Below are 71,520 nucleotides of genomic sequence, written 5' to 3' on the forward strand. Positions count from 1 at the left end.
GTGTGCGCGTGTGGTTTGTTTCATTCCCCGCCAACTCTGCTTCAAGATAAGGCTTTGCCAGCGAAATAATGCAGGGGCACTATTGCGGTTCCGTGAGATTCCTATTATGAAAGTTTTCAAGGCCTCCAGAGGAGGGGGCGGTTGTTGGTGTGTTTTTTGCCGCGGTTACTATGGCAGCCGTAATTATAAATGGGGGACATTTTTAAGCCCCCCCCCCATGATTACAGTAGGGTCAGATATTTTAGCCATTAATCACTTTCCCCGGTTGCGTGATGTCATCTACTTCCTGCGGGGCGGGGGGGGGGGCGGGGAGGTGAGAGCTGTCATTCCGCCTGGCATCACTCCATCGCTCTGTTGCTTGTTGCAAGAGTTTTCAAACTGTTCTGGGACGTGGATCCGCGCTGCAAAAGGTCATCGCGCCGTGACAGCTGACGCAGCTCGTGACTTGGCCCGTAGCAGCCGCTCCCAAATTGTGTGCAACAGGGTGCAACAGGCATGTGTGTGGGGGTCCAAATGTGACCGAATATGTTTTGTGGCGAGGAATTGACAAACCGCAGGCTGCTGGGTATCCCCTCCAAGCTTTCAGCCTCCAAAGAGGTTGCCCGCCACATCTCAGCATGAGTCACAGGGCTGGCCTGACAACTTCTGCCACATCTCTGTGTTGGGCATGGCAGAAGCCGTTGCTCGTTTCCTCATGCAAAAAAGCAGCCCCTGGAGGAGGCTGCCTGATAGGTCTCTTCCTGAGTCACTGCTCTGGTCTGACCACCTTCCAATCCGTTTCTGCTGGGGATAGCACTCTGCCGCAGCTCTGTGTGATGGAATGATCCAATCAGTCTTGATGCAGAGAAGCAGCCTGCCCAGAGTCGCATCTCTGCATGAGTCCAGCTCTGGCCTTGCCTTTAACTCTAATGCTGTGTCTCTAATTTTAGTTTTGAAATGATGGTGCGTGACTTAGCAAGGCCCCTTCTTACGAGTTCCCCTGTGAGCAAGTCACTCTTGTGAATTGATGAAGAAGAAGAGGAGGAGGAGGAGGAGGAGGAAGAGCTGGTTTTTATATGCCGACTTTCTCTGGCTTATGAGATCAAGCTATAGCCTTCCCTTCCCCTCCCCACAACACGTAGAGTGTGACCAGCCCAAGTTCACCCAGCCCAAGTTCACCCAGCTGTAGGAGTGAGGGAACAAATCCAGTTCACCAGATTGGCGTCCACCGCTCATGTGGAGGAACGGGGAATCAAACCTAGTTCTCCAGATCAGAATCCACCACTCCAGTACATTGCTCTTAACAACTACACCACGCTGGCTCTCAAGAAAGCATCATTCTTCTGTTACTATTTGCATTCTTCGTGGCAACACTGCCACACAAGGCCTTGTCTAGAACATAAAACAGCTTCCAAACTGCTGGGATTGTCCTCCAGAGAGCTGGAACTACAGCGCTGCCCCCTCCCTAAAGACCACCCTGTAAGGCTAAATGACATCACGAGACACTTGAAAGACCGCTTGTGTTTTGGTGGGATCTTGCAAAGTGGCCCATTAAGAGAACCCTTTTTATGGGGGTGAGGAAGAGGCAGGGAATAACTGCGGCCAAGCCCTTAACACTGCAACTTACCCACCTACTCAGTTACCCCCCCCCCTTTCCCTTTTTATTTTAAAGCTTTGGGTTGTGCATTTTACAGTCTGTCGTCTGGCTAGTTATCACTCCTTGGTTGTTATTGCAGCTAATCCACTTAAACGCTCTAGGTATTGTCGGATGAGCCGAATTCCTTGCTGCTGCTATTAACGCGCTTTGTTCCGAGGAGAAAAGAACGGTTGTTTGAAACCTTCCTGGGAGCCTGGCAAGGCGGTGGGTGTGGGTGGGGAGGGGACTTGGGGGGGGGTGGAATGGAAAAGAGGCGCTGGGGCCAACGCCTGCTTGAAAATCACACTCTCTGACCCTTGAAGAGCGCCGTTCTAGGAGCATGCCTATTATATTCGGTGCTGTGGACTCTATGGCATTGAAGTCCCTCCCCTCCCCCAAACCCCGCCCTTTTGCTACAACTAGCAACCTGGAACTATCTTATTACACTGGTGGGGTTCACACGGACACACGTGGACACAAGAAGCTGCCTTATATTGAACCGAACCATCAGTCCATCAAGGTCAGCATGGTCTACTCAGACTGGCAGCAGCTCCCCAAGGTCTGAGGACTGACGTCTTTCACATCATCTCTAACCTTACCCTTTCAACCGGAGATGCCGGGGATCGAACCTGGGACCTTCCGCATGCCGAGCAGGTGCTCTACCACTGAGCCACGCCTCCCTTAAATGCATTAGTCCAGTGATCCCGTGTTTAGCCCGTGAGCCTCATGGTGCCCGCTAATGGGTTTCCTGTCTCTCGTTTTATTCTTTGTCAAAAGAAATCTCTTCCCCAAAGCAAAGAGCCGGTTCTGGCTTTTCTCCACCTCCTCGGCAGAGGAGGTAATCCAGATTTCAACCCGCTGGTTCTGGTCCGACCTTCTGGGGCAGCAGAAAACAACTCGGCACCCTCCTCCATATGACAGCCCTCCTTAGCCCTGCTTAGCTTCTGAAATCTGACGAGATCATGCCACGCCATGCAGCCTTCTTTCTCAATGTACATCAGTGATGTCCTATAAATAATAATGCCAAAGCAAAAAAAAAAAAAAGGTTCTGGGCAAACAAACCAACTTGCAGGTATGTGGGTAGTACTTTGCGAAGTCATTGGTGGTTGGGAGGATTTGGGAAGTCTTCGAAGGACTGGGGAGGGGGCAAGTGCTGATAGGGGCAAGCAGAATCATGCCCATGTCTAAGGAAATCCTCTCAGGTTGATCCTCAGCTGCTCTCCTGGGGTCACAAGCAGAGGGTCTGTTCCCACCCTGACACCTGAGAGTCATATATCTGAGACGTATAGATTACCATTAGACTATTTATAGTCCGTCTGTCCCCACTCTCTACAAACTTTGCTCGTGTGCATATAGAGGGCTGACACTATTTGATGCATCACACTGGGAATATGGGGCCACATACTCACAAATACATGGCCCGGGAGGTATGTGGCAGAGATCTCAAAGTTTGCTTTCTCAAAAAGCAAAACAGGAAGAGAAGCCGTGGTGCGTGTTAAGTGCTGTCAAGTTGCTTCTGACTCATGGCGACCCTATGAATGAAAGTCTTCCAAAATGTCCTATCTTTGACAGCCTTGCTCAGATCTTGTAAACTGAAGGCTATGGCTTCCTTTATTGAGTCAATCCATCTCTTGTTGGGTCTTCCTCTTTTCCTGCTGCCCTCAACTTTTCCTAGCATGACTGCCTTTTCCAGTGACTAGAGAAGCCATTAGGCCTTAGGAAAGGGACACGTTCACTTAAGTTGCTCAAGATGAAGCAAGATTGTCTATTCCAGCGCAGTGTAGTGGCTAAGAGCGGTGGTTTGGAGCAGTGGACTCTAATCTGGAGAACCGGGTTTGATTCCTCACTCCTCCACGTGAGCGGCAGATGCTGATCTGGTGAACCGGGTTGGTTTCCCCGCTCCTTCACATGAAGCCAGATGGGTGACCTTGGGCTAGCCACAGCTCTCTCTGAACTCTCTCAGACCCACCTACTTCACAGGATGTCTGTTGTGGGGAAGGGAAAGTGATTGTAAGCTGGTTTGATTCTTCCTCAAGTGGGAGAGAAAGTCGGCATATAAAAACCAACTCTTCTTCTTCTTCTTCTTTGAAAACGTCCTTGCCAGTTGCTCCATCTCTAACATTCCTTCCCAGGAGGAAGCCAAGCATCAAAAACACCTCCGGAGAAAGTGCCCAAATATTAATCTTTAACAGGTTTGCAATTGGACAGTCGAGCCAATGTGTTGTGTAAATTCGGGCTGGGTTCTTGGCTTGCAGAAGGCCAAGGAGGGGCCGAATCAATAGGATGTGAGTTTAATATGTAACCAAAAGAGTTGGCGTGTTGACTCTGAACTCCCTTGAGACTGAGCGCCGAGACCAAAACACCCAGCCGGACGGACACCCAAGCTGATCGAGCAAACGTCAAACAGAAGGTCTTCCGTGGAGGGGGGAGATTCCTTGAGCTTTCTGGCTTCTTCCAAGGCCTATCTACAAGGCCCGAGAGGCAGCTAGGGCTGTCCTCTACCCTAGAGCATACCAGGGCAATCTGTGCAGGGGAGAGAATACCCAGGCTGGGAGAATCCCAATAGTTCTTCACATGGGTTTGGAGAGGAGGAAAGACGCCCAGCGGCAGCAAAAAAATGTGTATATAATCTGGAAGCCTGCAAAGGTGGGGAAAATGGCTGGGAAAACATAACACCCCCCTCACGTATGGAGGGGCCATTGCTCAGTGGTAGAGCCTCTGTTTGGCATGCAGGAGGTCCCAGGTTCAATCCCCGGCATCTCCGGTTAAAGGGACCAGGCGAGTAGGTGATGTGAAAGACCTCTGCCTGAGACGCTGGAGAGACGCTGCCGGTCTGAGTAGACAATACTGACTTTGATCGACCAGCATGGACAATATAAAAAAAGCGTTAAAAAAATGAGACATAATTATGTACATTTTAAATTTCAGTATAAGGCAGCTTCGTGGGTTCATGTAAATCAGGCCCATTTTCTATTCTGTTTAAAAACAACAACCCTGATTCTAACAACCCATGATTCCTGGATTGTACCCATTCCTCTTCCATCTGTTTTTTTTTTGGGGGGGGTGGGGTGGGGTGATTTACAAACTCATCTTTTCTGCCTACCTGGCAAGTACAGCAAAGCTCTAGTCTTGCCCGGCCACGGCCTAGTTTTGCTGCATTCATGATGGGCCGGGGGCTTTCTTTTTTGCTTTGAGAATGGGGAATGGGTGCCACCCAAGAAATGGCTGCCATACAGTGCAGGGAGCAGCCAGATGTTTGGAGGCTCCAAGCTAAGCGGCCTCCTGAGGCAGAGGCTTCTGTGGGGGTGCTCCCTGCAGAGGCTAAGGGGATGGTACCTCCTTAGTTCTTCTGGAGTACCTCCTCCGCCGAGGAGGTGGAGAAAAGCCAGAACCGGCTCTTTGCTTTGGGGAAGAGATTTCTTTTGTCAAAGAATAAAACGAGCGACAGGAAACCCATTAGCGGGCACCATGAGGCTCACGGGCTAAACACAGGGGATCACTGGACTAATGCATTTAAGGGAGGCGTGGCTCAGTGGTAGAGCACCTCCTCGGCATGCGGAAGGTTCCAGGTTCGATCCCCGGCATCTCCGGTTGAAAGGGTGAGGTTAGAGATGATGTGAAAGACATCAGTCCTCAGACCCTGTGGAGCTGCTGCCAGTCTGAGTAGACCATGCTGACCTTGATGGACTGATGGTTCGGTTCAATATAAGGCAGCTTCTTGTGTCCACGTGTGTCCGTGTGAACCCCACCAGTGTAATAAGATAGTTCCAGGTTGGTAGTTGTGTTGGGCGGGGCTGTGGCTCAGTGGCAGAGAATCTGCTTGCCATGCAGAAGGTCCCAGGTTCAATCCCCAGCATCTCCAAAGGAAAGGACCAAGCTGTAGGTGATGGGAAAGACCTCTGCCTGAGACCCTGGACAGCCGCTGCCTGTCTGAGTAGACCAATACTCACCTTGATGGGCCAATGGTCCCATTCAGTATAAGATAAATTCATATTATTTTAGCAATCGGATGTGTTTCCCCCCAATGCAAAGAGTTAAAGACAAGGCCAGGTCGAAGAGTTGTTAGGTGTTTGTTTGATATGCGGACTTTCGCTACCACTTAAGGGAGACTCAAACCGGCTTACAATCACCTTCCCTCCCCCTCCCCACAACAGACACCCTGTGAGGTAGGTGGGGCTTAGAGAGCTGTGACTGGCCCAAGGTCACCCAGCTGGCTTCATGTGTAGGAGTGGGGAAACCAACTTGGTTCACCAGAATTGAGCGCACCTTACTTGTAACTGGGCTTGCCAACCTCCAGGTGGGGCCTGGAGTTCTCCCGGACTCTACAGGCTACAGAGATCAGTTCCCCTGAAGAAATGACGACTCTGAAAGACGGGCTCTTATAGAATCCCATCCTGGCTGAGCTCTCTCCCTTTCCCAAACTCTGCCCTCCCCAGGCACTCCCCTCCCCAAATCTCCAGGAACTGCCCAGGCCAGTAATGACAACCCTACTTATTCTACCCCCGGGCCTATGTACCTTTGCGCAAACATGGGCACATATCCAAATATGCCACCCCCCCATGACTGGGAAGGGATGTAGATCTTCTGAGTCTCCATCATGCATTGCTTTTAGATGCTGAGTCCAGATCTTGTCTCCTTGACTCCGCTTTCCTAGGGTTGCCAACTTCCAGGTGGCTCCCGGAGATCGGTCGAACCAGAACCAACGGGTTGAAATTAAATCAAAAGCGTTTCCGTCTAGACATCAGGAAGAGTTTTCTAACAGAGCGGTTCCTCGGTGGAACAGGCTTCCTTGGGAGGTGGTGAGCTCTCCTTCCCTGGAGGTTTTTAAGCAGAGGTTAGATGGCCATCTGTCAGCAATGCTGATTCTGTGACCTTAGGCAGATCATGAGAGGGAGGGCATCTTGGCCATCTTCTGGGCATGGAGTAGGGGGTCACTGGGGGTGTGGGGGGGAGGTAGTTGTGAAATTCCTGCATTGTGCAGGGGGTTGGACTAGATGACCCTGGTGGTCCCTTCCAACTCTATGATTCTATGATCTCCAGAGGACAGCGATCAGCTTCCCTGGAGAAAATGGCTTCTTTGGGGGGTGGGCTCTGTGGCTCAACACCCCTGCTGACCTTCCTCTCCTCCCCAGAGCCCCCCCCCCCGGGGTCTTGGCCCCACCGGGGGAAATCCAAAGGACTGCCAGAGTAGCGCCCAAGACCCAACCCTTTCATAGGGAAGCCTGCAATGTTTCCCCCCACTCTCCCTAGCCCCAGGGCATGCAAAATCCAGCCTGGACCAGGCCTATATGGGGAATCGTTTTTTTAGGAGGGGGGGGTCCACTCTTGGAAAAGAGGGGCGGGTCTCTAGCAGCCTCGCCAGCCGGGACCACTCCTCCCTGGCTCCAAGCAAGCCGGGAGGGCTTAGATTCCCCCCACCCCACGACAGCTGCCAGTCATCCCCCCCCACTCCAACCCCCCCCCCCCCGAAGGCGTGCTGCACAATCATGGCGATTCCGAAACCGAGTGGAAGGTGGATTTCTCCAGGTTCTAACTGGGGGCGGTGGGGAGTGGGCGTTAATCTGCGCAGAAGCCGGCTCGATCCCTCCCTCCCTCCCTAGTGCCGCAGAGAAACCCAGGGCGAGGCGGCCAGAGCGTGCCAACGTTAGACACCCCCCACCCCGGCTCAAAGCAAGGAGGTGGATCCCGGTTACAAGAAGCGCCCCCTTCCTCTCCGGCCACTCCCTCGCAGGTCTTTTTTTTTGGGGGGGGGGGGCGTCTGCCGGCGTGCGTCTCTCGTCTGCTCGGGTGTTTTGCTCCGGGTATTTTTTTTGCAGTGCGGTACAGTCCTGGGCTGGTTGCAGATTGCGGTAGCGAACAGCTGCAAAGGAGTGCCGGGGGGGGGTGAAGCCCCCCCACGCCTGGTTGTCGGCGGTAGGCTGGCCGCGTGCAGAGGAGGGGAGGGCCGGAGGGAGGGGACCCCCCCTCCCGTGCTGGTATAACCCACCTCCTCGGGATTCTTGCACGCTCTGGAGACCCCCGCCCTAACTCTTTTGAGTTTGCATGGGGGGAAACACACCCGATTGCTAAAATAATAATAATAATAATAATAATAATAATAATAATAATAATAATAATACCACCACCACCCTGGAGCAGATCTCTTTCGCTACTCTCCCTTGCAAAGTGGGGGTGGGCGAAAGTATATTCTCAGCCAGCCCCCTGCGAGCAAGGACGATCCGAATCCGGTCTGCTTTTGCAACCGAAGCGGGGCCCGAGATCGGAATCTCTTTCCCTTTGCAAAAAATAAAAATAAAAATCGCAATCTGCTTTTTTTTAAAATTGCAAAAATAAAGATCGCAATCTATTTTTTTAAATTGCAAAAATAAAAATCGCAATCTGTGTTTTTTTTTTTTTAATTCCGGGAAGAGGGGTTCGCACGCGGATCGCCTTGCGAGGGCCACGCGCTGAATTCTCCCCCCCTTCCGAGGGGCGTGTGTGTGCATAGATGTGCATGCTCGAGAGAAGGGACAGCAATCTCTCTCTCTCTCCAGCAAATGTGCTTTTTTGGGGTTTTTTTTTGCCTCTGGGCTTCGCCTCTCCGCTAAGGGGTGGGTGGGTATAAACCGGAGGGGGGGGGAGGTTGGGAGCGAGTGGGGGGGGGGGGAAAGGAGGGACTGGTAACTCGCTGCCTGTCTGGAAGGGGGCGAGCTGTCTCCGAGCAGGTGATGATGGGCGTTTCGGGATTGACTTGGCCGCCGTCTGCTTGGGTTTCACTTCGCCTGTGATCCTCGGAGCAAATATGCAGAAGTACCGGCTGGGCTAGTCCTGGGGAGCCGCGGAAAGCCCCCCCCCCTCTCCCCCAGCAACGATCCCTACGGACCCGGGAAACGCAGACCCCACCTGGTTTTTTTGGGGGGGGCGGGGGGGAGCCGAGGGACCCCCCCAAAAGCCTCCTCCTCCCCCCCGCGCCTCTCCAAGCGCGCAGAGAAGGAGGCGAAGGTGCCGGCCGGCCGGAGGGACCCCACCGGTGGCTTCCTCCCCCCACCCCTCCCCGAGGGATGGTGGATATTTGGATGGTGGATATTTTCCCAGCCCATCGAGCGGGGCTGGAGCTCCTCGGCGGCACCGCTGAAGCGCAGCGCGGGCGGAGGAGGGCGCGATGAGGACCGAGGCCGGCCTCTGGCTCCTCGGCTTGTGCTACCTGGTGGCCGCGTTGGCGGAGGTGAGTCCAACCTGGGGGTGGGTAGGTGGGTGGCTGGCCGGGTGGGGGAAGGTGCATGCTTAAGCCCTTGCTTTTTTTGCGCGGGGCGTGGGGGGGAGGGGGAGATCGCGCCCCCCGGGAAGGTCCCGCGTAAAAAGGGTTGCAAGTCATGGCCAGCGCGGGGAGGCTGACTTGCGAGGAGACGCGCGGGGCCGTGGATGCCAGGGAGGTTTGGGCGCTCTTTGGGTGCGCGTTTCCCCAAAACTCGACCATGGGGCCCTTTACGCACGGGAGGTTTTGCCTGGGGTTCGCCGCTCTCTAGATGCGCATTTCCCCCCATCCAGATTCTCAAAACTCAACCATAAGCCCCCATGCAGAGTTTTGAGAAGGGGCCATTTATGCCTGGGAGGGTTGGCCACTCTCTAAATGCACATTCCCCCCCATCCGGATTCTCCAAACTCAACAATAAACCCCCATGCAGAGTTTTGGGGATTCGGATGGGGGGAAATGTGCATCTGGAGGGAGGCGAATCCAAGGCTAAAACCCAGCGTTTTCTAGGAGGGAGGGAGGGAGATCTACAATTCTGCAAATATTCTGCAAGGGGGGGGGGAATTGCAAAAATAAAGGCGGGGGGCGGGAGGAGAAAGGGGACACGATCCACTCGCCGCGGAAAGGGCCGCCGCTGTGATCCGGAAGATCTCCCGCTGGCAGATCCTTTGCAAAAAAAAAAATACGATTTTTTTTTGGCACGCCGATCAGGCGACACGCGTGTCGACGGGCGCCCGTCTGGACGCGCTCGGCCCCGGGCGGCCTCTCGGGCGGCGTGACTGCCGCCTGCCGAGGCGTGGAGCCGGTGGGGGGGGGGGAGAGAAAGACAGGGGAGGAGAGGGATTTAATAGCGCGGTTTCCTGTTAATGAGAAACTAGGATGAAACTGCGAAAATAGGAGGAGGAGGAAGCAATTAGGAGCCCTGCTTTTTTTTAATCCCCCCCCCCCACATAATGGGTGTTAGGATCTGGGTTGCGATCCCGGAGGGCGGGGGGAGGATTGTCCACATCCCTCTCCCCCCACTCCAGCCCGGGTCTGAAATTCTCTTTATAAGGTCAAAAGAGAAATCTTGAGTCCCGCTGAGTTCAATGGACGCTTTGCGGCTAGAAGAGTGAGTTGTCTAGGTGCAGCTTTATTTTTGGGGGTGGGAGAGGAAATCATATATTTTTAAAGTGAATTTCGGCCCCCTCCGGCTTCCATTCCTACACGTCAGGGGCTTCTTGAGGAATCCCTCTCGATTTCTCTGCCTCCCTCCCTCTCTCCCCCCACTTGAGGATTTATTACAGGTGGCCATGGCTGGGGAAAGATTTGTGAGAATGGAGTGGTGGAGTGGGGGGTTGGAAAAATGGTGAGCTGAATTTGCTGTGGCTCCGTGGCTCCTGAACTGGAGATCCGGTTCGTTTTTTGGGCCGACGTGGGAAACCTTGGGTTTGCTCAGGATCTGTCATTCTATACCCCCCCCACAGATAGATAGATAGATAGATAGATAGATAGATATGGATTGGGAAAAGATAAGTTGGACGAGGAAAGATTCTCTGGTTCTGGCCAAACTGTCTGTGTTTTTTGCACACACACACACACACATCCCACATTGCCTTTTCCCCATGCGTTGCTTTACTCAGAAGGAAACTCCCCCGAGTTCATTGGGGCTTACGCCTGTGCCAGCTTATGGGTGCTTGGCCACCGGATGGCTGCGAGGGCACCAGGAACACTCCCCCGCCAGACTGCTAGCGTGTTTACTCAGGAGCCAGCCCCCTTGACCTCCCTAAGCATCTTCGCACCAAGTCACACCCCCTGCTCCCTCCCGTGGTATTTATCCCCCACTAAATATGGTACAGCCTGATCTCGTCAGATCTCAGAAGCTAAGCAGGGTCAGCCCTGGTTAGTATTTGGATGGGAGACCACCAAGGAAGACCAGGGTTGCTGTGCAGAGGAAGGCACTGGCAAACCACCTCTGTTAGTCTCTTGCCATGAAAACCCCATAAGGGGTCGCCATAAGTCGGCAGCGACTCAACGGCACTTTACACACACACACACACACACACACACAAATATGCTCTGGATCGTGGGTTTTTTGGGGGGAAAATCGCCAGATTTTGGAAAATTTTCCGGGGTGGAGGGGTAGAGTGGAGGAAGAGAAAGAGGCACAAAATGCATATTTTGGGGGAGCTTCCCTGTAAACAAGGAGGTTCTGGAACTAATCTTGCTTCCTGGAAAAGGATCCGGTTTGGACACCTGCTAGATATGCTGGCTGGAGGCAAAGTTACAAGACAGGGTTGGATGCAATTGCGAGGTTTTTTTTTTTTTTTTAGAGAACCCCCCCCCCCGTTTTTTCCTCTATTTATTTAGCAGTCTGTGGTTGGGTCGGGAAGGTGGATAGTCAGTCCTGAGAGCAAACACTCCTCTCTCTTCCGTGGCCGCAGATTCCTCCGTTCGAAAGGAGAGAAGAGATTGATTGGCTTGGTTTCCCCCCCTTTTTTTAAAGGAAGCCGAGATCCCCCAAGAAGTAATCGAAAGGCTGGCTCACAGCGAGATCCATAGCATCCGCGACCTGCAGCGCCTCCTGGAGATTGACTCCGTAGGTAAATTATTCTCCTGCCTTTCTACTTCTTCTCCTTTTTAAAAAATAATGCCTATGTACATCTATTCCAAATCCAGCGTGGAGCAGCGTGGCTGTGTTCATGTGTCGCACCGGGCGAGGGAAGACCCAGCAGATTCGGACAGGTGTCGGTTTCCTGGGGCGGGCGGGCGAGGGTGTCATAAATGTGTTCCATTCCGCTCTTCATTCATTTCTGCTTTGGGCAGCCTGATGTAACCCAAAGGTCAGCCCTGGGAGGGTGGCCGGCTGAGTCAGGCGTTTTTCAGAGCCGCTAGAACATTTTGGCCGGAACAGGGAGGCACAGCTTCCAGCCCGGCTAACGCTGCGTTTGGAGTTCCCACAGTTCTGATATTTTAAAGGAATGCATCTTACCAATCTATACATCTATCGATCGATCTGTCTGTCTAAACAGGTAGTCCCCCACTTCTGTGCTCCAGCGTGGTGTAGTGGCTAAGAGCTGCAGCGAGCCGGCGTGGTGTAGTGGTTAAGAGCAGTGGTTTGGAGCAGCAGAGGCGAATCTGGTGAACCGGGTTGGTTTCCCCACTCCTACACATGAAGCCAGCTGGGTGACCCTGGGCTAGTCACACTCTGTCAGCCCCACCTACCTCACAGGGTGTCTGTTGTGGGGAGGGGAAGGGAAGGTGATTGTAAGCCAGTTTGATCCTGAAGTGGTAGAGAAAGTCAACAAATAAAATCCATCTCTTCTTCTTCTCCTCCTCCTCCTCGCCAGTTTCAGAGTGCTCAGTTTTTTGAAGTGTTGGTTGGCAGGATTGGTATTGTTTGCAACGTAATGGCTGAATGGAATCTCATTTCCAGGGGCGCGGGACAGCTCCGGAGCGTTGCATAATATTAGCGGTATTGGTTTCTGCGGTACTATAATGTGGGAAACTCGCTTTATCGTGTACAGTGACAATCTTGCGGGGAAGGCCCACTTTACAGAGAGAAAACTGAGGTTGATGCTCAAAGGTGAGATCCTAAGTGGAGCCACACCCTCCTAAGTTGATTGACTGCAGTGGATGTAGGAGGGCATAACTTTGCATAGGACGGCGCTGTAAGTCTCTGGATGAATTGGGTTCTGGGCCCACAGTCTCTGTTCAGTATTTTTCCCATCCTTGGATAAAGGTATTTCTTTAGCTTTGATTGTAGAGGGTTGGGTTTGCACATGCATGTGCACCGTTCAGGTTTTTCTGCATTAGATCGCGGCGCTGTTGTTGGCCGGCAGTCGATTGCGCGTTCCGCCGCAACGCGTTGTGTTTGAATCGGGGAGGGAGGCCTTTCGGTGGTCCAGAGGGGCCCTTTCTCATGTGCTAGGCCCTTGCTGAACATGTGCGCATGAGCCAGCCTAAAGCCGGGTTTGAAATGCCTCAGCTGAAAGACTGGCAAAGCGATGTGACGTCGGCTTGAAATAAACATTCGGGATATTTGTTTGCGCTTAAGATTTCCTTGTCTCATTTTCAGAGCCCAGCGGTCTCATAAAGCTAGATAGCCTTATGTTTTTATTCCCTTCCCTGGTAACCCTGCTAAGATAAGTTGGTTTTGTAGCCGGATGTGACTTTCTATTTTGGTGAGTATTCATATATATAAATATATTTCCAGGAGAATTTCTCTAGCTGGGAAGAATTCCCATCTCACGTTGTTTGTAAATCATGCCACTGTGCTGTTATCTTTAAAATCCATCGCCTTGGGGTCGTTTATAAAAAAAATATTCCAGGCAGTGTCTGTGAATGAAGTCATGTCTCTACAAGATGGTGGGCTTGTAAGAGAAAGGGAATACAAACTCGTCCTTCTGACTTTCGACCAGAAAGTCTTTCAGCTGAGCTTGCAAACGATCAGGGTTTCTCTTGTAAAACAGGCTAGCCCCAGGTTATGTGCTACAAAACCACTACAAACGCTTTGTGCTGTTTAGTAATAATTTTACACGCTGCGATGGACCTGACTCGTTGATAAACTTAATCTGATGCAATTGTCAGCGCTGGATCCCGACGCCACCCAGACGATGCGCAGTGCGCTAGGAGTGGGATTGCTTTTTGTTTATTTCCTTTTTGCAAAAAAAAAAACCATGAAACAAACAAAGAACCTTCAAGGAAAACCGAAGGGGAAAAGTCACAACCCGTCTCGTAGCTGGAGCCAAGAATCTGGCAAGTTGTTACTTGTGTTATTAATAGTGGAGGTGCTTCTTTTAAACAAAGGCATAGTTGTTAGGCTTTGGAGGGAGGGAGAAAGAGATCGCAGGGTTTTTTGGAAGCTTAATGTCAGCTCAAGTCTTGGAAGGATCTGCTGGAGCGTACTCTGCTTTCCGTGGGGCTGTTCAGGAGCCAGTGGCTTCAAGATCGCAGCCTAAAGGCCCAGTCCACCGGGAAGTTGTCCTGCGTAAGCCCCATTGAAACGATCAGGAGTCACATGAAAGTAGGGCCCATTCGTTTCAGCGAGGCTGGCTCAGGTTATGATAGGAATTCACATAATCCTACAACCTTAGCCGAAGCTTAAGTCAACATGAGTCTGGTTAGGGCCTGGATGGGAACTCTGGCAGGTGCTGCTTCCCCCCCCCCCAAGGTGGAAGTCAAGTGGGATACAGCCAGATCTTGGAAGCTAAGCAGGGTCAGCCCTGGTTATTACTTGGGTGGGAGTCCACTAAGGAAGTCCGGGGTTGCTTTGCAGAGGCAGGCAATAGCAAACCACCTCTGCCGTGGCCCGAGTAGGCCGGGCTAGCACAGTCTCGTCAGATCTTGGAAGCTAAACAGGGTCAACCATGGTTAGTACTTGGATGGGATGCCACCAAGGAAGTCTAGGGTTGCTATGCAGAGACAGGCAATGGCAAACCACCTCTGTTTGTCCCTGCCCTGACCTGGATGGCCCAGGCTAGCCTGATCTTGGAAGCTAAGCAGGGTCGGCCCTGGTTAGTACTTGGATGGGATGCCACCAAGGAAGTCTAGGGTTGCTACACAGAGGCAGGCAATGGCAAACAACCTCTGTTCCTTTCTGCCCTGACCTGGATGGCCCAGGCTAGCCTGATCTTGGAAGCTAAGCAGGTTCCGGGTTAGTACTAGGGTGGGAGACCACCAAGGAAGTCTAGGGTTGCTATGCAGAGGCAGGCAGTGACAAGCTGCCTCTGTTTGTCTCTTGCCTTAAAAAACCTACGGGGGGACCATGAGTCAGCTGCGACTTGATGGCACTTTGAACCACGACCAAGCTAGTTTCAGGAGGGTAGTCATGTTAGCCTGTGGTAGAAGAGCTAGATTCGAGTCCAGTGGCACTTTGTGTGCTAAGCTGTTAACTTGTTCAGAATTTTCTACACACATGTGAACCGCTAGACCAACACTGTTTTTGGGATACGGCTTCTCTTTACAATCTAAAGGAAGGTTAGGTGGCATTTATTTATGCAGAAAATTCGGATCCCTGTGTGTGAGATAACTGCCTTTCTTAAACAAATTCTCACGGTCGAAAACTTCGCACCCAGTTTTGATTTTTTTTTGGTACCGATGTTGAGATTTGCAGGGACCATCCATACCCTCTTTTCACATGGATACCTTTGAGTACCACTTCACTGAGTTTGACTTCTGCGAAAACCCAACTGAAATAAATGAGGATTGTGTGAGAGGCACTGCCTGCTGAGTGGAACTCAGCATAATAAGATTGAAGGAAGATGTCATAGAATCATAGAGTTGGAAGGGACCACCAGGGTCATCTAGTCTAACCCCCTGCACAATGCAGGAATTTGACAACTACCTTCCCCCAACACACCCTGTCATCTCAGGGCAAATATTCCATTTTCAGTAACTCTGTTCAGATGTTGCCAAACTGTACTGTGGATTAATGTAATGTCTAAACTGTCGGTCAGTGTTGTTGTTTTTTTTCCACCTGGTGGCAAACTGGAAATGCCATGGTCTCTCGTGAGTTTGCAAGCCATGGTTTGCACTAACCATAGTTTGGAGTGATGTCTGAGTTGACAAACCGTAGTTAACAGCCATTGCTCTGCCTCTGTCATGGAGTTGGGAGTGAAATGAAACTGATGGGAAATGTAAGCAGAAAGGCTACTCTCTAAACCAGGGTTTTTTGCTCATTGGTCATTTGGAAACTTAGCCCAGGGTTTGGATTCTGAAGTTCAGTAGGCACAAACTGTGGCTTAGCAAAGTGTCTCAAATGAAGCGCTGTCTTCTATTCCTCCCACAAACCATCGATATGAGAAGGCCTGTGGTGGATTTCATTTGGAACTGCTGCAGCAATAGAAGAAGAAGATGTCTGGGGTTATTTAAGTGTATGGATTTAGGTTGCTCTGTAGGTCTTAAGCAGGTATTAGAGCCAAGGAGAAGGGCAGAGGGATAAAATCTGATGCAGTGGAGCCAGGGCTGCCGTAGGATGTTCCCAGGTACCACAATCAGCCTCTTAAGAGTCAGCATCAAACGCTTAGGTACCAGCCTCGCTGAGAAGGCCATAGCTCAGTAGCTATTTTTTGCTGTAGAAGGCTTGGGTTCAGTCGCTGGCATCTCCAGTTGAAAGGACGTCAAGTAGCAGTGTCTGGCTAAGAACTTAGAGAGTGGCTGCCAGCCAGAGTTGACAAGAGTGGGCTAGCTTGACCAGCTCTCTTGCAGGGATTGCCTGACTCTGTGGTGGAAACTTGGCTTTGCGGACAGAAGGTCTCAGGTTCAATTCCCCCAGCAATGAAGGAACTCAGCTGTTGGAAAGGGCCTCTCTGCCTGAGACCACCGTGGAAAGCTGCTGGTAGTGAGATTGAACCTTTGCCACTATTATTTATCTAGGACGTGGGGCAAAGGGACTGCCGGAAACCCTCAGCCTTCCCCATTTGCCCTGGAAAGTTCTGAACCCCCTCCAAGATTTGTGGAAAACCCATATCTCCTCCATGAAGAATCATTGGGGTGGATCCTAGCCCAATCCTACCACTCCACTGAGCAAAGTTTATTAATCTTTTAATTCATTCCTTAAAAATATTTATACTCAGCCTTTCCTTTTTGGCTTGTTTGACGCCTCCAATCTAAGGAACCTAGTGGGAGGAAGACTTCTTAGTCTGAAATGTAGGGTTGCCAACCTCCAGGTAATAGCTGGAGATCTCCCACTACTACAACTGATCTCCAGCTGATAGAGATCAAGTTCCCCTGGAGAAAATGGCTCCTTTGGCAATTGGACTTTATGGCATTGAAGTCCCTCCCCTCTCCAAACCCTGCCCTCCTCAGGCTCCGCCCCCAAAATCTCCCACCGATGGCGAAGAGGGACCTGGCAACTCTACTGAAAGAAGAAGACGTGGTGGATGGCTGGATCCACCTCACTGACTTAGGCCCACATTTTCCAATATCGCCAACAGAGTGGTCCCATGAGTTTGTCATCGGTGACTGACTCTCCTGGGGGTCATCCACAGAGGGGAATACAGAAGAAGCCCTGCCGTTTCCCTTTCAGCAAAGCAAACAATATATCTGTGATTTGTTGAGTCAAGAGAGTCTCTTCTGTCTTGCTTTCCGACCGGTTTTGACTCTGCATTTTACTGGAGGGATGAATGATAATTCTCATAAAATTAGAAAACCACGCCTCCAGATCATCTGGCATCATTAAAAAACACACTCAACATACTGCTTATCAAGCTTTCTGTCTTTTTTTTTTAGTTAGTTAAAAGGAGGCCAGATTGTTCTTTTACTATCTGGTCTTGTAACACAGTAGGAAGTCCACTGGAATGCTTGGGGCTTTGAGTATGCCCCAGAATCAGACCTCCCTAGAGTAAGCCACAAGTCTTCAAGGCATGCCTAGTCCAGCTCACACCCAGGATATGTGTGATATCTTGCTTTGAAAAGTTTTACATGGGAGTAAGTGACATGTGCGTCAGTGGGAAATAATTTATCTCTTGACTCATTCTAAATTCTTGTGGGGGTGGTTCCAACTTTGTAGATTTTACATCCCACGTTTCTTCCAAAATGGAATTCAAGGCTTTCCCAAGATCCCATGAAACTATCTTATACTAAATCAGACCCTTGGTCCATCAGGGTCAATGTTGTCTACTCAGACTGGCAGCGGCTTCCCAGGATCTCCTGTGGAGGTCTTTCACATCACCTACCTGCCTAGTCCCTTTAACTGGAGATGCTGGGGGTTGAACCTGGGACCTTCTACATGCCAAGTAGATGCTCTACCACTGAACCACGGTGCCTCCTCAGAACATAAGAAGAGCCATGAACACATGAAGCTCTCTTACACTGAATCAGACCCTTGGTCGATCAAAGTCAGTATTGTCTACACAGACCGGCAGCGGCTCCAGGGTCTCAGACAGAGGTCTTTCATATCCCCTACTTGCCTAGTGCCTTTAACTGGAGATGCCGGGGATTGAACCTGGGACCTTCTGCATGTCAATAAGATGCTCTGTCTCTGAGCCACAGCCCTTCCCCTAAGGGGGACGATGCTGTAAGCCAATTTTGAGTCCAAATTGGGGAGAACTCCCATTCAGGCACTGCTAGACCCACACCCAAGTTTGATGTATCTTTCAGCCTTAGTTTGGTTGCAAGAGGGGCGGACCCTGTAAGCCATAATGAGCTCCACAAATTTGTTTTAGAAATATGGAAGGGCAACGGTTTTTGTGTGTGCATGATTTTGAGTGCCTGCATACAGCTGTGGGTGATTGATGTAGTCCATCATAGAAACAGTAATAATGGGAAAACGTTGATATTGCCTGGTGTTGTTATTAACAGATTAGCAATCTTTTCATCTTGGGACAGCGTACATTTTGCTTCAAAGTGCACATGTGTAATAAAAGGACATGTCTGAACGACTGTCACCAATTTCCTTGACATTCTGAAATCAGGTCCTGTGCTTTATTGATCAGAACCAAGAACAAGTGGACAGGGAGAGAAGCTTTTCTCCCTCTCTCATAATACCAGAACGTGGGGTCATCTGCTGAAGCTGGAGGGGGAGAGATTGAAAACAGAGAAAAGGAAGTATTTCTTCACACAACGCAGAGTTAAATTGTGGAACTCGCTGCCCCAGGATGTGGTGATGGCTGCTAACTTGGAAGGCTTTCAGAGGGGAGTAGACATACTCATGGAGGAGAGGGCTATCCATGGCTACTAGTCTAAATGAATACTAGTCATGATGCATACGTATTCTCTCCAGTATCAGAGGAGCATGCCTATTATTAGGTGCTGTGAAACACAGGCAGGATAATGCTGCTGCAGTCGTCTTGTTTGTGGGCTTCCTCAAGGCTATCCATGGCTACTAGTCAAAATGGATAGTAGTCATGATACATACCTATTCTCTCTAGGATCAGAGGAACATGCCTATGATATTAGGTGCTGTGGAACACAGGCAGGATAAATGCTGCTGCAGTTGCCTTGTTTGGGGGCTTCCTAGAGGCACCTGGTTGGCCCCTGTGTGAACAGACTGCTGGACTTGATGGGCCTTGGTCTGATCCAGCATGGCCTTTCTTATGTGGTGATGGCTACCATCTTGGAAGGCTTTAAGAGGGGAGTGGATGTGTTCATGGAGGAGAGGGCTATCCATGGCTACTAGTCATCATGATGCATACCTATTCTCTCCAGGATCAGAGGGGCATGCTTATTCTATTAGGTGCTGTGGAGCACAGGCAGGATAAATGCTGCTGCAGTCGTCTTGTTTGTGGGCTTCCTAGAGGCACCTGGTTGGCCACTGTGTGAACAGACTGCTGGACTTGATGGGCCTTGTTCTGATCCAGCAGGGCTTTTCTTATGTTCTTATGTTAACATTCTGCACCCCAGAATCTCCGTCTTTTGAAAAACGAAGCGCATGTATGTGTCGGAGTCCCTTCATGGTAATAGGTCACTTTTTCATTTGTTTGGAGAGAGGAACTCGTTGGTTTCAGGTCTTTGCGGTTGTTTGTGGGTGCCTTCTGTCGCCTGCGCCAGTTGGTCTCCTGCCCTTCTCCTTTTCCTCCTTGACTGTAAGCCTCACTTGGCCATTGGTGCTGGGTGAACCGTTAGCCCAGGTCACGCGTGCGGGAGAATAAGGTGGTGTTTAGATAGCAGAATGGTAGAAGAGACTGAAGCAGTCCAAACTGCAGGTGGTGAACCTTCCTTTGCATCAGACAAACAGGAAACGCCTGCGTTTTCCAAATTTTCCCCATTAGGCCTCACTCTGGAATGCTGGTGTGCTATTTTGTCATCTTCTTTCTTGGATAAGAAAGAAGGTACCCAGTAATGCCGCCGTGCTGTTGACCTTGTCATTTATTGCTATTTTTTTCTTCTCTTAGTAGACCTAGTCTGAAAAAGTAGCCTTAAAAATCAATCGAGCAAACAAACAAATCTGTGAGTTTGGATGTCACATGCATACATGCCCCTGCGCATGCACATTAGGGGAAAAAAAGCCCTCAACGTTTTTAGCGCCAACCCAGAAAGATGATCAGAAGGAACAGATTGTGTAGCCCTAGGTGCGCTGGAGTTACTTGTGGGAAATCTGGTGGCCTCTTTTGCATGCTACACTGAGTTCCTGGCGGACAGAAGAAGTCATCGATGATGGTTGAAAAGCACCGGTCCCAACACAGATCCCTGAGGGACCCCACTGCTCACATCCCTCCATTGTGAGAACTGACCGTTGATTCCTACTCTCTGCTTCCTATTTTTCATCCAGCTCTCAATCCATAAGAGGATTTGTCCTCTTATCCCATGACTATGAAGTTTGCTTAACAGTCTTTGGTGGGGGACTTTGTGCATAGTTAAATTGTGGAACTCCCTGCCCCAGGATGTGGTAATGACTACCAACTTGGAAGGCTTTAAGAGGGGAGTGGACATGTTCATGGAGGAGAGGAGTATTCATGGTTACTAGTTAAAATGGATACTAGTCATGATGCATGCCTATTCTCTCCAGGAACAGAGGCGCATGCCTATTATATTAGGTGCTGTGGAACACAGGAAGGATGGTGCTGCTGCAGTCGTCTTGCTTGTGGGCTTCCTAGAGGCACCTGGTTGGCCACCGTGTGAACGGACTGCTGGACTTGATGGGCCTTGGTCTGATCCAGCATGGCCTTTCTTACGTTCTTCTTATGTTCTTAAGAAGTCAATGGGAATTTTATATATTTCAGAGACTTGTGCTTTTTGTACATAAACCAGGTCACCTGTACAGCTTCTAGGTTTGCACCGTGCCCACCTTTCTGTTCTTGTTTTTAAGCAGGTGTAGCAACTCTAAGGAGCTCCCTTATACCAACTTAGACCATTGGATTTTCTAGCACACCACTGTTTCCAGGATTGCAGAGATTTTTCCTACCTCAGCTACCTTAGATCTTGCATGTCATTGATCCCCCTGCAACAAATGAGTTGGGATATCCATGTTCTGAACACACACACACACACACAAAGCTGCCTTCTACTGAATCAGACCCTTCAGTCCATCAAGGTCAGTATTGTCTGACTGGCAGCAGCTCTCCAGGGTCTCAGGCAGAGGTTTTTCACATCACCTACTTGTCTAGTCCTTTTTTTAAACTGGAGATGCTGGGGATTGAACCTGGGACCTTCTGCATGCCAAGCAGATGCTCTACCACTGAGCCACGGCCCCTCCCTTCAGATCCAAGTTGAGTTACGTTAGGGGCATCTTTTGGGTGTTTTTTTTTTTAAGGGAATGGGGCAGGGAGACCACAGGGAAAATTACCAATTGAAAGGAGGATTTTTTGGGGTGTGTGTGCTTTTCTACAAACTTCATAGAGGATGGAATTTTAGCGGTATCGGTTTTCTCCACAACAAGGTGCATGTGCCAAAATTACTGCTGCTGTGATTTGACGCAAGGAACCCCTCTTTCTTTTGCATGAGCCCACTCCAGAGAAAGAAAGGGAAAGATATACATCAGCAGTGAACCAATTCAGTTTTGCCAGCCAGAGTTAACAGGATCTTCAGACTGAGAAGGCTGAAGAAGGCTCATTTAAGTTTAGCTGGCTGGGGTTAAACCCAAGTTCTTGTGCATGCTAAAGCATGCGCTGCACCACTGAACTAGGCCCCTTCCCAGAGTCAATGTCATAATACTTGTTAATTTAGCTTACGGCCTAAGTGTCTTGCTTTCCTGTGGCAGATATCGCTGGCCAGCTGAAGGGGTGGGATGGGGGAAATGGTGGGCTTTGTTAAACTGACCTCTTTATCCAGCAGATGGCCTGCCCTTCAGGCCATCTCTGTGAAACAGAAGAGCAGTTTTTGCGCTGGCACGGTGTCGCAGGATACCCTCCTATGCATTTATGCATTAGCCAGTCAGTGTCAGGGTGGACTAAAACAACTGCCCTATGAGGAGTGGTTAAAACGCTTAGGGTTGTTTAGCTTGGAAAGAAGGGGAGACATGATAGAGGTGTACACAATTATGCATGGTTTGGAGAGAGTGGACAGGGAGAAGCTTTGCTCCCTCTCTTGTAATGAGGGGTCATCTGCTGAAGCTGGAGGGTGAGATATTCAAAACTGAGAGATTCAAAATGAAAAGGAAGTCTTTCTTCACACAAGGCATAGTTCAGTTGTGGAACTCCCTGCCCCAGGATGTGGTGATGGCTGCCAACTTGGAAGGCTTTAAGTGGGGAGTGGACCTGTTCGTGGAGGAGAGAGGTATTCATGGCTTCTAATTAAAAAATGGATACTAGTCCTGATGCATACCTATTCTCTGCAGGATTAGAGGAGCATGCCTATTATATTAGGCGCTGTGGAGCACAGGTAGGATAATGCTGCTGCAGTCGTCTTGCTTGTGGGCTTCCTAGAGGCGCCTGGTTGACCCCGTGTGAAGACTGCTGGACTTGATGGGCCTTAGTCTGATCCAGCATGGCCGTTCTTATATTCTTAAAAACACACATCATACAACTCCCCCACAAACCAACCCAATATTTTTAGGCACCTCTACGAACAAAGCAGTACAAATTGCTCGAGATACCCTGTTCTTCATTTGAAAACACTAATGGTGCCGCAGCGCATAAAAAATTCAAGAGGAACAATTTTGTGTGCGGCTGCGAAAAAAGAAAAGAGTTTTTAAATAAAAATTTACAGGGCCGTCTGTAACTCTTTTGCATTTACAGTGAGACAGCTGAATCGGAGCAGCCTGGAAGACAGAAATAAGCGTGCCTTTACATCACAGTGCCTGTGATTATAATCCTCCCCCCCTCCACAGATTAGTTATTTGAAATACTCATAGCCTGCACTCTCAGCAATACAGCCACCGAAGACAGTTCTCTACAGTTAAAAGGGGGGAAAAAACCTACAGTTAAAAGGGAAAAAAAAAACCTCAGTCAATCAATATCATGCAAAGGGCCAGGGTATCAAAATACTTCGCAAAACTCCTACAATAAGCAACAATACCGAAAGCCGGTATAAAAACCTAGCTGCCAGAATCGATAATAAACATTATAGCCTTTAAAAACCAGGGGAGGAAGAAGGTTTGACCACGGACGAGGAAAGGACGGATTAAAAAAACCTCTCTCAGCAAAGAGGGAATAAATGAATTGATGTGGCGACGGCTGAATAGTTGTGGAAGAGGAGGAGGGGGGCTATTCTAAAATCACTGTGCCACTGCAGAGAAGGCCCTGGGTTTGCAGTAGAAGTTGACTGTCCATGGTGCTGATAGGCTAGCTGCTTGTACGTCAGGAGCCTAGCTTTGCCATCGTTTTTAGCATGGTCTGTGCTTTTGAAAATATACCTTACAGAACTTGCACAGCACAGCCAATATATTCAACAATATCTTTGTATTCAGCAGATAAGCACATACACAAATCCACCCGTGTCAACCCTTCACCAATGAACTATGACTCAATCATTAAAAACAATCTTATTCCTAACATAGCATACAACTTATTCTATAGACGGACATTCTCCTCCAGAGGCACATCAAGCCGTTTTGTATAGACATTTTTTTCAATTGATTTATTAGTTTCTTGACTTGCAATTTCCAAGTGCATGTGTTCCTATGCCAGACATTATAAATGTAAATGTAGCTTGCTGCTTACTAATCTTTATGTTCCTGGGCTGTATCCTGGAGGAGAATGTCCATCTTGTTATCTACATCATATGGACTTCCAGCACTAAATTGACTTGTGCAATATATAGGCTTTTATAGCCATCAATACTGTATGTGCAACTATAGAATAAGTTGTATTCTATGCTAAGAATAAGATTGCTTTTAATGATTAAGTAGAGTCAATAGAATATAGATTAAGTAGAGTCAATAGTCTATAGAATCATAGTTCAATGGTGAAGGGTTGACACTGGTGGATTTGTGTATGTGTGTATATGCTGAATACAAAGATATTGTTGAATATATTGGCTGTGCTATGCTAGTTCTATAAGCTAATATTGGGCATAGGAAGGTGTAAGTTCTATTTGTAGATAATTTGAAAATATACCCGCAGATCAACAAAGGACTGAAAGGATTTTCAATCGAATAATGGTATATTTATTTAATTGTTCACGTAATTTCTACCCTGATTTCCTGCCCTCACCAGGTCCACCAGGGCGGCTAACGGATTAAAAAACAACAACGTACGTCATAAAAAAATGTCTTAAAAACCATTAAAGCACATCGTTAAACAAACCCAAGCTAAAATGTGTGTGTATGTGTGGTCACATCACAGCTGATTTATGGCGATCCCGTAGGGTTTTCAAGGCAAGTGATAAGAACATAAGAAAGGCCATGCTGGATCAGACCAAGGTCCGTCAAGTCCAACAGTCTGTTCACACAGTGGCCAACCAGGTTCCAAAGATGTTCGGAGGTGGTTTGCCATTGCTTGCATGTTCTTATGAAGCTGATGGGTAAGGGGTACAGGACAGACAACGGGAAATACGCCTTTACTCAACAGGGAATTGAGTTGTGGAATTCCCTGTGATGGCCATGAGCGTGTACGGCTTTGAAAGGGTGTTATCGACAGATTCATGGAGGAGAGGTCTATCTGGCTACTAGCCATGGTAGCTAAAGGGAGCCCCCATGTTCAGTTAACCTCTGAAACATAGTGCTAGGAGGCAACATCAGGGGAATCATAGAGTTGGAAGGGACCACCAGGGTCATCTAGTCCAATCCCCTGCACAATGCAGGAAATTCACAACTACCTCCTCCCCCACACCCCCAGTGACCCCTATTCCATGCCCAGAAGATGCCCAAGATGCCCTCCCTCTCATGATCTGCCTAAGGTCATAGAATCAGCATTGCTGACAGATGGCCATCTAGCCTCTACTTCAAAACCTCCAGGGAAGGAGAGCTTACCACCTCCCGAGGAAGCCTGTTCCACTGAGGAACCGCTCTAACTTTTTGAAAGCTGTTTTTAATGTCTAGACGGAGGAAGGCCATGGCCTCTGTGCCGTGTTCGTTAGCCCTCCAGGGCAGCTGTTTGGCCACTGTATGAACAGGGGGCCGGAGGAGATGGACCACTGGTGGGATCTACCACGGCTGTTCTGAAGTTCTTACATCATTCTTAGGATCCTTTGCACCGGAGTCCTCGCATTCTTGCTTTGCAGCTTCAGTTGATAGAATCAAGCTATGAGGGTTTGCGTTCTAATTGGGCCTTTGCCTCCACATGCAGTGAGATACTACAGATGACACATTTTCCCAGGAAATATCCATGAATAAGATATTACATCTCTGGAATGTTGACCTCTGATCCTCCTTTTTTCCCCTCTTTTTTCCTTCCTTCCCCCACTGAGAAATCTCTGTGCGTGCATAGCCAGGCACGCTTTAACTATTTTTTGCAGGAGTAAGTCCCAAAGGACTGGAATTAATCCACAGGAATTACTACACGGAGTTATTCCGGGAGGGACAGTGACATAGTGCGCTGCGATGGCTAAGACTGAGCTCCAAATCAAATGTTAACCAAATCCAAATGTTACTAGAGCCATAAACTCACTCTGTAGCCTTTGGGCAAGTCATGGTCCCTCTCAGCATTTCCTCTGGCTCATGGGGATGATATCCTGCCTTGCAGGGTGGTTGTATGGATTACATATATGGGAAGTTGCTTTTCATGCTTTTACTCCAACCTGTTTTTATGCTGAGGGCTGTTTTGTTTTTTGGTGTTTTAATCTGGAGCAAGGGTGGAGTAGTGGTTAGAGCATTTGGACTATGACCAAGGAGACCCCAGGAAGCTTACTCAAGGAGCAAGGGTGGTGTAGTGGTTGGAGCATTTGGACTATGACCAAGGAGACCCTGGGTAGCTTACTCAAGGAGCAAGGGTGGTGTAGTGGTTAGAGCATTTGGGCTATGACCAAGGAGACCCTGCGTAGCTTACCCAAGGAGCAAGGGTGGTGTAGTGGTTAGAACATTTGGACTCTGACCAAGGAGACCCTGGGTTGCTTACCCAAGGAGCGTGGGTGGTGTAGTGGTTAGAGCGTTTGGGCTATTACCATAGAGACCCCAGATAGCTTACCCAAGGTTTACCCCAGGTACCCCCAAGGTAGGTACTGGGCTACCTTGGGTCAGTCACTCTGTCCAGTGGCCTTCCTTCAAGAAGTTCAGGGTGAAGTTCTATGATTCCCCCTTCGCCGATTAACCCTCACAACAATCCTTTGAAGTAGGTGAGGCTGAGAGAGAGAGTCAGTCACCCCAGGTCACTCAGCCAGCATCATAGTAGAGTGGGGATTTGAACCTGGGCCTCCTTGATTCTGGTCTGACCCTCTAACCAAGGGGTACTCAACATTGTTGACCTTGTGGAAACTTGTGGAATTTCAAGAAGTAGCCATGGATAGCCCTCTCCTCCATGAACATGTCCACTCCCCTCTTAAAGCCTTCCAAGGTGGTAGCCATCACCACATAAGAAAGGCCATGCTGGATCAGACCAAGGCCCCTCAAGCACAGCAGTCTGTTCACACAGTGGCCAACTGGGTGCCTCTAGAAAGCCCACAAACAAGGTGACTGCAGCAGCATTGTCCTGCGTGTGTTCCATGGCGCCGAATATAATAGGCCTACTCCTCCGATCCTGGAGAGAATAAGTATGCATTTTGCTACTATCCATTTTGTCTAGTAGCTACGCATAGCCCTCTCCTCCATGAACATGTCCACTCTACTCTTCAAGCCTTCCAAGTTGGCAGCCATCACCACATCCTGGGGCAGGGAGTTCCACTTCCTTCTTCCCCAAAGAGCCACTCGAAGCTTCCCTTCACGTTGGTGGAGAAGGACGATTATGCAGGAGGCATCACCTTTGGGGTCTGTGGACAGCCCCAAACAAAAGCGGCTGCCTCCATTGCCGGAGGATGCCTGGCTTGGAACCTCCCGACTGGTGGATCCAGTTTTCGGTGGGCTGGTTGCCAGGAAAAGAATTATCGACATTGTTTTTCTTCTTCTTAAAAAACAAAACAAAAATGCACCCGGATTGTCTTGAGGACTATTTTTAAAATCCCAAGCAAGAAAGACAATTTAGTCAGGAAGGATCTTAAGTGAGAAAACCAAAGACGCCGGGCATTTGGCGAATGATTGATCATCGCAGGGAGAAGAAAGTAGCAACAATTCCTGAGAAGACAGTATTGCATTAGATCTATTTCTGCACAACCCCCCCCCACACCCGCTTTCCAGACCCATTTATCTTGAACGAGGCTCGATAATGGTAATTTAAAAACCTCTGGGCTCGATGCCCATCTGAGCATTATAGTAAGACCTTGATGGGTCAAACAAAAGGCTCATCTCTCGCTGGCTTCGAGTTATGGATCACGCGAAAGCAAAAACAAACAGATCGCCTGGGTGCAGCGAAAGTGGTGTGAACACACATTCTTGGCCCTGATCACAAATGCCTCGTAGTGGAGCAGATGCAATTATTTATCGCTGCTGCTCCCAGATGGCCATTGCTGTGCACGAGGCTTCATGGCGCGTGAGAACATGTGTCCCTGCCTGCTTGGATCTCTTTTGGGAGAAAGGCAGGATAAAAAGGCAAGAGAGGTGGAGCTGCAGATGAATGGGATATAAGTTCTCTTGATTCCAGTTAGAATCATAGAGTTGGAAGGTGCCGTAGAGGCCATCTAGTCTAACCCCCTGCTCAGTGCAGGATCAGCCTAGAGCATCCCTGACAAGTGTTTGTCCAGCCTCTGCTTGAAGACTGCCATTGAGGGGGAGCTCACCACCTCCCTAGGCAGCCCATTCCACTGTCAAACAAATCTTAGTGTAACCCCCCCCCCCGATATCCAGCTGGTACCTTTCTACCCATAATTTAAACCTATTATTGCGAATAACCCATTATTGCGAGTTGCATGCATTTAGGTGCTAATTTCAGCATGTGCGTACACCAGGCAAAGAGAATCCTCATATAACTTGGCCCAAGCTCGGGGTTTCTCTCTTAAACGGTGTGCTGACTTGTGCAAAGTATCGGCCTGCGCTCAGCGAGCACACCGGCACAATGCCATTTTGATTCTGGTGTGTTGCTGTAAGAGGTAGGAGGGCAGGCGTACAAATTAAGTCAATTTCACTATGATGTCAGGCTTTATCAGGGGCAGGCATGAAGGGTGTTTGTTCCTTAACCCCACAGCAGTCAGGGTCAGTCGTAGCGTCAAAGGAAAACTTCTACTGACCGCTTGCTGGCAATTCCAGGCTTTCCCAAACACGAGCTGTCATTTGGTAACCTAGGCCCATCACAGTAAAAATGTGAATTGTGAACTGCAGTTGCATTTATTAAGTTGGATCTAACTTCATACTTCTCAAAAAAAAAAAAAAAAGGGTGGTGGAGGAGCACCTATATTGGAGTTTTGGTGCTATGCACGTGGTGTAGTGGTTAAGAGCGTTGGTTAGGAGCGTGGTGTAGTGGTTAAGAGCGGTGGTTTGGAGCGGTGGACTGATCTGGAGAACCGGATTCGATTCCCCACTCCTCCACATGAGTGGCGGCGGCTAATCTGGTAAACTGGATTTGTTTCCCCTCTCCTCCACATGAAACCAGCTGGGTGACCTTGGGCTAGTCTCAGCGCCACCCACCTCACAAGGTGTCTGTTGTGGGGAAGGGAAGGTTATTGTAAGCCAGTTTGAGTCTCCCTTATGTGGCATATAAAAGTTGGCATATAAAAACCCACTCTTCTTCTTCTCCTTCTTCTCCTTCTCCTCCTTCTCCTCCTCCTCCTCCTCCTCCTCCTCCTCCTGCTTCTTCTTCTATTGAACAATTCAATAATCTATCTCATTTCCACCTTGACTTTCCTCCAAGGAGCTCCAAGTGTCACACGTGTTTCCATCCATTTTATGTGCACCACAACCATAAGCCCAGACAATGAGAAGCAGGGTTGCCATCCTCCAGGTGGTGGCTGGAGATCTCCTGCTATTACAACTTGAATATTAATACAATAAGGCAGGAGACACTACAATCTCCAGCCTATAGAGATCAGTTCACCTGGAGAAAATGGCCGCTTTGGTTATTGGACTCTTATGGCATTGAAGTCCCTCCCCCTCTCCAACCCCTGCCCTCCTCAGGCTCCGCCCCCAAAATCTCCAGGTATTTCCCAACCCAGAGCTGGCAACCCTAGTGAGAAGCCCAAAGTCATTCTGTGATAACACTGCCAACCTCCAGGTGGGGCTTGGAGATCTCCAGACGGCAAAGATCAGTTCCCTTGGTGAAAATGGCTGCTTTGGAGGGTGGACTCTATGGCATTATACCCCGCTAGTCCCCTCCCCAAACCCCACCCTCTCAAGTCTCCACCCCCAAATCTCCAGGAATTTCTCAACCTGGAGTTGGCAGCCCTACCCAGTGAGGTTCCATGGCTGGGTGGGGGCTTGAACCTGGGTCTGAAACGCTCCCCTCCGCACCACCCTGGCTCTCCGATGGCAGATGACGTAGCGACTGAAAGCTCTTTAAATTGGCCGACAGCTGTAAAATTGTGAGGTTTACCTGAAAAGTATACCCCTGTGGCACCAAGCTAAGGACTGGGTCATTACCTGCATTTTGAAAGGAAAACCGCAATTGTTTTTTCTTTTCTTTTTTAAACCAACCCAACAAATTCCACCCTCCAGGCTGTGTGATCCCTCCTCGAGACTTCTGAAAGAGCACCTGCCCCCCCCCCCCGCCTGTTAGTCTCACTGCACACCTGAGGCATGAAAATGATTTCATGACCGCAGGCTCTGTTGGGTGTGATTCCTCAGTAAAGCAAAAGAAAGGGAAGGGGTTGGTTTATTGACAGAGCCACAGGGCGTGAGCTGCGCTGTTAACACAAGCCAGACGTCAAGCAGGTTTGCAGGCTTGAGGGCGAGCACGTTTGGGAAGCAGGCAGGCAAGCGGGCCAGGAACGGATAGGGCTGATGGAATAGCCTCGCTAAAGGGGGGGGGGACTGGGACGGGCGCTTTTTTCTTCATCGGCAGAGTGTAATTTATTCCCCCCGATTCATAGAATCACAGAGTTGGAAGGGACCACCAGGGTCATCTAGTCCAACCCCCTGCACAATGCAGGAAATTCACAACTACCTCCCCCTCCCCACACCCCAGTGACCCCTACTCCATACCCAGAAGATGCCCAAGATGCCCTCCCTCTCATCATCTGGCTAAGGTCATAGAATCAGCATAGAATCGTAGAGTTGGAAGGGACCACCAGGGTCATCTAGTCCAACCCCCTGCACCATGCAGGAAATTCACAACTACCTCCCCACACCCCACACCCTCAGTGCCCAGAAGATGGCCAAGATGCCCTCCCTCTCATCATCTGCCTAAGGTCACAGAATCAGCACTGCTGACAGATGGCCATCTAACCTCCTCTTAAAAACCTCCAGGGAAGGAGAGTCACCACCTCCCAAGGAAGCCTGTTCCGCTGAGGAACCGCTCTAACCGTTAGAAAATTCTTCCTAATGTCTAGACGGAAACTCTTTTGATTTAATTTCAACCCGTTGGTTCTGGTCCGACCTTCTGGGGCAACAGAAAACAACTTGGCACCATCCTCCATATGACAGCCCTTCAAGTACTTGAAGATGGTTATCATATCACGTCTCAGTCTTCTTTCCAGGCTTCTCCACATACCTCGAGTGAATATTTTTCTGTCCTCTTTGCTTGAGAATATCTGCAATAAGAGTTGGTGCTTGGTAGTACAGTCAGATTAGGGCAGGGGCCTCCGCTGACTGGCTTTCATATCTCTTCATCAGCAGGAAAACAAATCTTTCGCTTGCTCGGGCCAGGTATTTTTATATATATATGATAGGGTAATTGGCTCAGGTTAAACATTGGAAATAACTTCCTGATTATGAGACTGGTTCAGCACTGGAATAAGCCGAATCGGAAGACTGCGGAGTCTTCTTTGGACCAGGACCAAGCGATAAAGCGTTCCCTGGGTTGAACTTGCTTCAGGATGCAGGTGTGTGTGAAAGTCACATGTTTGGACTGCTCCCATTTTTTTTTAAAAAAACAAAACCTGTCTGCCATATAAGCACCAAAAGTAAAACCTTCGGGACAAAGCACAATTTAGTGCCGTCCCTGACCTGGAGAAAACCCAGGCTCGCCCGATCTCGTCAGATCTTGGAAGCTACGCGGGTTCGGCCCTGTTTAGTATTTGGATGGGAGCCCACCAAGGAAGTCCAGGGTCACTATGCAGAGGCTAGGGTTGCCAGGCGGAGCCTGAGGAGGGCATGGTTTGGGGAGGGGCGAGACTTCAATGCCATAGAGTCCAATTGCTTTCTTCAGGTGAACTGATCTCCATCAGCTGGAGATCAGTTGTAATAGCAGGAGATCACCAGCAAATACCTGGAGGTTGGCAACCCTAGCAGAGGCAGGCAATGCCAAACCACTTCTGAATGTCTCTTTGCCTCGAAAACCCTACATTATCTGGACATGTACAGTTCCAATAGGATTTTTTAAAGATGAAAGTTCTATGCATTTGTTTTTCTTAGTCTTTCCGCCTGTTAAGGCGTAGCTGTATCTTGACCCATTTGTGTCTTGGTAACCTCTGTTAATTTACATACAGTCATGCCATTCCGTATTTTCCTCTCACCACTCCCCCACAGAAGGTTTCTTGTCACTTTTCCAATTTTGGGGGCAATTAACATCTTTGCACCCGCTAACAAATTGCCCAGAAGAAGCCTGTGTTCTTTCCAGAATCTTTTACATCCTTTAGTAGAAGTACCCGTGCTACAGGCCTTAAGGATATCCCCTCTAATTTTTTTTCATGTTTAATAATAACGTGATATTGAAGAGAGAGGAGAAAAACCACAAAGAAGTACTCTCACAAGTAATAGAGAAGTACTATAAATATTACAGGGAGTTAAGTAATGATTTGTAAAGTTTATTTTAAAAGAGGAGGAATAATTGAAAGCCTGCAAAAGTAAGAGAATGGGTAGGGTTGCCAGGTCCCTCTTCGCCACCGGCTGGAGGTTTTTGGGGTGGAGCCTGAGGAGAGCGGGGTTTGGGGAGGGGAGGGACTTCAATGCCATAGAGTCCAATTGCCAAAGCGGCCATTTTTCTCCAGGTGAACTGATGATCTCTGTTGGCTGGAGATCAGTTGTAATAGCAGGAGATCTCCAGCTAATACCTGGAGGTTGTACAAGTAAACCAATCAGCACTCAGGCTCCGCACCTGTCACTATATACTATAAAACCAACAGAGAAGTAGCTAACTGAGTGCTAATTGGTTTACTTGTACAGCCATTTATTTCAGCATAGGGTTTGTTTTGTTTTCCAATACCTGGAGGTTGGCAACCCTACAAGTGGGGGACATAGACGGACTTGTGAGGGGAACCCACTGTTTCCTCTTTCCCCGGAAGCCCCCATAAAATTTCCCCCTTTCCTGCTTTTTCCCCTCCACCCCCTTCTATAGGGTTGCCAGCTCCCAGTTGGGAAATACCTGGCCACTGAGGAGTCATTAATGTCTTAAAGCTACAGGAGCTGCTTCTATTATTTTAGGGGTTTTAATGCCCCAGTGCATTTTTAAAAAAAGATTTCAGATTTCTCTGCAAATCTGGGGCTTTTTCTCCCCAGGTTCATAGAAAAATCTGTGTTGCCTGTTCATGACTCCCATCTCTGGATTTAAGTATCCACAGATTTGGCCATGTTGAGAATTAGATATATTGATGATTTAATCTTGTTACCTTTGTAGGGCATGATTCAGATGTAACAACAAACCATTTTTTAATACTTACATAGACAAGCTTGGAGAATCCTTCATAGTTGGATTTGAGCCACGTGCTATGGTTTGTTCTCTTCATTGCAAATCAGGATTTCTAAGCACCGGATTAATCCTGGTTTGTGGAGAAGCCAACACACCATTATTTGTGGTTTGGATGGACCGACAAACTGTGTTTTGCCATGAACTTGGAAGTGTTTAATTATTGAACCGTGCACAGAGGGCAGAGAGAGTGCGTAGGCCTGAGGGTGCTCCAGGCTTATTCGCATAAAAACAAAACATGGTGTGTCAGTTATTCCTGAACCATGTTTAAGATTTTCACCAGTCACTACTTAAGCAAAAATCGTGCTTCTTTGACAAGACGCCCTGAACAACTTATTTAGGCGGGACTATACCACTTTATTTTGGATTGTCTCATCATAGGGTTTTCAAGGTAAAGGTTGGTCAGAAGTGGTGTACCAGTGCCTTCTTCTGCACAGTGCTAACCAGGGTTAGCTGTAGTGGCATGGCCGTTGTCTATGAAAGATCCACCACCAGCGTCACCTTCCACTATTGCTGCTGCCCGGTAGCTAACCTTCAAGGATTCCTCTGCCCCCAATCACCTTGGAACTGCCTGTTTTCTTCTGCAGATGTGGCCATTGATTCCTTAGGGGGGTGGATACATCTTCGTCTGGTGTCTCAGCTGTGACCATTCTGTCTTGAGTGACTCTGCTAGGAGCTTAGTCTCTTGATAAGAGTCTAGACCCCTTACGGTATTGTTCTCAGCTTCCCTGACACTCACAAACCCCCTCACCACATTAAGGTGTGCGTCCAAAAGTGTAAGGATGTGTCACTGGCCACCAAGATTAAGTTAATTCGTGCCATCGTATTCCCTGTTACTATGTACGGGTGTAAAAGCTGGACATTGAAGAAAGCTGATAGGAAGGAAGTAGGTTCCTTTGAAATTTGGTGTTGGAGGAGAGTGTGACAGATACTATGGACTGCCAAAAAACCCCAAATCAGTGGGTTATAGATCAAATAGAGCCTGAACCGACCTTAGAAGCTAAAATGACTAAACTGAGGCTATGGTTCTCGTAGGTTATCCGGGCTGTGTAACCGTGGTCTTGGTACCAAGACCAAGGTTACACAGCCCGGATAACCTACGAGAACCAATGAACTCTGACCGTGAAAGCCTTCGACAATATTTTGAGGCTATGGTGTTTTGGTCACATTATGAGAAGACAAGAGTCACTAGAAAAGACAGTCATGCTAGCAAAAGTTGAGGGCAGCAGGAAAAGAGGAAGACCCAACAAGAGATGGATGGACTCAATAAAGGAAGCCACAGCCCTCAGTTTGCAAGATCTGAGTAAGGCTGTCAAAGATAGGTCATTTTGGAGGGCACTGATTCATAGGGTCACCATGAGTCAGAAGTGACTTGACGGCACTTAACACACACTCACACACACACACACACACACACACACCACTTTATACCAACTTATTTAGGTAGGATTATACTGCAAGAATTCCTGCAGTTGTATGATACTACCAAAGTAAAGCTTCCTTTGTTGCCACGTTTGAAGAAATGACAGGGTTCATCTTATATACAGTCAGCACGTATGTCATATTTTGGCCCAGTGCCTATGGTATTCATTATCATTTATCAAGTTGCATGGTCCTTAAAATGCTATAAATCTTGGAGAGAAGATCTGGGTACACTCGTGATGTTAAGTGAATTTGCCAAAAGTCAAGTTTCAAGTTGCCTCATGGGTCCCTTGATACGTTGCCACTATATTTTTAATTCAGCAGTATAGCATCCACGTTGGGGAATGATTTTGCATCTTATTGCAAGTCCGAACATGATTCCCAAGTGTGTGCAGATCACAAAATCTCATCAGGTTTGCTCTTTTGCAAGCATTAAAGTTACTTATTCTCCTGTCTGCCATGAAATCTTGATGATAAAGAACGGAATAAGAAAGAATCAAAGCTCTGGGTGGTTGAGATGGTGGCTCAGCTAAAGTTTTGTCTTAAATACTTAACAGATCAAATGTTTCTTGTCTGTCTCTTTTCTATCAATACCCAAACCCATATAGAGGTACCATATTTTCCCAAGATTAACCTCCTTGGACATGGGTCTTATGTGCTTAGGGTTTTCAACCTCCAGGTAGCTGCTGAAGATCTGCTATTACAACTGATCTCCAGCCAATACAGATCAGTTCCCCTGGAGAAAATGGCCGCTTTGGCAATTGGACTCTATGGAATTGAAGTCCCTCCCCTCCCAAATCCCACCCTCCTCAGGCTCTGCCCCCAAAACCTCCTGTTGGTAGCGAAGAGGGACCTGGTAACCCTATATGTGCTATCAAGTTGCTTCCGGTGACCCCATGAATTGACGACCTTCAAAAATGTCTGATCATTAAGCTTTCCTCAGGTCTTGCAAACAGAGGTTCCGTGGCTTCTTTTATTGAATCACCCTCCTCGGATACTTGCCACCAATACAGAGCGGTCTATATGTCAATGTGATGACGTCTTTTAGTTTGGCAGTCCTACCCCCTTTTCCGCAAAATGTTTTGCTGCATGTTGTTTGCCGTTACTCTGGGCACTTTTATTGTTCCAACCATTTGCTGGTTGGGGACGAACCACCCCATCTGGTGTTGAAAATAGGGTTGCCAGCTACGGGTTGGGAAATAACCTGGAGATTTTTGGGGCAGAGCCTGAGGAGGGCGGGGTTTGGGGAAGGGAGGGACTTCGATGCCATAGAGTCCAATGAGAAAAGCCGCCATTTTCTCCAGGTGAAGTGAACTCTATCAGCTGGAGATCAGTTGTAATAGCAGGAAATCTCCAGCTACTACCTGGAGGCTGGCAACCCTAGCTGGCAGCTCTGAGTTGGGAAATACCTGGAGATTTTTGGGGCGGGGCTTGGAGAGGGGAGGGATTTCAATGTCATGGAGTCCAATTGCCAAAGCGGCCGTTTTCTCCAGGTGACGTGATCTCTTATTGGCTGGAGATCAGTTGTAATAGTGGGAGATCTCCAGCTACCACCTGGAAGCTGGCAACACTAGTTAAAAATGATGTTGGCTTCCCCACACACCCCAAAATGGAAGGGATCTCTTGAGAACTCCTGGGCTTCCTGCAAACATTCACCCATCTTTTTAATTCGCCTTTGAGCCTCGGAAGTGTGCCGGGGCCAACTTTTCTCAGTTTTTGCTCATGAAAGCCACGTGTGTTCGGAACTCGAACAAGAGCCTACAGACGGCACTCAAGCGACTCGGCCTCTGGAGTCGCCTCTTATGAAACATTTCCATTGTGCCGCAAAGGGCGTTCTGCTGAGCCAAGCATTGGAACGAACCGCTCTTCATGCGCTGGAATCCGGCCGCTTTCTCTCCCCGCCGCCTCCCTGGGCTTTTCGGCCTGCTGCCGGAGAGCTCCGCTGCCCGGCTCGCCTCCCCCATAACAAAGCGATAGCCCCGCGCCGGTTCTGCTCACGATAAGCGAAACGCCAAGTTTTTCTGTCTTTTGCTTTTTCTCATGGCCCTTTCACCCGTGCGGTTGGATTATTTAAAGAACAGGACATGTCTGGATTCGGTCCCAGAGTTTGCACTCGTTTCAGAAGCCGCTCCGAAAGGTTAAGGTTCTCCATAAAGGATTTGTTCTGCAACAGAGAGGCTAGAAAGGAAAACCCGACGGGTTGCTACTTGTTCTTAAATTATTGAGCCTTTTTTAAAAAGTGAGTTTATAGAGGTAGCATTGTTACTGTATGGTAGGGAGAGCGAGCGAGCAGCAATCATCACTGCTTTTTTTAAAGTGCCTAAAGATGCTAGCTGCTGTAGAACAATAATTAAAAACCACACGGCTCTGTCCTCAGGCGCCCAATCTCAGAATCTGCAATATTCAGGTTTGTGTTGTTGGGTGTTTATTTTAAAAGTTTGGATTTGTGTGCATTATATCCTTTGCACAGCTTCTAACATCATTCGCACTGCTTCATGGCATCATTGTCTGGTACTGCCTGGCGTTTACCAGGAAAAAGATTTTGGCCAGACCTGGGGGTCTGTTCTGAAAATCACCTGCTGTGCAAATATGGACAAATCAGCATGACAGACACCTCTGCCTTCTCGTGGTGTAGTGGTGAAGAATGGTAGACTTTAATCTGGAGAACCAGGTTTGATTCCCCTCTCCTCCACATGAGCAGCAGCTGCTAATCTGGTGAACTGGGTTGGTTTCCCCACTCCTCCACATGAAGCCTGCTGGGTGACCTTGGAGTAGTCATAGTTCTCTTAGAGCTCTCTCAGCTCCACCTACTTCACAGGGTGTCTGTTGTGGGGGAAGGGAAGGTGATTGTAAGCTGGTTTGATTCTTCCTTAAGTGGTAGTGAAAGTCGCCATTATAAAACCAACTCTTCTTCTTCTTCCTCTTCCTCCTCTTCTTCCTCTTCCTCCTCTTCTTCCTCCTCCTCCTCCTCCTCTTCCTCTTCTTCTTCCTCTTTCTCTTCTTCTTCCTCTTCCTCCTCCTACCAAAAAGCCCTCCTGAACAATTCTGCATAATTTTGCACATTGCCTTTCATAATTTGCCAGCTTTTCCTCGAATGGAAGAGAAACAAATGACGCAAACAAAATTATCTGTTGCTTGATTGATACCCAGGCCACAGAGTTCAGATTGCCCCGATAGAGAATATTTATTTCATTTACAGGGGTTAACTATCTTAATCTGATTTGGGATTCCTCCACTCATTGCATATGCTAACCGTCTCTGCATTTTTTCTTCATCAGATTTAGTAGTTATGCAATAAGATGTCGCTCTATCCCTGCATTTTATGGCCCCTTGACAATAATTCTCCCCCCATCCTCCTACAATAAAATGAATGAGTAGTGAAGGATCCACTCATGGGGTCTGAAGAAGTAGGCTTCACTCCACAAAAAACAAGTGGCAAGAAAATGTTGTTACTCCTTTAAAACGCTACAAGATTTTTAAAATGTTGAATAAATGTGAAATTGCAAACTTTCCTTAATTTTTTGTTAATGAGCGTGGGGATGAGCAGAGTTCAGGGGAACAGATGCTGTCTGTGTAGAAGGAACTACGTTTAGTCTCGGGTGTCTCGTTAAAAGGAACTTAGTCAAACAGGGCTAGGAAACATAAGAACATAAGAAAGGCCATGCTGGATCTGACCAAGGCCCATCAAGTCCAGCTGTCTGTTCACATAGGTGCCTCTAGAAAGCCCACAAGCAAGACGACTGCAGCAGCATTATCCTGCCAGTGTTCCACATCACCTAATATCATAGGCATGCTCCTCTGATCCCGGAGAGAATAGGTATGCATCATGACTAGTATCCATGAATACCCCTTTCCTCCACAAACATGTCCACTCTTAAAGCCTTCCAAGTTGGCAGCCATCACCACATCCTGGGGCAGGGAGTTCCACAATTTAACTATGCGTTGAGTGAAGAAATACTTCCTTTTATCTGTTTTGAATCTCCCACCCTCCAGCTTCAGCAGATGACCCCGCATTCTAGTATTTCGAGAGAGGAAAAAAAGCTTCTTCCTGTCCACTCTCTCCATACCATGCATAATTTTATAGACCTCTATCACGTCTTCCCTTAACCGCCTTCTTTCCAAGCTAAAGAGCCCTAAGCATTTTAACTGCTCCTCACAAGGCAGTTGCTCTAGTCCCCTGATCGTTTTGGTTGCTCTTCTCTGCACCTTCTCAAGCTCTGCAATGTCCTTTTTGAGGCGTGGTGACCAGAACTGTACACAGTATTTTGAGTGTGGTCTCACCATAGATTTTGTACAAGGGCAGTATGATAGCAGCAGGATATCCCACCTCCCCTTCCAAACTTTGACGTGGCATGCAGGGAAATAAAGAGTGCTGTGGAATCTCGCGCAAAACAGCACTGACGTTTTGCCACCGCTCTGCATAACAGCATGCTACCTGAATGTAATGTACAAGGAGTGATATACAAATACTTGGCCCTCAGATGCCTGCCCTAACAAGTCAACGTGAACGACTCCACGAACGCTGCCAGCCTCTCTTGGGAGGGAGCTCTGTTCCTCACTGTCAGATTTTTTTGTTTTTAAATCTTACACTGCAGATGGAAACTGGAGCAGGGACCCCACTGCAGGTTCTAGTAGGTTTTGAGCCAGGTGTGCTTTCATTCTTACAGAAACGGCGCTCCATACGGTATCGCAGGCTGTAGAGCAGCCTGGTAAATAAGTCCAGAAGAGTTATTAGCCAGTCCAAATGTACCGTAGCCTGCCAGAGATATGTGTGAGCCATCGACTTTCAGAGGTCCCACAAGCAGAAGGGGGCTGTGGCTCAGTGGTAGAGCGTCTGCTTTGCATGCAGAAGGTCGCAGGTTCAATCCCCGGCAGCTCCAGTTAAAGGGACTAGGCAAGTAGTGTTGGAAAATCTGCCCTTCAAGGATGGTGTCACTTGCCTGCACATTAGGAGGGGGAACTGACCACAAAGTCAGATAGATAGACAGGACAGGGGAAGGTCATCTCTAGTTACACCTTGCCCTCATTTCCTGCCCCTTTGACTTTTAGAGGATGTATTGTTAGGGAAACTTCCCTTCTTTCTCTCTTCCTTTTCGCCCATCATCCAAGCCAGATCCAACAAGTAGGTGATGTGAAATACCTCTGCCTGAGACCCCGGAGAGCTGCTGCCGCTCTGAGTGGACAATACTGGTTTTGATGGACTGAGGGTCTGAGTCAGTATTAGGCAGCTTCATGTGCTCAAGAGCCATTTAATTGGAAGTGGTGTGAATGCACTATGCATTTATGTTTGCATTTATTTATTTATATCCTGCAATTCTCCCCGGTTGGGGGCTCAAGGCGGCTCTCAGGACATTGTCCTCTCCGCTTCTGTTTTCTCACAACAGCCCTGTGAGGTAGGCCAGGGTAAGAGTTTGCCCAAGGACACCCAGCAAGCTTCCGTGGTCAAAGTGGGGGATTCGAACCCGGGTCGCCCAGGGTCCTAAATCCTATCCACTATACCACACTATACCACTCTATCCACTATACCATACTGGCTGTCAATGGGGGGGGGGGGAGAATTGGACCATTATGGAGGAGTGTTCAGACAATTCCTTCTAAACACTGCTCAGGGATTAGGTGGTGGCTGCAGGTCTCCCGGAATTATATCTGATCTCCAGACCACAAAGATCAGTTCCCCTGGAGAAAATAGCGGCTTTGGAGGGAGCGTCCTAGGACGTTACATCCCTGCTGAGCTCCCTTCCCCAGACTCTGCCCTCCCCAAGCACTCCCCCCTCCAAATCTCCAGGAATTTCCCAAGTGAGGGTTGGCCTACGCTTGGCCCCTGGCCCTGTATACTGTGCCTGAAATTAAATGGACGCATAGTGTTACAAGAAGTAGAGAGGAGTTTGTATGTTGTTGTGGATATTTTCCAATTGACTTGTAAGCGTTGGTATATGACTATTGGAATGTATTAGGTGGTGTACTATACACCTTTTCACATCTGATATTACATTTTGTTCCTTAAAAGCTGGGCAAATCTCTGCTGGTACTTTATTTGAATACACAATACCGCAGGCTGACTTATTGAGTTGCCATAACCTCCGGGTACTAGCCGGAGATCTCCTGCTGTTACAACTGATCTCCAGCTGATACAGATCAGTTCACCTGGAGAAAATGGCCGCTTTGGCAATTGGACTCTATGGCATTGATGTCCCTCCACTCCCCTCCCCAAACCCCACCCTCCTCAGGCTCCGCTCCTAAAACCTCCTGCCGGTTGCCAAGAGAGCCATGGCAACCCTACAAATTGTGGCAAAATATTACGGGGGAGTTAGTAACAAAGCCCTACACTAGGGTTGCCAACCTCCAGGTAGCAGCTGGAGATCTCCCGCTATTGCAACTGATCTCCAGGCGACAGAGATCAGTTCCCCTGGAGAAAATGGCCGCTTTGGCAATTGGACTCTATGGCATTATATCACACCTACACCCCTCCCCTCCCCAAACCCTGCTGTCAGGCTCCACCCCCCAAATATCTCCAGGTAGCTCCAAACCCAGAGCTGGCAACTGTACCCTACCCCGAGCACAGTTCACTCACTAGGGACGAGCTTTGAAGCTGCAATCAAGGGGTGTGTCGGGTCTTCACATGTGCCTTTTGAAAGTACTCTCAATCGGAGCTTGTGAACTGAGAGGTTCGGGTATATCACTGTATCGAATAGTGAATGGCTGGCCCTGTGCGGATAGCCCAACGCTTGCAACGGGCTCAGCTATCTTATTACCCTGGGTTCTGTAAACCTGGGGGAAACCCTAAGGTTCGTGGGGGGAAAAATCTTACAGAAATAGGAAAACCCTCCCCCCACTCCACAGGGCAATCTTGACGTTTGTGAAGGAAGGAAGAAGATTGCCAGAGTGTGGAGACCCGTTTTGGGATGCTCTGTACAGTGCACAAAAAGACTGGAGCTGATGGTGGCAGTGAGGGCTAGAAAGGGGGATGATATGGTACCCGAGAGCCAGCGTGGCGTACCATACTTTCCATCTAAGATGCTCTCTGGTAGATATTCCCAGATTCCAAGGCACAAACGTCTATGCTCTTGCAACTCTAACTCTATTGACACCATTGATCATATAATTTAGAATGTCCTCTTTATGAATGTCTGCGGGAAAGATTGCTATCTACTTTATTAGCTACCAAAAGGTTTTTGAATAATGATCTTAAATGTCAGTTTCTTTTGAACCATTCGACCCCTGAAATAACTAAGACGGTGGCCCAATATCTCACAGAAGTGCTTAAGATTAAAACTGCTTTTAATTAGTATATCTTATAATATCTTAGTTTATATGGAATTTTATTATATCCATCCAATCTATATTATGCTTTAAGTGTATTTTATATGGATTTATGATTATGACATCGCAATTATGCCAATAAAGGTCTGTGCTTGTGCTTGTGTACCATATCATACCACCGTGGTTAACAGCGGTGGTTTGGAGCGGTGGACTCTAATCTGGAGAACCGGGTTTGATTCCTCACTCCTCCACATGAAGCCAGATGGGTGACCTTGGGCCAGTCACAGCTCTCTCAGCCCCACCTACCCCACAGGGTGACTGTTGTGGGGAAGGGAAGGGAAGGAGATTGTAAGCCGCTTTGATTCTCCCTTAAGTGGTAGAGAAAGTCAGCCTATAAAAACCAACTCTTCTTCATATCTAACCCATTTATGGAAACACAAGGAATTGATTTTATATAATCTTTAAGATATAAATGGTTCTTACTAATCGATTAGAGTGGTACCTGCTCTTGTCGTCCCCTGTTTTGGCCACTTGGGTGCAAAGGTGTGGGGACGATGGACACACAAAGGAAGGAATGCCTTTCCGCTTCTTTGTTCTCCCCAGTTGTATTGCCTGATTTCCCCCCCCCCCAAAAAAAAAGGGAACGGGACTTCTGCTTTCCTTGCAAGACACTGAACCCACGGTCTTCCTTTTTTTGTTCTTCAGGGTACGACGATGCCTCGGAAACAAACTTGATACCGCACGGCGTTCACACCGCAAAACACGCGCAAGATAATCGCCCCAGACCCATTCGTAGGAAAAGAAGTATTGGTGAGAAACCGAAAATTCAGCTTATTGAATGAGAGCAACAAGATTGGTTGGGAGGGATACAGGGAGTGTGGAAGGAACTGTGGTTGGCTCTGAAATAGTTTTGGGTGTGCCTGGGAAATCTTTGGGATTGCACACACCTTCCTGGTCCTCTGCTAAACGCCCACGAAATGAAATGCATCCTCAACAAACCTTAGTTTTTTTCATCAAACCCACAAACTATGGTTTGGTGGTTGCCTTCTTCCAAACCACAACTTAATCCTGGATTCAAAACCATGTTTAGAAGGAGGAGAACAAACTTTGGGGTTCTGGTGAGATGGCATACTAAAGTACTGTAAAAGGGGAAGTATTTCATTTGGTAGTTGGGCTCAGGCGAGGGGAGGGAAGAATTATGGGAGCCCAGGGATTTCCTAGCCTCACTCCTGTAATAACTGACTCTAGTCATTATGTGTAAATCTTGTCATTTTTTAAAAAAAAAGAAGAAAGGGGGAAATGACCTGATAAACTCAAAAGAAAAGAGTTTGTATTTTTTATTCTTTTCCGCAAGTCGCTCATTCTTTGGTGGGTAAGGTATCTGGGAAGGACAGGCCCAAGGAAATTCTTTGCATTCATCTTTCGTGTTTGAGCTTGTTAACAGTACGATACAAGTTATAGGAAATGAGATGCTGTGGATTTAATGTACATTCAGAAAGTGTGTTCTAGTTATATTAGAGTACCACAAGAGAAATGCAGATGTCCTAAATAAATTTTATTCAAGGCCTCTGGAAGTCCAGCGTGCCCATCCACAGAAGAGACTGCTCGTTGTGTCTCTGCACGATTCACGGCTCTACCCTCGTCTCCTAACCAGTCTCCGCTTGGGGGTAGGGGCAGATGATTGGCCTGCGTTTGTGCATGGAATGTGATTGGCCATTCACTCGCTCTTAAGGCAAAGGTACAGCAGGATTACCTGCCCTCAGAGGAGCCTGCCTGTTGCGGTGCTGCATGAGTCACTGTTCCAGGCTTGCCTCCTGTGACACACTTAGCACAGTGATTTGTTCAGACACACAGGGAGCAGAGAGGACTCTTCTGAGATTGTAAATTCTTACTCTTTTATATTCTTAAGTAAAAACCTTGACACTTAGACCTTAGGCAAGGGTTAATTGTTAAATTAGCCTCCGTTTTTAATTTAAGGGAAAGTTTCCCTCAACTATTAGACGTTTGGAAAATATTGACGTGATTTTAACATGAGGAAGGTCTATTTTTAAAAAAAACAAATCACTTTTAAAAAGAAAAGACAAACATCAAGTTTGTTAAATCTTTCAGTAAACACTAGTAAATAGGGTGGTGAATAAGGCCGTTAACTTCATTTTTAAAAGATGAACATGTTGAGATGAGGGAGTCTTAACATTTTAGAAGGCTGTGATTGCATAGAAAATGGTCCTGAATTTCTGGATTTTTAGTTTCTGAAATGCCTTCCTGAAGCATGCCTTTGTAGCCACAGCCTGCAGAGAAAAGGCAGGGAGACGGGCAAGCAATATGACCTCATGTAGGGATGGGCAACTGGGAACACCGGACCTCCAAGCTGACGCTGTGCAGACCACCAACCCGGCAGCGTTACAAAGGAGAATGCATTCTTTTCTTTCCATCATTGCTGATAACTCTAGCAAACCAGTTCACTCAGAAAGGTGAAGACAGGAGTAACATTTTTGAAGCAGTGGGGTCATTCAGGAAACACCCCTGGCTGCTTAATAACGTACCTGTTGCTCTCCAGCACATGTTTTTGAACTCTTTCAGTCCTGGGTTCTGCATGTGCGCAGCAAAAGCCACACCTGTCCCTTCCTCGAAATCAGGGTTGCCAGCCTCCAGGTGGGGCCTGGAGATCTCATAAGAAAGGCCATGCTGGAACAGACCAAAGTCCATCAAGTCCAGCAGTCGGCTCACACAGTGGCCAACCAGGTGCCTCTAGGAAGCCCACAAACAAGACGACTGCAGCAGCATTTATCCTGCCTGTGTTCCACAGCACTTAATATATTCGGCATTCTCCACTGATACTGGAGAGGATAGGTATACATCAAGACTAGTATCCATTTTTACTAGTAGCCATGGATAGCCCTCTCCTCCATGAACATGCCCACTCCCCTCTTCAAGCCTTCCAATTTGGCAGCCATCACCACATCCTGGGGCAGGGAGTTCCACAATTTAACTCTGCATAGTATGTAGAAATAGTTCTTTTTATCTGTTGGAGCAAAAGGGCGGGGTTTGGGGAAGGGAGGGACTTCAATGCCATAGAGTCCAATTGCCAAAGCGGCCATTTTCTCCAGGTGAACTGATCTCTATCGGCTGGAGATCATTTGTAATAGCAGGAGGTCTCCAGCTACTACCTGGAGGTTAAACCCAAAATCACACAGAAACCATATTATCCAATAAATCATAATTATATTCCAATAATTAAATCTACAACCTAGTAGTAGGTATAACAAACACAGTCAGGTAACATATAGAAATATGTTAACTTGACTAGCCTACTTAGGCAGAAGGAGCAGTTTATACCTATGGGGAGTTTATATCTATAGTTGATAGGCTAAAGGAAATATACAACAACTGAAGAAATTAAGGTAGAGGAACTGATGAAGAACAGAAATGGCCATCTTCCTTGCCTGTCTGACATCTGATGAACCTTTATTCTGCTATGAAAAAAATATTAGACATATATATTAGAAATAGATATTTGTATACTTATCTGTATTCACACTTCTGGGGATTTTGATGTGTAACCATCTGTTTTGTATATTTCTATATGTTACCTGACTGTGTTTGTTATACCTACTACTAGGTTGTAGATTTAATTATTGGAATATAATTGTGATTTATTGGATAATATGGTTTCTATGTGATTTTGGGTTTAACTACTGAGTACACAGAAGTGTCTATGTTTTGCCACTACCTGGAGGTTGGCAACCCTAAGTATACACAGAAGTGTCTGTTTTGCCTCTACCTGGAGGTTAGCAACCCTAAGTATAGGCCAGCTCCATGCGTTCATTCTAATACTCTCTAACAATAGTAGACACACCCCACATGCCCAGCTAGTCCCTGCCCAGGAATCGCCTCTTCTAGCAAACAGTTCGTGGCGAGGTACGCATTGGTGGCAGGTTGTTTATCCGGCGTGCTTCGTCCCCTTCGCAGAGGAAGCCATTCCCGCTGTCTGCAAAACCCGCACCGTCATCTACGAGATACCTCGGAGCCAAATCGATCCCACGTCGGCGAACTTTCTGATATGGCCGCCGTGCGTGGAGGTGAAACGCTGCACGGGCTGTTGCAACACCAGCAGTGTGAAGTGTCAGCCGTCGCGGATACACCACAGAAGCGTCAAGGTGAGGGCAGGTGCACCGTGGAATGCCAGAGGGTGGTTCTTGGGTGGTATTTTCCAGTGTCCATGCACATGTCCCGTTTGGTATTGATGCCAGGTTGCTTTTTTTTTTTATCTCTAGCCGTCAAACGGATATCTGTCTGTATTTCGTTAAGGGGATCGATGATTCAGATTTATTAATACAGCATAAGCCAGTAAAACACACATGGGTTATTTATACAAGAAGAGCCCCGTGGCGCAGAGTGGCAAGCTGCAGTACTGCAGGCCAAAGCTCTGCTCACGACCTGAGTTCGATCCTGACGGAAGTTGGTGTCAGGTAGCCGGCTCAAGGTTGACTCAGCCTTCCATCCTTCCGAGGTAGGTAAAATGAATACCCAGCTTGCTGGGGGTAAAGGGAAGATGACGGGGGAAGGCACTGGAAAACCACCCCATAAACAAAGTCTGCCTAGTAAACATCGGGATGTGACATCACCCCGTGGGTCAGGAATGACCTGGTGCTTGCACAGGGGACCTTTACCTTTTTGTATTTATACAAGAGGTAAAAAATTACAGCAGTTCAACTAAAAAACATTCCTAGTTAAAATTTCCAAATAATTTATAATAGACTAAAATTGACCAAATTATGTTTTAATCTAATTGCAATTGCCCAACATTAGGGGGTCGATCTTTATATGCTATGGCACAAAAATTGGTTACCTGTTTTGCCATCTGGGCATTCCCTTCCTAGAGGAGACTCTTCATCTGAGCTGACTGCGATTTGGCTGAGCAGGGGAGCGATTAGCTTACAACGAGCTTCCTCGTAGAAGGAGCACCTGAGCAAAACATGTTCTATAGACTCCAATTCCCCCGACTTATAAGGGCACACCCATTCTGTTATTGGAAGCTTCTTAAATCTGCCTTGTAAAATCGCCGAAGAAGGGGATTGATGCATGCAGCCATATTCTCCCTTGGGCCAGTCACACACACTCAGCCTAACGTACCTCACAGGGTTGTTGTGAGGATAAAATGAAGAGAACAATGTAAGCCAATTTGGGTCTCCACTAGGGAGAATGGCAAGCATGTAAATGAAGCAAATAAATTAATAGATAATAGATATTAAGGAGTATTGCACGAGGATACAAATGTTGAAATGTGGTGTTGGAGGAGAGTGTTACGGATACCGTGGACGGCCAAAAAACAACAACAAATCAGTGGGCTATAGATCAAATCAAACCTGAACTGACCCTAGAAGCTAAAATGACTAAACTGAGGCTATCGTATTTTGGTCACATTATGAGAAGACAAGAGTCACTGGAGAAGACAATCATGATAGGAAAAGTTGAGGGTAGCAGGAAAAGAGGAAGACCCAACAAGAGATGGATGGACTCAATAAAGAAGCCACAGCCCTCAATTTGCAAGATCTGAGCAAGGCTGTCAAAGATAGGACATTTTGGTGGACATTGATTCATAGGGTCGCCATGAGTCGGAAGCGACTTGATGGCACTTAACGCACACACACACACACACAAATATACAGGGATAGTATCTGAGGTCCATATTGACCCACAGTGTTCAGTTTCCCCTATAATTCGACCCCCTCCCAAGGCTCCCCTGATCAGCAGATTCCCAGATAGGTCAGTTGAGTTCCTGTCTAAGAAGCTTCTAATGAGAAAGACGTCTCATTTTTCGCTCCCCACTGCTAAATTTTGCGCCATCGCAATTAAAATATGCAAAAACAGGGTGGGAAAAAAACTGTTAAATTCTTTTATACTTTTAGCAATTTTAAAATGGTAAGCCTGCTTTCATGTTATGCAATAATATTAATATCAGAGTTTTATCAATTTTTGTACTTTGTGTCAATTTTACAGCCTTATCAAGTTAGACAACTTGATGTACTAACTTCTGGCTGGTCAAATAGACCTTATCAATAAACTTGACTTGACCCTTCCCAAGATATAAAGAAACCTGTACTATATGGGTAACATCCTTCATCAACAGAAAGTATTGTTAAATGAGAATTGCCACCATATTCGAGTAATTTGTACCCCAATACTCTGCGGGGTGTTTTCATTTCCTCCCCGTTAACTTCGAATGGGGGTCTGTGACCCTGTTGGAGAAACTCAAATTAAAAATGCTTACACTAACAGTATATGTTGCTCTGAGCATGTTTTATAATAAGGGAATGCATGAAATATGTTATAACTACAGGGATAGTATGGGGGGGCATACAAACTGGTACAATTTGGTGGACCATTCGACATATTTGTATAATCCTCTGGGGTCAGCTGGGACCCCAAATCCGTGGGAGGCCGAAATAACACTGATTAGCAAACAGCCGGGATTAGGGCCTTTCCCACCGACTCCTATAGCCCTGCTCTAGATTTCAAAATGATAGAATGACTCAGGGGACATTTGAATGTTAAAAAAAAATATCCCCGTACAGCTTGTTTCCTTAATTAAATATTATGTAGGCTAAATTGGTCTTTTATTTGTGGAAACATAGTGCTTTTGATCTGATGGGTGGGGGAAATGTGTTTCATATAGGACTCGTGTCCTGGGATTTGTGAGTCTTATGGCTTCGTGCCCCATTTGCTTATTAGGCAAAATCCAATTTTTTCTCTCTGCTGCGGCTGGTTGAACAAACGTTTTACCAAGTGAATGGAGTTTATTCACTGTGTTGGGCTCCGCTCCGTTGTTGATTTATATTGGGAGAAAAACAGCAGAACCTCTTCAGAGATTCAGCAGACTGGTGCATTCTTGAAGGACTTGTGAACTTAGGCAGATCACGAGAGGGAGGGCAGGAAGGGTTGCATCAGCGCTTGGCTCTCATGGCCCTTTCTTACATGCCCAAGGTAATGCTGATTGCCACTTTGGGATCGGGAAGTAATTTCCCTCCAGGCCAGATTGGCCAGGGATCCTAGAGGGTCCCCCCCACCTTCTGGGCATGGAGTAGGGGTCACTGGGGGCGTGGGAGGGAGGTGGTTGTGAATTTCCTGCATTGTATATAGGGTTGCCAGGTCCCTCTTCACCACCGGTGGGAGGTTTTTGGGGTGGAGTCTGAGGAGGGTGGGGTTTGGAGAAGGGAGGGACTTCAATGCCATAGGGTCCAATTGCCAAAGCGGCCATTTTCTCCAGGTGAATTGATCTCTATCGGCTGGAGATCAGTTGTAATAGCAGGAGATATCCAGCTAGTACCTGGAGGTTGACAACCGTATGTGGGGAGGAGGTGGTTTGTGAATTTCCTGCATTTACAGGGGGCTGGACTAGATGGCCCTAGTGGTCCCTTCCATCTCTGTGTTTCTATGACTCTATGACTTTGATGCTGAACGGATCGGGTAAATATACAACATTGTGACGTCAGGACATTGACTGGATTGAACCAGACATTATGGAGGTTGGAAGGGGTGTATCAGAGAAGTCAGTGTGGATCAACACTTGGTTTCTTGTAAACCTTTTTTTGTGTAAACATGGGTGTGGGGCTGTGGGTCAGTGCCAGAGCAGCGGCTTGGCATGCAGAAGGTCCCAGGTTCAATTCCCCGGTCATCTCCAGTTAAAGGACCAGGCAGTAGATGATGTGAAAGACCCTCTGGCTGAGACCCTGGAGAGCCACTGCCAGTCCAGAAGAAAAAGGGATGTTGGTTTTTATACCCCGCTTTTCTCTACCTTTAAGAAGTCTCAAAGCAGCTTACACTTACCTTCCCTTCCTCTCCCCACAACAGACACCTTGTGAGGTAGGTGGGGCTGATAGAGTTTGGAGAGAACTGTGACTAGCCAATTCTTTTGGGGCCTGATTTTTAAAAGATGGGGGAGGATGATAAATCAGTGGTGTTTGGCATGCTTTCGACCCTCCCAGGTTCGGCCCCCACGGCTTCAGATCTTAGGAATCAGGACCAAGAAAGACTTCTTCTCGGAGAGGTGCTTCCAAGTCGACTTAAAGACGAACAAATGGCAGTTTTGTATGTCATAGGATGAAGGCCGTATTCCACATAATTACTTTGTTTGGAAAAAGAAACACTGGATTTCTCCCTACGCTGTTTAGCCAATTGTTTTTGTAAGTCCTCGTAACAGTGGTTTGTGTCAGGAGCCTGGTCTTTGACAATCCGAAAGCCTCACTCACGGGCGCGAAACTAACCACACCGTTTCCCGCATCCCAGTCGGTGCTGGGTTTAATAATGGGAAAAGTTCTGTTCTCTCTTGCCGCTGCTTGTGATAACAACGTCTGACGTTCAATTATTGCAATCCACACCCACCTTTTTAAAATGCTGCTGTGGTCCAAAGGTCTTGAGAAAATCCTCCCTGTTCAAAGTGTTAATTAAAAGATGAGACGTCAGATGGGAGCGGTGTATTCTTTGTCGAGAGGGGTTATCTGCCCTCACCGTCCCACCGCTAGTGTCCACACAGAATCCACCGTTATGTTCTCTTGCCTCAGATGCCTTCCCCTCTTTCTCGAGCTTTGATATAATTAATTGTTTCACAGGCTCTGGGGAAATTCCCATGTTCAGAGATGAATGGCTCGTGTGTATCGTAATCCAGAAGATCCTCTTTTGGGGTCACACAGAAGGTGGGGGGTAGGATCTGTTTTGCCCGTTCCCAGAACGGAGTTGAGAGCTCCCTTGTTCTAGATGGTGAGATCATAGCTTCTCCCTCAATTAGCTCACTTTGACTGGAAATACACCCAGTTAGTCGAGAGGCTGTCGTGTAGGAAGAGAGGGCAGAAGGTCAAACTAAGCATTTGTAAGACTGTTCCATGCCAGGTCTGGAGCAGCGGACCCTGGGTTTTCATGGCGGGATACGTAAGCTGTCCGGCTACCCTTCCTCCAAAGTGTGGTGGCCAGAAAACATTGCCAGATGAGCAGCCTCAACGGCAGAATTATGCTTATTAAGACTTATTATTACCCTGATACACACAACCACTGGTACACACAATCAATATACAATCCACTTCTTTCTTTTGTCCCACACTGTCCCCCCGGCCCATGGTGACTACGGCCAGGGCTTTAAAGAGGGCCAGAAATGTAGAAACGTGCGACTGAGCCAAGTCACAGCTGGTCTAGGAACATTTTTGGGTAATTTTTGTCATGGCTGACGGCTTTAATTCCCTAGTCTCTTTATTTATTCTCTGGAGGCAGCACAGTCAAAATACCCCTTGTCCCATCATACGGTCGCGTATTTTGACATTCCATTTATTTTATTTATTGAGTTTATTTACTGGGGATTTCTCCCTGTAGCTAGCATTATCTAAGGTTAAGAACATAAAAAGGCCATGCTGGATCAGACCAAGGTCCATCAAGTCCAGCTAGGGTTGCCAACAGTCATACTCCCCGCTATTACAACTGATCTCCAGCTGACAGAGATCGGTTTACCTGGAGAAAATAACTGCTTTGGCATTGGATTCTATGGCATTCAGAGATAATCTATGAGCACTGCACTATTGCAGACCCTACTATTAGGCTTGCCAACCTATAGGTGGTGGCTGGAGATCTCCCGTTATTACAACTGATCTCCAGCTGTTAGAAATCAGTTCACCTGGAGAAAATGGCCACTTTGGCCATTGGATTCTATGGCATTGAAGTCCCTCCCCTCCCCAAACCCCGCCCTCCTCAGGCTCTGCCCCTAAAATCTCCAGTGGCAAAGAGGGACCTGGCAACCCTACTGACTGTTCATAAACGTTATGAATGATCCCCTCAGCATGGGCAGTCTTCATTTTGCTTCCATATTCTCTAGCTTTGGTATATGCAATTGAAAATCTAGATTTTTGAGGGTATGAGCTTGCATGTGCCCAAGCTGGAAAATATGCACGTTGTCATAAGTATACAAAATGTACATGGTGCATAATGAGGGGGATCATGCATTCTGCAGTCTTACCTTTTGCACGGTTGGGTCACCAAAATTGTAGCATTCAGCCTAACAAGGCCCTTTGTGGTGATTAAACAGAAGGCGGGAGTATCTTGAGCTACTTAAGAAGTAGCATAGGATAAAAATAATCTGTCCTTTCACTATGCTTCTAGGTCTTATCACTTAGCTTGCAGTCCCGGCTTGTGTGAGACGTCCTTCCACCCCTTGTGAAATATGGTGGCATTAACTGGCCTTGGCAGTAGTCTGGGGTTACTGACAGAATGGATGAATCCCTTTCCATTTGCCAAATGGCCTTTCAGTCATTCGATCGGCTCCAAATCTTTGCTGTTCGCCCCGCTCTTTCTTCGGTGTCGTACCCTGCCATCTATTGTGCATTTTCAGGAGGATGGATGAACGTTTTAAATCCACCCTGCCTCGCAAAAGGCCCCATCTGTTAATTCCTCTCCCCCTAAAGCGTAATCCAGCTATAGCTTCTTGAGTCACTTTGCACAAACATCCTCGGTCCTTCAGCTGTTGCTTTTGTGCCGCGCCGACTTTGTGTTGTCTATTTAAACCCCGACAGAATGCCAGAGCGGTATCCTGGCGCTCTACCCTGACCCTTCCAGCCCTTTCGGAGCGGCCCGGTTCTGCCGGCCGTCATTCCACCCCGCTCTCGTTAATCCCCTTGAGAGCCTCGGAGAAGACCTGCCTTTCGAGAAAAGTGACTCCGGTTCAAAAGACGAATTCCATCATTTGGGAGGCGTTAAGACTGTCGTTCCTTCTCGTGAGAAGTTGAAGGCTTGCGCCCCTCAATTAGTTTGACGCAGGCTTCGACTTTGGATTCACTGACACCCCTTTAGACTCAGCCGCTTTGACCAGATACACCAAACCCTTGACATAGGACGCTCACATGGGGAAATGCTCCACCAGATGATACGGATTAAAAATTAGGGGTCGAGTATCTATGGGGACAGGAGCCCCGTGGCGCAGAGTGGTAAGCTGCAGTACTGCAGTCAAAAGCTCTTCGCACGATCTGAGTTCGATCCCGACGGAAGTCGGTTTCAAGTAGCCAGCTCAAGGTTGACTCAGCCTTCCATCCTTCCGAGGTTGGTAAAATGTGTACCCAGCTTTCTGAGGGTAAAGGGGAGATGATTGGGGAAAGCACTGGCAAACCACCCCGTAAACAAAGTCTGCCTAGGAAACGTCGGGATGTGACATCACCCCATGGGTCAGGAATGACCCGGTGCTTGCACAAGGGACCTTTACCTTTTTATCTACGGGGACAGGCCAACTTGCTGGCAAAGGAACATCTCTGCTTGTAGTTCATTCATGATGCTCAAACACTAGGTTTGGTAATTTTTTTAAAAGCATATTCTGTTCTGCATGCTATCATTACAGAGTCATGATATGGCTAGTTTTCTCAGCGCGTGTTGTGTGTTTACAATACGAAGCATGTCTGTGTGTACAGTGTTAACTCCATTTGAAAAAGACAGGGATAAAGGCAGCGGTTTATTTCTGTCTGAAGCAATTTTCTCCGACGTTGATTCATTTCGATCTCCAAAATAAGTACAGCCGATATGAAAGTTGTCCCATTTATGGCTGGGGTTCCGTCTTTGCCCTTCGATCACAAAGGTCTTAATCTGTGTTTGCTGTTGTAAATGGGATGGAATTAGTCATCCTTGGTGCTAGATGACTCAGATCCATCATACATTTCCTTTCAGGCTTTGCACTTGGTAAGAGTTGGACCGTGCCAAGAAGAGGTTGAGAGGGTTGTTCTCCAACCCGCAGCTGACCTTTTAGAGCAAAGCATTATTATGAGTTGTGGCCTGCCATAAATCTTTCCAGGGTGGAAGACTTGGCGGCCTTGGAAAATGTTGCAAGTTGTGAACATTTCGGAGTCTTTCTCTTTTGGCCCAAGGGCTGCGAGTTTTGCCCCCAGATAGGCTGGATTCTCATGGTCCTTTAGGGATAACTGCACCAGCTAACTGTAAAGCTTGAACCTCTAGGCTGTTTTAGTAAGTGTGGTGTAGTGGTTAAGAGCAGTGGTTTGGAGCGGTGGAGTCTGATCTGGAGAACCGGGTTTGATTCCCCACTCCTCCACATGAGCGGCGGAGGCTAATTTGGTGAACTGGATTTGTTTTCCCACTTCTACACATGAAGCTGGGTGGCCTTGGGCAAGTCACGCTCTCTCAGCCTCACCTACCTCACAGGGTGTCTGTTGTGGGGAGGGGAAGGGAAGGTGATTGTGAGCCGGTTTGGTTCTTGCTTACGTGATAGAGAAAGTCGGCATATAAAAACCAACTTTTCTTCTTCTTCTTGACTGTTTGGCCTTCGGATGCCAGCAAGATGCTAACTCTTATTTGTAAAGAATATATTCTGAGTGGCGGGAGTTAATCCCCCAGATATTTGGCGGTTTATGTGTGCTGTCTGTATTAAAATCATTCGTTTTTGAATACTCCTTGCTTGTGAGCTGAGAGAAGGGATAGTGCCCAACAAAGCTGATGAGGGGGTTGGAGACCATGCCCAATGAAGCTGGGAATCTCTGTGTGGGAGAAGAGATGCTTGTGAGGTAACATGATTTCCGGATGCTGTTTTAGCCCGAATCTGGAAAATGTGGGCAAAATGTGCAGGGAGATCGAGGCGAGTTCTGACGAGTGGAAAAGGCATGCGTAATCAAAAGGAAGCCCTGAAGCAGTTGGCGGGGGTGACTGCAGGGAAACGTCCCTGCATGAAAGGCCTTTAGTGACACAGTCAACATTGCTAGTGCTGCCGGCATCCCTAGACAGGGGCCCTGAATAATCTTTGCACTCTCGGTAAAGATTCCTGGCAGGTCATAGGAAGGAAAAGAATGTTGTGCATTCGTGGCTGTCCGCGTGGCCCCAGTATCTAGAATGGAAGCCCCTTGCATGCACAAAGGCTACATATTACAGCCTGCTGCTGCGAGATTAGTCAGCTAACTTTGTGTTTGCAAAGAAAGGCTGCATCTTTCATCGGGAGGAAGTTATCCAAGGTAGCTGGACAAGCATTTGTAGTAGGAGTGGCGCTTGGCCAAATATTTCTCCGAGGTGGGTTTCCAACATTGCACGATTTCCCTCGTAGGCTTGCTTCATTTTAAATGCCCTGCTTGCATTTGGGGTAGTTTGGGAGGAGAGCTCAGCAGAGCTGAGAACGGAGGAGGGCAGAGAGCTGTTCCTGTTGGCAGCAGAGGATAGGACTCGCAATAATGGGTTTTAAATTGCAGGCGGAGAGGTAGCATCTAGATGTTAGGAAAAAGTTTTTTTACAGTAAGAGTTGTTCGACAGTGGAATCGGTTCCCTGGGGAGGTGGTGAGCTCCCCCTCACTGGCAGTCTTCAAGCAGAGGCTGGACAAAAACATCTCAGGGATGCTCTAGGCTTGTCCTGCATTGGGCAGGGGGTTGGACTAGATGGCCTCTCCGGCGCCTTCCAATTCGATGAGTCTATGATTCTAGAAAACTGTCTGAATACATATAATGCATGTGTGTAGAAACACACTAGAATTATGAAGGTGCAAAAGAATGCTTGTAAAAAATGATCTTGAAATACAGACTGGTTTACAACCAATGGGTGGAAAGTGAAAAGCAGGTCACTGTGGGAATAATTTTGCTTTCCCACTTCAAAGAACAAATAGAAGGGACTGAATACTAAACCATTATCGAAGTCTTACCTTAAGCAATAAAGCAGGTATATAAACGTGTTGTCAATTATGTGTTGATTTTGGCATGTTATGTTAATAGCCAGCTTTTGGAAGCAAGATCATTAGTTGTGACATTTCGTTATGTCAGTCTAAATTTGTTATGAAACTTCTGGAATGTAGTATCAGTTTCCTTCTTTCCTTAAAAAGAAGGTAAACGTAATATAAGCCTGACATTAATGGAACAATGACATTTTTGGGGTAGGCTGGCATAAGATGATGGCCAAAGAAAATGTAAAAAGACGGAACTATTTGTAAGAAGGAACTATTTGAGCCAGCGTGGTGTAGTAGTTAAGAGTGGCGGATTCTAATCTGGTGAACCGGGTTGGTTTCCCCACCCCTACGCATGAAGCCTGCTGGGTGACCTTGGGCTAGTCGCAGTTCTGTCTGAAATCTGTCAGCCCTACCTACCTTATAAGGTGTCTGTTGTGGGGAGGGAAAGGGAAGGTGATTGTGAGCAGGCTTGTTGTTCAGGGCCCAGCATTTTATTCTTCGCGACATCATAACTGAGTCTTTTGTATATTGTTCCCCCCTTCCTCAGGTGGCAAAAGTGGAATATGTTAGAAAAAAGCCAAAATTAAAAGAAGTCCTGGTGAAGCTAGAAGAGCATATGGAGTGCACCTGTACATCGTCAAATTCAGATTATCGAGAAGAAGAAACGGGTACGTCATTTTTTTCCGGGGAGGGGGGACGACACACACTTCGGTATGATGACCCCCGATGTTGGCAGTGGCGCATGGCAAGCGTGACGCTCGTAAAGGGAGAGTGTGAGGCGGCAGTGAGAGAAACTGTCTAAATCACAGCAGCTTTCCATTTAGTAGAAGGTTTACGCTCCACCCTTGCTCCACTAAAATTCGCAACGGCACATGCAGGGCCTCCCTGTTGGTGTCCCACCCTGCACGCGGGGTGTCTCTCGACCACCGATGAGCAAATCAGGAAACACTATCTAAAATCAATTACAATTTTGAGTAATAGTATTTGGCTGCCTAAGAGGGCAACTTATGGGTGATCTTGTTTGAGAGCCAGCAGTGGTTAAGAATGTCGGAGGAGTATCTGGAAGCCCCCTGTTCAAATCCCCTCTTGTGCCATGGAAGCTTGTTGAGCGATCCTTGGCTAGTAACACTCTCTCAGCCTAACCAGCTCGCATTGAAACCCCTCCCCTCCCCAGACCCTGCCCTCCTCAGGCTCCCCCCCCCCAAAAAAAACTCCCATCAGTGGCGAAGAGGGACCTGGCAACCCTAAACACAATGGCAGCGGAGGCTGAGGGGTTGCCAGCTGGAAGTCCCCTGCTGTAGACCTGGCAACTGCAACACAAAGGATAATACCTTCCTAATGCCACAGTCCATTTCAGAAGCCACATGTATGGTATTTCAAGACATTTAAAGGGACGGGAGATCCGATTATGGCTCTTCAGCCTTTTCTCTAGTCTCATTCTAAGTAATAACGCAGCCGGTGCATTTTTTTCCTACTTTTTCTAGTAAATATTGAAAATGATTTAAACTGTAAATATGGAATCTTTGAGATAAATGACTTTTATCAAACCTGCCCTTATGTTGACAGGAAGGCCTAGGGGAAAAGTTAAGAAACGGAAACGAAAAAAATTAAAACAGTCATAGAAAACCCACACACACATATGCACACTACGCTCAGGACAATTTGAGGACCAGGTAAAAACTACCCTCATACTACCAGCAATGGAAAACAGAATAATCACCTTTCACTCTACTGCCTAATCTGCTTTTCAAAATCTTCACCGTAGGGTTGCCACGAAATCAGATATGATTTGCTTCGGTCGTCCTTTTCCACCAATTTTCTCCCTTTAATTCTACACCCATGGCTTCAAGAATCTCACATTCCAGAAGGACTTTCCTTTGCTTGCTTACCCACTCCCCCCGAAATGTATTTGGAAGGGCTAATATTTTTAATTAACTATAATCGTCGGCTCCCTTTCCTTCCCTTGTCGCTTTCTGGAATTGTTGCTGATTTCAAGCTGTTTTGCAGATACCTGAATATATTTAGAAATTAAGGCAACCTGGTGCTTGGTAGGATTTTTTTGGGGGAAGCAGTTTGCATTGTTGTCCCACAGGTTGATGATTATATATACAGCTTCATTAGGGTTGCCAACCTCCAGGTACTAGCTGGAGATCTCCTGCTATTACAAGTGATCTCCAGCCGATAAGAGATCACCTGGAGAAAAGGGCCTCCCCAAACCCCGCCCTCCTCAGGCTCCGCCCCAAAAATCTCCAGATATTTCCCAACCCGGAGCTGGCAATCCTAAGGTTCATACAGCACACAGCATTTTATCTCTGTGTGTGTAAAGTCCTGTCAAGTTGCAGTGGTCTTATGGTGACCCCGTAGGGTTTTCAAGGCAACAGATGTTCAGAGGTAGTTTGTCATTTCCTGCCTCTGTGTAGCGACCCTGGACTTCCTGGGTGGTCTCCCATCCCAAGTACCAATCCGGGCCGACCCTGCTTAGCTTCTGAGATCTGATGAGATCGGGCTAGCCTGGGACATGCATTTTATCTGCCTACTACATTTTCATGCCACTTTTCTTCCAAAGAGCATGGGTTCTCCCCTCCCCATTTATTCTCACAGTAAGCCTGTGAGATAGGGTTGCCAGGTCCATCTTCGCCACCGGCGGGATATTTTTGGGGAGGAGCCTGAGGAGGGCGGGGTTTAGGGAGGGGATGGACTTCAGTGCCATAGAGTCCAATTGCAAAAGCAGCCATTTTTCTCCAGGTGATCTGAGCTCTATCGGCTGGAGATCATTTGTATTAGCAGGAGATCTCCAGCTACTACCTGGCAGTTGGCAACCCTACTGCGAGATATAGTTAAGGCCCACCAAGAATGACCGGGCCAAGGTCATCACCCATTGAGCATTGTGATTGACTGGTGATTTGAACCCAGGTCACCTCGGGCTGAGACTTTCCTAGTCAGCTCTGGCTCTTGGAATTACAGAGTCAGAGTTAGATAGACAAAAAAAGAAAAAGTAAAGTCTCTGCTCCTAAGGTATTTACAGTCTGTTGAATGTGCGAATCATCCATGGAAGATTCTCGCTTTAACCTCCAAAAGACATGCAGTGTTGGAAGTGAATTAACTAATGGAAAATCACCAGTAGAGGTGCATACTTCAAATGATTTTTATTACGGCATTGCCATTCTGAAAATACTTAATAAAACTATCCACAGGTCAGAATTATACATTAATTTAAAATACAAAATGCAGATCCATCAATTTAGGTTTTACTTAACCCCCTAAGTTAAAATTGGACCTATCTTTGCAGAAATCTTTGAGGGGCGAACTTTTAAGTGCTATTGCACAGAACCTAGCTGTAGCTAAGGTAACCTGTTCTTTTTCTCCCTCCAGAAGAGTATGCAATATTGCTGATCCAGTAGAAGTGCATACAAAAATTATGGGATGTCAAGAAGTGGACTGATGTGGAATGTGCAAAACAAAAAAACCCTCAATTTGTGCAGTTTATCAACGGCACTTTTTACCCTAGTTTGTTTCTAATCTTTCACACACCCCCACTTTGTGAATTTGGGGAGGTCTTAAAATAAAGCGCTTGTCCCCCATCATCAGTGAATGGAGATGTAATGTCGTGTCCTATTTGTGATCAGCAAGTGGTGGCAGCAAATTTCGTGAAACCCGGTTTTCCAATGTGAGCGCGCAACCCAGCGTAGAAAAATTTCTGACTTGGGTTAGGTGCCCTTTATGCATTCCAGCCGGGTCACGGAGGCGGCTTTTCCGAGCCTTCCTCCCACAATGCGGCTGTAACCTTTAAAGCTTGCTCGCCCCATGGGCAAGGCCCCATTTCGCAGGTCCTTCCCACGCCATTTTTGCTTGGCCGGGATTGGGGGAGAGAATCGGGTGAGAAGAGCCTGCAAGATCTGGCTCTTCCGGCTCAAGGGGTTCCACGCCGTTAAATGTCACAGCAATGCGGTGGTATGAAATTTCTGGGCAGTCCACGCCGCTCCTGTAATGGGGGATTTCCTAAGATTTAAAGGGGGGGGGAGCACTTTTCTAACCATAAAATCACAGTATGCTTTTTCTCCCCTTTTCCCTTGCAGATGTAAGGTGAAAATAAGCTAGAAAATACTTCTCTCTGGGACATGGATGTACATTGTTGGTTACATTCCTGAACCTACTATGTATGGTGCTTTATCGACTGTATACTTCGTTTTTTTTTTTGTTCTCCTACGTGGAGGGGTGGGGTGGGGAAACCGGCTTAAAAAAAAAAAAGCAAACCAACTAGGATGCTTCGTGAGAAGAAAAGAGACAATGTACATTTGTTTAATATGACATCCAAGCAAGCGTTGTAGCAACTCTGCGAGACAGTACGAAGTTTCCCTGTCCAAAAAAAAAGAGAGAAGAGAAAGAGAGAAAAGATGACCTGAACGGAGGATGCCACAAAGACTTCAAAAAAACTTGACAAAAACTCAAAAGCGGACGGTGGATTTCCTCTTGGAAGAGCGGTCAATGGTGCTTCCCCCCCCCCACTCCTATTTGTTTTTGTCAAGAAATGTGCCTGCATTCTTGATGAAGACGGATGGACGCTGATGGAGTTCAGGCACACAAACACACAAACACACACAAGAAAGAAAAAAAAAAGCAGGAATGTATCAAATGCCACAGCAGAAACTATAGAAACAGTGCGGTTTTGCTTGGTGGTGTTTTAAAGTCTATACAAAAAAAAAAAATCTTCTGGGGCGCCTTAAGTGGATTTTTTTTTTACACCATAAAAGTTATTATTAAGCTTTCTTTTTACTCTTTTTTGCCTAGCTTTTTATTATCTCTTGGGACTACATTTACCAATAACCCATATAGAAGACCTGCTGTAGCGATGAGAAAGGGACACACAGACAAGTACGGGATTTCTCCTAGCGGGATGCGAACTAATGAGATGTATTGAAATAAAAATGGTATACCTATGCATAATTTTCTAAATGTTTCTTGGTTTATGTCCCTCTCTCTTTTCCTTCCCTCCCCCCCCCCATGTCCATCTCATCCCTCTCGTAAATTTAAAACAGTGATTTTCAACACATGGTCTGAGATGCCCCAGAGTGCTTTTTGAGGGGTTCCTTAAACAAGAAGAACAGTCATGCTGGATAAGCGTCTCCTGGTTGTCCAATGTTACTTATCTCGCCTTATGGGGCACGGGGAAGAGAGTTGGTTGTGGGGTGGGGACATGTTCTAGTCAACAAGTAAGGTTGCCGACCTCCGGGTACTAGCTGGAGGTCTCCTGCTATTGCGACTGATCTCCAGCCGATAGAGATCAGTTCACAGGGAGAAAATGGCCGCTTTGGCAATTGGACTCTACGGCATTGATGTCCCTCCCCTGCCCAAACCCCGCTCTCCTCAGGTTCCACCCCAAAAACCTCCCGCCAGTGGCAAAGACGGATCTGGCAACCCTATTAACAAGGGATACCAGGAAGGCTAAACAGTATGAACCTGTGGGCCTGCAAGAATTAGCATGCCTAGAATGCACACCAGAATCCTTTCCAAATGGGCAACCGTTTTGCGGCAGACGTACAGTGATACCTCAACAGACGGGTCAATGCGGGAAAGGTTTCCTGGGGGTAAGAAGTTTGAAAATCACTGTTTTAAAACCTCCTGAAGGACAGCTGATGTGCGTTAGCAAGTTTAGGTTATATGCAAGCATTACAAAAAAAAAAAGATCTCGTTCCTTCTACCAGTTGCCCCAGTGCAATTTCGTGGTAGCGATTGCTATTCCTTTCGGTAGACAAGATCCCTTTTTTTTTTTTTTGCTATTTCACATGTTTAAGCTGTGTGAGATGTACAAACTCTTGTTATTCGTATTGTATGATGTCACTGTGGCGTGGGGATGACCCTGCCAGAAAGCCTAAAATTCTTTATTTTTGGTATTAAAAAAAGTTATGCTTTATGTGTATTCAACAGAAACAAGTGTTTTTTTGTAAAAGGGGAAGTTTGTATTTTTTAATCTAAAACTAATGGTTTTATACATCGGAGAAAGCCTGCTATGTTTTCTTGAACCAAAGAAAGAAAGACAGAAGCTTGGAAAGAAGGCGGTTAAGGGGAGATATGATAGAGGTCTATAAAATTATGCATGGTTCAGAGAGAGTGGACAGGGAGAATCTTTTCTCCCTCTCCCATAATGCTAGAACATAATGCTAGAACAAGCCCTTGCTCTTCTGGCTGTATTGACTCATTAGCCCATGCCCTTTTGGAATGCCGCTTTTACGAGGAACTTCGATCGCACTATATTTCCCTCCTTTTAATATACAAATCCAATGCCTCTGTGACTGACATAATGCCTTTTTTACTAAGTGATAGGGACCCCAAGGCTACATTGTCAGTGGCAAGATTTGTTTCAGTCCTTATATCCCTCCAACATTAGATATATGCTGCTCAAGATCAATTGATCAAGGAGCTTCTAAGGGATAAAAGGAAAGGATATTGTAAAAGGAAAGAGAACATGGGGTCATCTGCTGAAGCTGGAGGGGGAGAGATTCAAAACAGATAAAAGGACGTATTTCTTCACACAACGCATAGTTAAACTGTGGAACTCCCTGCCCCAGGATGTGGTGATGGCTGCCAACTTGGAAGGCTTGAAGAGGGGAGTGGACATGTTCATGGAGGAGAGGGCTATTCATGGCTATTAGTAAAAATGGTTACTAGTCATGATGCAGACCTATTCTCTCCAGGATCAGAGGAGCATGCCTGCTATATTAGTGCTGTGGAAAACAGGCAGGAGAATAATGCTGCTGTTGTCTTGCTTGTGGGCTTCCTAGAGGCACCTGGTTGGCCCCTGTGTGTGAACAGACTGCTGGACTTGATGGGTTTTGGTTTGGTCCAGCATGGCCTTTCTTAAGAAAGAAAGAAAGAAAGAAAGAAAGAAAGAAAGAAAGAAAGAAAGAAAGAAAGAAAAAGAGAGAGAGAGAGAGAGAGAGAAGGGAAAGAAAAAGAAAGAAAGAAAGAAAAGCTGGGCTGGGTGGTTTATCTTGCGGCCATATTTTTCTAGTAGTTATAGCCATTATAATTTTTGAGTATGTTTAATTAAAGCAGGGCATTTCAAACTTCATCTCCTATATTTTCAAAGGACAAAACAATGTTCATTTTTGCAGTCTGTTCAAAATTCTGTCGGGCAATGGGAGCTTGACATTAACCAGCCACCGTGGAAGTCACAGTTTGGGGATGTGAGATCCTTATTCATGCATTCGTATTAACAGTAACAGAATCAGCCCCTGGCCACACAGAGTTCTGGGGTGAGCTGGAAACCCCCAAATTTGGACTTAAATCCCCCTGTTTGACTTGGTACGGCTCTTGTCAGCCGCTTTTGAAAATATAGGACTATGCAAAATATTTTTCATTGGCCCTGCTGGCTAACTTGCCCTCCTCAAGTAACGTTCGTTTCATGACTGACTTTATAACACGGGAAAGCAGAGAAAGGAAGATGTCTCAGATCAACGGAAACCCCACAAGATATATTATAAATAACCAATTGTTTATCATATAAGGGGATCACACAGGATTGTTGACAATAATCACGACACAAAAATGTCCCTTTGAAATGGTCTGATGGATTTCTGTCAACAGAGCCTAAAATCCACAGAATTAATACAGACTGAACTGAACAGTAGAAGACAGCAGAAGAAGATCATATAGTTTGGTTTTTCTGCAGATGCAGAGATTCAAATCAACCAAGTTTTTTTCTCCATAATTTGTGATTTTGTACTGTAACTATTCTCAACACTCTTTGTGTGTTAGATTCCTTTATATAATTAAAAAAAAACTACACTATGCAGTTTATGGGATGGCACCTTGGGTATGGTCCTCAAATCATTCATTTAAAAACGTGTGCGTTGTCAGGCCCAATGGAAGAGAAGTGCTGTTTTCAAAGCATTATGCTTATGATCGGAAGGGAAATATGGGTTCGTTCCCTATGTTATGAATCTATCTCAGATGACTGCTTCTATGCGTTGCGCCTGTGTCTAATGACATGGGCTGTGAGCCATGTTGGATTGTCACGATTTGGCTGTGAGATAGAGGAAAGATCCTCATGCTAACGGACGGTTCCTTCCAAGAACTAATCGTAGGGACCAATAAATATTTCTTGATGTTCTACATCATGAATGTAGCATGAGCACCATCACAGAAAGATAGGCATGCTGGTCTTTCTCCCATCGATTGACATTTATGGTACCTTTCCAAATGGAAGAGCAACTATGCAACCATGTCCCAAAATGTATACTGTGGATCAGATGCACGCAAATACTAGGTCAAAAAAAGGCAGCATTCTGCAATCCAAATAAAAGCCAGTTTTATATATTCTTGTTTGGCATCATTGACTCTGCCACACCAATTACCATGTTTATGGCAAATGCTGAAGTCCCTCCCAACTATTAGAAGTATTGGCTCAACCTATACATCTTCAGCTTTACCACCGAAATCACAGAAGTGTAGAAACTTGGTTTCTGAACAAAAGGGAGAGCTGAGATATCTCAAAGTAGCAAACATACGCCAGATTGAAGTTTTATTACAGTAAACTCGTAGAAGAGTAAGGTTGCCAACCTCCAGGTACTAGCTGGAGATCTGCTATTACAACTGATCTCCAGCCGATAGAGATCAGTTCACGTGGAGAAAATAGCCGCTTTGGCCATTGGACTCTATGGCATTGAAGTCCCCCCCTCCCCAAACCCTGCCCTCCTCAGGCTCTGCCCCAAAATCCTCCTGCTGGTGGTGAAGAGGGACCTGACAGCCCTAAAGAAGAGTCACGGCTCTTGTAGGAGTTCTCAGACCTTGTAAATTCATAATGTGGGACAAATTATGATAACCTTTTGATTTGGGATAACAAGGGAGTTTGGAAGAAATGCAGTTCTGCATATGGTTTTGAATGGAGTATGTGGAATTTGTCAAGTAAATTAAAACAACTACTCAGATTTACTAAATGTTTTCCAAAGAAACCACCTCCGCTCCCCACACTTCGTATGTATGGATAGAAAATCTTGCAATGAAGAGCCTATTACTGCCTTCAGCCTGTATGTTTAAATGTAGAATGGATATGCTTTTATGTGTCCAGTGTTGAATGATCTGTTGCATTCTCAGAAGTAGAACCTACATCAAAGAAAGAAAAATGGTTTTTCCCTTTGATGTCAATATGGGTAACTTGCAGTTGATTTTCAACTTGTCCCCAGTTTTACCGGATTTGGTTTTCCCCCCTCCCCCATCTCTTTCTGTATAATTTTTTCCTTCCTTCTTTCTTTTGCCTTTCCACCCCATCTCACCTGTGTAACTCAACCTAAGAAAAGCAATCAAAATGAGAAGAGGATTTCTTGGTTCGGTGTATTAAATGTTAAGAAAAACACAATACCCCAGCTGGGGGGAAAAACGTTTTAACTAAAAGTGTCTGTGCTTGTGTTACATCAGGTGTACAGTTTTATGATGTTATGCACCTGAATGTATGTGTCTACATGAAAATGGAAAAGTGTATCAAATTTTAATTTATATATATTTATGTTTGAGTGGGATGGCAATTGTGTGGCATTGATCTTGGCTTTCTTTCCCCTTTTTAAAATATATCTAATGAACAAGATTTCATATATTGATTAAAAAACTTCCAGATGGAAATAGAAAGGTTTCCGCTGGTTAGACATTCATAAGTTCAGACAAGCTTTCTTATTGGCAAGATGTAATGCCCTAGACTCAGCCGAGACACCAGGGAGATACAATAAAATTATTGCAGAAGAATGAAAATGCCCATTTTTGTCCGGATCAAATAGACTCCCTAGCCCACTGTTTTAGCATGTCCACAAAATAATATTGCATGAGATTATGGGGAGGGGCTGTGGCTCAGTAGTAGAGCCTCTGCTTGGCATGCAGAAGGTCCCAGGTTCAATCCCTGGCATCTCCAGTTAAAGGGACTAAGCAAGTAGGTGATGTGAAAGACCTCAGCCTGAGACCCCGGAGAGCTGCCGCCGGTCTGAGTAGACAGTACTGACTTTGATGGACCAAGGGTCTGGTTCAGTATAAGGCAGCTTCATGTGTTCAAATATATCACTCCCTGGATAAAACAGCTAAAGACGCTTTCTAAGAAGCGGATATTGCGTTATCTGCTGTCAAATTGTTTGGTCAATTGTATGAAAGATGTCAAGGAAAAATTAAATTTCATCTCCCATTTTTAAAGTGTGAAGTGGTTGATGGATACCCAGTGGCTGTTAAATCTAGGGAAAGGAATGAAAGAGAAAGGCTCTAGGTTTGGAAAAGATACCAGTGTCACTCAAATGGACATAACTTGTCATGGTTGGCCATGATTCCGCTGTATGGTTGTGAAGAATTCTGATGTTTGGGCATTGAATCCCACTAGGAATGCAGCAGGGTTTGGTGGCAGTGGCCCCCAAAGTGGTATACACCCTTGTGGTGCTCATGTCCCAATACGGGCTCTCCTTCATCTCATTAGACCATAAGATACTTCAGAGGAACCCTGGAGGCATCACCTTTGTGTCAGCAGGGAAATAGCTGTCACCATCCATAGGAGGAAACTTGGCCTGGAACCTCTCAACGTTTTGTGATTGGCCCAAACCTCCATGGGAGCCATTTTGGGGTAGGGACACTATCTGGCCTCAAAAGTCCAAAAAGTGCCCAGAAGTTCCACAAGTTTAGGGACCCCTGCATGAAAGCCGTCTGCTTTACAAAACCTTAAGTCAGTAACTAGTAGGACTGCCAAACAAACAACAACAAATCAGTGGGTTGTAGATCAAATCAAGCCTGACCCGACCCTAGAAGCTAAAATAACTAAACTGAGGCTGTCGTATTTTGGTCACATAATGAGAGGACAAGAGTCACTGGAAAAGACCGTCATGCTTGGAAAAGTTGAAGGCAGCGGGAAAAGAGGAAGACCCAACAAGAGATGGATGGACTCTATAAAGGAAGCCACAGCCCTCAATCTGCAAGACCTGAGCAAGGCTGTTAAAGAGAGGACATTCTGGAGGACATTGATTCATAAGGTTGCCATGGGTCAGAAGTGACTTAACGCACACAGCTGATGGTGGTAGAAAGTGACGTCAAGTCACAGCCAACCTATGGCAACCCCATTAGCGTTTTCAAAGCCAGACACTAACAGAGGGGGTTTGCCATTGCCTGCCTTTGCATAGCAACCCTGGACTTCCTCGGTGGTCTCCCATCCAAGTACTAACCAAGGTTGTCTTTGCTTAGCTTCTGAGAAATGGTGAGATCGGCCAAGCCTGGGCCATCCAGGTCAGGGCCAGCAACAAGTTATTTAAACACATTACCAAATATTCCATGGAGCTGTGAATGTTTGTGGTAAATTATCATTTAGGAGTGGACAGCTGAATATCAGAGAATGGCAAAATTATCAGAATCACAAAGTCCCTTGGCCACTTGCTGGCTTGAGAGCCAGTGTGGTGTAGTGGTTAAGAGCAGTGGTTTGGGGCGGTGGAGTCTGATCTGGAGAACAGGGTTGGATTCCCCCACTCCTCCACATGAGCGGCGGAGGCTAATCTGATGAACTGGGTTTGTTTCCCCACTCCTACACACGAAGCCAGCTGGGTGACCATAGCCAGAGGTGTCATCTCCACCAGCTAGGGTTGCCAACCTCCATGTGGATCAAAAAAGAAAACACAGCATGGCGGCCAAATTGATAAAATGTACTCTGCTAATATAAAGTCATATACCTGTATTAGAATAACAAAAGGTATGAGCAGCAACATACAAATGCAGCTGTCGTATAAATTCAAATCCCACAAAATAACAAGAAGCCAAATGTTATGGCATTAAAGGGGACTAATATTAAGTAGAAACAGTGCAGCACGTACAAAAAGGGACGTCCAATTTCAGCTGTCATAGAAATCCCACGAAATTAACAAGGCACCAAATGTAATGGCGCTTAAAGGGAAAGATACAAATTAGAACAATACAGAACATTCGACATAGCATGGGCAATTAACCAAGGGCACACAAGGATGAAAGTCCATTAAAGAAGCAAAAGGCCGGCTTCTTGGTCCCTTTCGAGCCACCAAGCTCCCTTCTTCAGTTGCTTGAGAAATGAGACTGTCATACGCGCCGTGTGCCGTGTTCTTATTCATAAGAACGACGTTCATAATGTTTTACAATTGCAGGCATTCAATGCCAAGAGCCATTTCAACAAGGGTACTGCTAGTAGCCTTTCTGTCAGCTGATTGCTAGAATGTTTTGGACTGTATGGAATTATACCCCCTGCTGAGGTCCCTCCCCTCACCCCCCCCCACCAAAGTATTAGGAAGTAGGTGATGTGAAAGTCCTCAGCCTGAGACTCTGGACAGCGGCTGCCAGTCTGAGTAGACAATGCTGATGCTTGATGGACCAAAAGGTCTGATTCAGTATAGGGCAGCTTCATATGTTCAGATATATATTCACTGTCACGCCAGGGATGTTTGTGCGTTGTGCAGGTGGTGCCACAACCTACAGAACACCCCCTGCCTTATATTCCACATCTCCAGGAATTTCCAAACCCAGATTTGTCAACCCTACCACCAGCACCAACTCCCTTAAAGCTATATGTTTTATGCCCCACTAATTCTTTCAAGGGGGTGATCTTACTTCAAGCATACATTCTTCGCTTTAAAGACCACAGGCTTCTAGCAGTCATTCCTCTTGCTTTAGACGCATGATTGAACGCCATAAGTGTATTTCCAAAAGGTCATAACAACTGATGAAAATCCAGATTTTGGTCTGAGTACAGACGGATGAGGCTAATCACCGGCGAGTCAAGTCCTGCACATCAAAATAATCGAGTTTCCCGTGGCAGCCAAGCATGCAAAGGCTGTGCAAACTCAGCAAATCCAGACTCGCCTTTTTGGGGAATCGTCAACCAGTCACCAGAGATGGCATTGCACATACTTCCCCAGAACTATTATTCATTCCCACCCACCCCCACCCCCATTTGCCGGCATGCAAAGTAGCCATTTCACATTAATCAAGGGCTGGCCGCGACCCTGCGTTTAGGTTTCAAGGGATACCACCATCTGGATAGATGCCTCTTGCAAAGTGCTGTGGCTCAGTGGTAGAGCATCTGCTTGGCATGCAGAAGCTCCCAGGTTCAATCCCTGGCATCTCCAGTTAAAGGGACTAGGCAAGTAGGTGATGTGAAAGACCTCCGCCTGAGACCTTGGAGATCCACTGCTGGTCTGAGTAGACAATACTGACTTTGATGGACCAAAGGTCTGACTCAGTAGAAGGCAGGTTCATGCGTTCATGTGTCAGGATTTAGGGATCTTTACTGACCCAGGCAGGTGATCTCATCATATAACTCAGCTACTGTTTGTCTGGAATCCAAGCAGCAGAGTGTATCAAGAGGGCGTTCTGTCCTAGGGCTGCTTGGATGGTCCAAGATAGGACTTTGCTATTTGGCTTGGCAAGAAGAAGCTAAGTGGTAATAAACAGCACAGAGGACATGTCTGTCAATTATTATTAGAATCATAGAATCATAGAGTTGGAAGGGACCACCAGGGTCATCTAGTCCAACCCCCTGCACAATGCAGGAAACTCACAACTACCCCCACACCCCAAGTGACCAGAAGATGGCCAAGGTGCCCTCCCTCTCATCATTTGCCTAAGGTCACAGAATCAGCATTGGATAGATGGCCATCTAGCCTCTGCTTCAAAACCTCCAGGAAAGGAGAGCTCATCACCTCCCGAGGAAGCCTGTTCCACTGAGGAATTGCTCTGACTGTTAGAAAGTTCTTCCTAATGTCTAGACAGAAACTCTTTTGATTTAATTTCAACCCATTGGTTCTGGTCCACCCTTCTGGGGCAACAGAAAACAACTCAGCACCCTCCTCTCTATGACAGCCCTTCAAGTACTTGAACATGGTTATCGTATCCCCTCTCAGTCTTCTCCTCTTCAGGCTAAACATACCCAGCTCCTTCAACCTTTCCTCATAGGACTTGGTCTCCAGACCCCTCACCATCTTTGTTGCCCTCCTCTGGACACATTCCAGCTTGTCTACATCTTTCTTAAATCACTACGATGGTGGAGTGAAATCTCCATCTCTGGAGGCCAGCAGCTTAAGGGATCCATATTCTTCAAAGTCACTGCAAGAGGTTGGCTTTGGGGGAGAACACCACAATGGTCTTGTACTAGAGACTCTACTGAGCCATTCATTGGGTGGCCGAGTATGAGATAAAATTTATTGTCTGCGGCCGAAGGCCATCACAATCCACCATACAAAACATTAAAATAACATTAAATAACATTGAAATAACTTTAAAACAATCTGACCCCCAAGAAGCTAGTATTTAAATATGATTAAAAACACGTTTTCTTAACTGCTAAAGCAAAGAGTGACGCTTTGTAGGAAACATCAGTATTGGCGTCTGATAGGAGAAAGAGCAGCTTCTCTGGATCTGAAAAAGATTTAGGCCCTTTAAAAACACTCCGAGAAATTTAAGTCTGGGCTCTGCGTAAAGAGGGCAGAATTAAGGTGTAAAGAATTAGGTCCTCTGGAGCGGCTCCGCAAATACATAGGCGAGAAGCCCATGTTGTTCAGGAGTAACATCCAGCTATGTTGGCATGGTTTGAAACTGGAGGGAGGTAAAAGCTATTCTGAGGTTATGGAAGGGGCTACTGACCAGGTGTGAATCTCTGACATGATCCCTTTTAGGTGGCCTTAGGAAACCTAGCATCTCTCAGCTGATCCAAGTTGACAGTGTCGTGGTGAGAGAAACATGGGAGATGCCCATTTATGCCCGGCTTTCTAGGGCGAAGACGGAAAACAAATGCATTTGCTTTTTGGGAACTCCAAAGATAATGGCACTGCCACCCCCAACCTTTTGAGCATCTTCTTTAAAAAGAAATTTCCTGTTTTATTATTATCGCAATGTCACCGGTGCTACAAAAATAGGTTTACTTCCCGGAATGGTCCAAACAGCCATTTGTCCAAAAAGACAGCTTCCCACAGAGACTTCCACAATGCTCAACCACACCAGCAACACAACAGCATGTAAGAAGGCATTTTGAACATAAAATACGTTACATAACATAATTGTTACCTGGTGACAGGCAGGCCTGGGTTTTTTGATCGAAAGAGGGCGAGGACTCAATAAGCAGCACTCCGACGAGGCAGAGCAGAAATATCCTAAACAAATATAATGGCAAGTCAGATAACCTGCGACAACTGAGTTTGTGTTGCTTCCTAGGGAAGAATGACAATAAATATACTCAGCATATCCCTTCCCTCCTCCTGGCAACCTACATATCCTCTCCCCTTTCCCTGCTTCGTTTTCTCCTTCTCAGCCATTCGCCAACCTACTTTTTATCTGCCTCCCATCTTCAGCTATGTCCATTTACTTCCTTTATACCCTGCCTTTCTCCACAGTGAGGACCAAAGCAGCTTAAATTATTCTCCGCCTGTTTGTCCTCACAGCAACTATCCTATGAGGGGCGGTTAAAATGCTTAGGGCTGTTTAGCTCGGAAAGAAGGCAGTTAAGGGGTCTGATAGAGGTCTATAAAATTATGCATGGTATGGAGAGAGTGGACAGGGAGATGCTTTTCTCCCTCTCTCATAATAGTAGAACCAGGGGTCATCTGCTGAAGCTGGAGGGTGAGAAATTCAAAGCAGATAAAAAGAAGTATTTCTTCACACAAGGCATAGTTCAGTTGTGGAACTCCCTGCCCCAGGATGTGGTGATGGCTGCCAACTTGGAAGGCTTGAAGAGGGGAGTGGATGTGTTCATGGAGGAGAGAGGTATTCATGGCTACTAATTAAAATCAATACTAGTCATGATGCATACCTATTCTCTCTAGGATCAGAGGAGCATGCCAATTAAATTAGGTGCTTTGGAACACAGGCAGGATAAATGCTGCTGCAGTCGTCTTGCTTGTGGGCTTCCTAGAGGCACCTGGTTGGCCACTGTGTGAACGGACTGCTGGACTTGACGGGCCTGGGTCTGATTCAGCGTGGCCTCTCTTATGTTCTTAACCCTGTAGGTGTGCTTGAATGCTAAGGCACCAGGCAGTGAACAGTGTGACATTTCCTATACTACAGCTGTTATTTCTTAACGTTAAGAGAGAACATATTGTAGGACAATTGTGTTTTTCAGTGATTTTGAGCTGTTGATAACACATTGTAAGGCAATTATGTTTTTAAAGTATATCTTGACTCAAAAGAACAAACACCCTCTTGGCTTTTAAAGTGGTAGAGGAGAGGCAATTGCAGAGTAAAGCAGATGGAGAAGAGCCTTCAGCAATGTGTTACAGTGTGTGTATATGTGTGTGAAATAGGGATACCAGGCATAGAGAGCTGGGATGGTTGGGGACTAGGGTTGCCAACTTCCAGGTGGTAGCTGGAGATCTCCTGCTATTACAACTGATCTCCATCCGATAGTGATCAGTTCCCCTGGAGGAAATGGCAGCTTTGGCCATTTGATTCCATGGCGTTGAAGTCCCTCCCCTCTCCAAACCCCGCCCTCATCAGGCTCCGCCCCCCAAAATCTCCAGGTATTTCCCAACCTGGAGGTGGCAACACTAGTGGGGACATGGGGAGCAACCATCAATGACAGCGTGATGTCACTTCTGGGGAAAACCTGGACGTGGCATCATGCCTCTCTAGGCAAAACCCTTGAGTTTCCAGCGATTCCTAGGAAGGACAGGCCATGTTCAGGTCTTCCGTGGAAATGACATCACACTGTTGGCCTGATGGCCATTTAAAATGAACATTCTTCCTCTGTTGCTTTGAGCT

At 47.0% G+C, this 71,520-nt stretch overlaps 1 protein-coding gene and 1 non-coding gene across 2 annotated transcripts; both read left to right on the forward strand.

Annotated features, from left to right (window-relative positions):
- Positions 1–8,749: 8,749 nt before the first annotated feature.
- PDGFA (platelet derived growth factor subunit A) lies at positions 8,750–59,046 on the forward strand. The gene is made up of 6 exons (XM_056866307.1): positions 8,750–8,819; positions 11,332–11,428; positions 41,831–41,935; positions 45,095–45,282; positions 55,346–55,466; positions 58,875–59,046. The coding sequence occupies exons 1-6, from the start codon at positions 8,757–8,759 to the stop codon at positions 58,883–58,885; spliced, it is 585 nt and encodes a 194-aa protein (XP_056722285.1). The 5' UTR covers positions 8,750–8,756; the 3' UTR covers positions 58,886–59,046.
- Positions 38,674–38,745, forward strand: TRNAA-UGC (transfer RNA alanine (anticodon UGC)). Its single transcript has one exon. It is a non-coding gene; the product is annotated as a tRNA-Ala (tRNA).
- Positions 59,047–71,520: the final 12,474 nt, after the last annotated feature.

This window comes from Euleptes europaea, chromosome 21, assembly GCF_029931775.1.
Source record: "Euleptes europaea isolate rEulEur1 chromosome 21, rEulEur1.hap1, whole genome shotgun sequence".
Taxonomy (NCBI): Eukaryota; Metazoa; Chordata; class Lepidosauria; order Squamata; family Sphaerodactylidae; genus Euleptes; species Euleptes europaea.

What these genes read in the sequence shown, in the direction of transcription:
- PDGFA (XM_056866307.1), top strand. Translation starts at nt 8,757, where the DNA reads ATGAGGACCGAGGCCGGCCTCTGGCTCCTCGGCTTGTGCTACCTGGTG. An exon ending in CCTGGAGATTGACTCCGTAG is followed by an intron (nt 11,429 to 41,830) that starts GTAAATTATTCT and finishes TTTGTTCTTCAG; the next exon opens with GGTACGACGATGCCTCGGAA. An exon ending in TACACCACAGAAGCGTCAAG is followed by an intron (nt 45,283 to 55,345) that starts GTGAGGGCAGGT and finishes CCCCTTCCTCAG; the next exon opens with GTGGCAAAAGTGGAATATGT.